Below are 72,089 nucleotides of genomic sequence, written 5' to 3' on the forward strand. Positions count from 1 at the left end.
GAAAACATCAAAAGCTGACAAGGATGTGGAGCAGCAGGAACTCTAATTCACAAGCAAAATGATAAAACCACTCTGGAAGATAGTCTGGAAGTTCCTTACAGAACTACACACAATCTTACCATACAATCTAGCAGTTGTGTTCCTTGGTATTTACCCAGATGAGTTGAAAACTTATCTCACACAAAAACTTACACATAAATGTTTGCAGCAGCTTTATTTATAATTGCCAAAACTTGGCAGCAACCTAGATGTCCTTCAGTAGGTGAACATATAAACAAACTCTTATATCCACATGATGGAATATTACTCACTGTTAAAAAGTAAATGTTATCAAGCCATGAAAAGGCATGGAGGTATCTTAAACACATATTGCTAAATGAAAGATGCCAATGTGAAAAGGCTACATATAATATGACCCCAAATGACGTTCTAGAAAAGGCAGATTATGGAGACAACAAAAAGATCAATAGTTGACAGAAGTTTGGAAGGAGGAAAGGCAGGATGAATAGATAGAGCACAGAGGGTTTTCAGGGCAGTGAAACTATTCTTCATGATACTGTAAGGGTAGATACATGTCAATACACACTTGTAAAAAACCCATAAATTGTTTGATACAAAGAGTGAACCCTAATATTAATTATGGACCTTAGTTAATAATAATGTATGAATATTGGTTCATCAATTGTAATAAATAAACCAGACTAATACATGATATTAGAATCTAGTGTGTGAGTGAGTTAAGATATAGGAACTCTAATTTCTGATCAATTTTTCTGTAAACCTTAAAATGTGTTAAAAAAATAAAGACTATTAGTTCAAAAAATTAATGTGTGTGAAGTGTCTAGAACACAGGGTACACTCAATAAAAATAGCTATTATTATTCAGTCTTTCCCTGGTGAGTATGTCCATAACATAGTACCTTTGTAGATGGCTATGGATAGCCATTATTTTAGAGTTTCTCAAACTCCATACTACTGGCACTTTGGACTAGATAATTTATTGTGGAGGGCTATCCTAAGCACTGTAGGATTTTACCAGCGTCTGCTCTCTCCCCACTAAAAAGAACCTGCTCACCACACACACTAACACCCACATCCCATCCCCATCCACCCCATTCTGTGATAAACCAAAAATGTCCCCAGACATTGTTAAATGCCCCTGGAGGGAGCAAAATCACTCCAGGTTGAGAACTACTACATTAAATGTTTTTGAAGAAAAATAAAAGGGCTCCAAAGATCTTAATCTGTACCTCTGTCACATTAGACAAGAGTTTCCAAACTCTAAATACAAAATGTATGGCACAAAAGATAAATTATATCTGCTGGGGATTTTTCATTTCATGATTTTGGCCTTGGGACCAAAATAGATCCGGGTTTGGCATGATTTGAAAGCTGGGAAGCCGATCAGTCTCTGCCTTTGGAAGTTTCTGTCCAAACCGATTCAAATAAAATTAAGACCATATGGCCAGTGTAGGGGTATGATACCCAACTTTTTTTCCCTCCTGCCTTTTGCAATAAGCACAGAAACCAAAATTGGCAAATCCCTTTGCCAAAAGATCACTTTCAGCCTAGTTTTTTGTTTTGTTTTGCTCAGGATATTTTGATACAACATGGCATTTTCCTCCCAAGAAAAGAGTTTTTGGATTAGTAATGTTTTTCTTTACTAATCTCACTGTTAGCCACTAAACCTCAATCAAAGGGTCTGGAGAAAAGCAAAAGACCCTGTTGTTTGCTATTTGTTAGGTTAAAAGGGGATTTTATGTATGTATGTTAATTGGGTCGGATACCCTATGACTGCCTTACTGACGTTTGAAAGCTGGGAGTTTCCAGGATATGTGCTAAACTTGATTTTCCTGTATGAGTTTTTATTAGATACCAGCCAAAAGATTCTATTTATTTGTTTATTTACATAAAGAATCAGGGATTTCAGCACTAGGCCTCAGTCCAGGGGAATTCATGGTCCAATAAAGACTAACAGCCCAAACAGGCCTAATGCTTCCCCTACCTGGTTTCTCCAGACTCCTTATTAAAGGAAAACAGGACTTCTAAGAATAAACTTCAAATGAATCACTCTTTCTCACCAAAACTTATTGACATAGTCACAAGATGCTCTAACTAGGTCAGGGAGGAAAAGGGGAGAAGGTGGGCAGAGGGTATACAGGAACACGTGTGAGATGGGGCCCACTGGATCTATCCTCAGAGAAGACTCCTAGGTTACTGTGCCACCTGGAAGGCCCACCTCTAATGCCGCAGAGCTTCTGTGGGTCTTGAGCAGAGGTAGTTAAGAGTGTTTCAGGTTATAGGTTATATACTAGGTCAGATCTCTGGACAGGGACACCAGGGTATTCTTCAAAAAATTTTTGTACATCTGTGAAATGCTGGGCTCTTTAAAGCATCAGGCCTAGATGATTCTTACACTAAATAAATACATAACATCAGTTATCTAAATCACCAAAAACTCCTACTCAGAGATTTTAGTAGATGGCAAGAGCCAACTCTGGTCAGGTATCAGAATCACTGATGGAGTTTCTTAATATTATGGACACCCAACTTCTGCTCCAGCTCTTCTTAATCAGATCTCTAGGGGTAGAGTTCAAGCATCAGCATTAGTTTAAGGCTGGAAGCCGAGGCTGCGGAGGCTGTTCGTAAATAGTAGTTACAGAAAGTCACCCAACTGTTTGCCCCCCTGCATGGCTGATGAGCAATGGAAGCACATGTCATGCTCCATACTTGGGAGGATACCAAGCAGAGAACAAAGGGTGCCTTTCTTCTCTAGTTCACTTTGGATGGCCATTGCCTCAAACTTTTTAAATCATGTGTCCTACTTTCTATAAAACTATCCTCATAGTCAGCTTCTTGTTTGTGCCTAACAAATTAACCAGTTAAGACAGCAGATGTCTCTTTCCACTTTCCAGATCCTTAGTTCCAACTTCTCAGGTAAAACCTAAAAAAGTATAAAGAAACAACCAAAGTTGAACTACTGAGGGATCTAAAATAATCTCCAATGGGAAAAAAATAGTTCTCATAAGAGGTCGTATGGATGAAACCTGGAGAAGCCCTGACAGAAAGTGACCTTTTAGGGGCAAGGTAAGCCTGTTCAGAATTTAAAAGTCTTTCTATGCAAACAAGCATTTTATGTGGAGAAAGTCTTGCATTTGTGTTTTAAAAGATCATTTAAAATTGAATTAGAGAAATTGCATATTAAGCAAAATCTCTTTGGCCTAGTCTAAGAAAGAACTGGAGGTGATATCTCTTAGGGATGACAGTGGAACAGTTCTTAAAACATGTCACACTTAGCCCTCTGCCACAATGGGCTACAGCCTCTGCTATTCATAACCTTGTGATGCATGGACAACTTCTTGATTCTGTCTTGTAGAAGGTATGATCTTCAGCGATGCAACTTTAGGATTCACTACTGGGCAAACTGGGCCTCCGGGGGAGTCCCTGCAACAGAGCCATGCAAATGGGCACCTTCAGAGTTCAACTGCAAATTTTAATTGTGGTTGAAAAACATCTCAAAGGTCAAACCATAATCAGACGAGTAAATTCTGGTTTTGTCACTAAATAATCCTACTGGACTTTGAGAATATAATTAATTCATTCATTTATTCATTCATATACTTATAAAGTACTTATTATATATCAGAAGGTGTATCAGTTGAGGTGATACAACAGTAATCAAAACAGAGAGCCCCATGCCTTTGCCTGGTAAAGAAACATACAAGAAGCAAACGATCACACAGATACATGTAGAAATGCACTTATGATAAGGATGGGGAAGGAATGATGTAACAAGAGGATCCCTCCATTAGCCTGAGGGTCAGGGAGGACCTCTCAAGGTAATTAAACTGAGACATAAAAGATGATTAGGATTCCAACAAAATGGCATGGGAAGAGGGTACCAGTCATTGGTAATTGGTGTTTAAGGGAGAGTTTGGGTGGCAGTAGTGATGGGAGTTACAAAGATTTGCTTCAAAATGATGAAAATGATAGGCCAAGGGTTTTGAGGTAACTTTTGCTACTACAGACAGAAGCCGATGAGATCAGAGAGCTGTTGGATGAGGGGACTACACTGAAAGGACAAGATTTCTCCTTGGGGAAGTTCTTGTTTGAGCTAATACTGGCGTGAGTGCCCAGAGGGTGGCCATGGGAGTGGGCTGGCTGAGGTAGAGTGCAGGAGAAATGTGTTTGCACTGCGAAGGTAAAAGAAAAGAGCTTATAAAATGGCCTTTATGTTGAATGGGCCTTTGGGTATTCATTTCATAGAGTGAAGACCAGTCCAGGTGCTCAAGTCTTCTGTGAGTGAGAAGCGACCAGGCTTGCAGGCAATCTCCTCACTGCCCTGTGATGCCCCTAGCATCTTTGCTGTAAGCAGCAACCACTTTCAACTTAGTGGAAAACATCCTAGACTTAACGTCAGAAGACTTGGCTCAACTTCTGTCCCTGTGACTCTCTGCATGTGCCCTTTACCTTGGGCATGTCACTCTGAGCCTTTGAGTCAGGGTTTCCTCATCTGTGAATTATATAAATGACCTTCAGAAGGATGGTGGGAGGTGGGTAAGAGGTGTACCGCTTCCCTAGGGAAGTACATCAGAATTTCTAGGGTAGTGGTTTTCAACCCTCCTTGCACTTGAGAATCACCTGAATTTGGTCTAGGTTGGGCCAAGCTTTGGAATGTTTTAGAAGATCCCCCTGTGATTCTAAGAAGCAGAGGTTGAGAACCACTGCTCAAGGGAAACAAATGTCATTTGAGAAGCATATTTAATATAGACACCAGAATATAAGTCTCATTTTTCTGTCTCATTCACTGAAATTACCCTAGTGCCCAGAGTATCTGGCATACAGTAGGTACACAAAAAAATTCTGTTTGGATAGTATCATGATTATAAAGCAGATCAGAGCACTGTCCAGGGACATATATAAAGTCAAAAATGTCACTGAATTTCATATGTGATTACTTAATTCTCTCATCAATCCTGGCCATAGAATTAGGAGTGACCCTAGTGAGTCCCAAGCATAATTCTGAAATATTAAATAGGATTCACTGACATACAATGAAACTCCTCTGGACTGCCCCCAACCTCCACACACAAATGTGGCCTCAATCACATGAGGGGTCTGTATTCAGGGAATTTGTCATCTCACCCCCAGGGAGACTAAGGCATCTTTTCCTCTCTGAGCCTTGAACCTGTTTCATCCCTCAGTGATCACAAAATGCAGAGACTGTCTGTTTCTAAGTCTATCTCCCCCACCCCTTATCTGAAGTTCTGCAGAGGCAGAATCTTTCTCCAGCACCTATTGGTGATGATAATGATATGATGGTGTGTCTCTAGCATAGAACAATATTTTATCACTTCATGAATAAATCTGTATCCTATCTGGGACACATAAGGGGTTTCCCCTCTGAGAGAGAAAGAACCGGGATCAGAGCACAGAGGCCAACCGGAAATTGATTCGGCAGCTAGTGGTATCTTGGTGGCCAGTGGATAACTTAGATGCTTGTACTTCCCTGGGACAAAACTAAGAAGAAAGGAGTGACAGAAAGCTTTGGTGGGTTCTGATACCTGAAAACAGGCCAGGAGGCTCAGGTTACTGGCCTTTTCCCTGCCTACTTTGGGGAGCTCAGCCAACCTGGGCAACAAAAACACCATAATGAAGCTTCCAGGGTCAGAGGTGTCTCTAGTTGCAAATTCTTCTGCTGTGTGTTCTCCCAGAAATAACTAAAGAATGAGAATTTGGAAAATCAGTCTCCTGTCTTCTTGTTAACCAACTGAGTGGTACGGACGGGCAAGTCACTTCACCATTCTGTGGGTTAGCCTTTTCATCCATAAAAAGAGTGACTCATGGTTGTTGCTTTACCCACATGTTTTCACAGCGTAGTTGTGAAAATAAAAACTAGTAATAGGGGCAAATCCTCTTTACAGTGGAGCTCTTCACATGCTATATGAAGTCATACAGTTAGCAAAGATTGCTCATACTGCATTGATCGCTTAGGCGCCCAGCAGTTTGAAACATCAGTTCCATGGAAAAGGCCCTGGCAAGCAGCCCCCCAGGTCTAGCACAGGACCTGGGAGTGAGGTTGCTCACATATTGCCTGCCGCTTGAGCAGTGAATGGTGCTGATGTTCCTCCAGAGAACAGGTGAGAGCCCAAGGGAGGCTCAAGCTTCCCAAGGTACTCTAAGCTCTCCATTCCCTCCCTGACCTGAGCCCACCAGCTATGAGGGACTCCAAAGAGCCGGGCATCATCCATGCAGGCCTTCCCTTGTCCTTGCCCTTTGCGACTAAACCTCCACATCCGCTTTTGCACATGACAGGAGCCCTGAACTATTCCTTTCTATCCCTCTTGATAGAATCCAAATTGCCCAATAGTTGCTAATCCATGAGAACAACTCCTCCTTCACAGAGCCATCCTGACCAACCAGCCACGAAGCTAACTGAATCTATCTAGTGCCTCCTGCTCATGGGCCATAAGACAGTCTGCTTGCCTTCTCCAAGACAGAAGGAGAAGCTTCTCAGGCCCAATATTCTACAAAAAGGTTTATATTCATGGTGCTCTCGTTTTCCTTCCCCTGCCCTAAGAGGCCTAGATTCTGTCTTTTTGGCAAGTGGGGGCGAGGATAGGGGAGACATGGTGTTCCTTATTTCCTGACTTCCTTCCATAGTCAGGAAAAGAGTATATTTTCTTTTCTTCTTGCTGCTGTAATCATTTTGATAGGTATGAGACTTGTTGGGGAGGGAAAAAAAATCTTCCTTCTAACTAGCATAGGTACATCAGCTGGGGCCCTAGAAAGTGGACAGATGGAAAGACAGACTCACAAGAGAAAAACACATAGAAGTTTATTAACACATGCATCACACTTATCCCTGGGAGCACTTGGCCATGAATGATTTAAAGGGGTGTTTAGAACTTGGGGTCTATATCTGACTTAGTAAGGGAAAGAGAGGGGCAAAGGGGCACTCAGAGAAAAGCAAATGACTTTTTGCAAAGACAAATGGACCCTTCGGAGAACAGATGGGAGATACGCTAGTTTGTGAGCTGTTGTCTGGGTGTAGTGCTGACTTCTCAGCTCCCAGAAGAGATCAGAGTTGCTCCCAGGGAGGAGATTTCTGACAGGCAATTGAGATATCTTGGGAGAGGCTCTGCTTTTAGGCAAATACAGGACTTCAGGAATTCAAATGCCTTCAGCTCAAAACAATTTCATGTCAAAGTGGCATATTCTGAGGTGGCATATTCTAAGGTGGCATATCCCACTCCCCTTCAATTTCCTATCCAAGGAACTATACTTTGTGTCATAGGAGGTGACTTTTTGAACTAAATAATTTTCAGCCTTGCTTTGGGTGTGGTAGGCACTTGCCTCATCTGCAAACTTTAAGGGCATGGCCCAAAACTCACTCACCAAGACAATTATTTTACTGCAATCTTCCTAAAAATAAAAATGAATGTAATAAATAATCCATGATGAGCAAAATATGAACATTTTAAAATTAAGCTAGGTTCAGTGTTAGTGAATACAGACAGACCAGTGGCCTTAGATATTTATTTCTGATACTGACTTATCCCGACGGCTTCGTTGTCTGGGCACCTACCTCCAGAGGGAATTTTCCTAAGCCACAGCACCCTCCAAAGACTCCTGGGGGCCCCCACCTCCCTTCACCTGTGAGTCTATCCTCACACACTCCACAGCAGCAGCCAGCCTTCCTCAGCCGGGTGCCAGGCACCCAGCCAAGAACTTTGCATTCCTTATGTGAGATGATCCTCACAACCTCCACAGGTACCGATAAAGCAGGTCCTGGGACTATCCAGATTTTGTGTTTTATAGTCGAGAAAGCTTCAGAGAGGTGCTGAAGCCGCAGGGGGCAAAGCTAGCAAGCAGCAGAGCAGAAAGTGGAACTGGAGCCCACAGTCTGCCACCCCTGTGTGCTGCCCCTCAGAGACCGGGTCCTCACCCGGGGCTTGCATTTCTACTTGCCATTCACCAACTGCAGTCCCAGGATTCCCTTTCCACAATCTCCTGACTTTTCTCTTTAGGAGCTTTCTGTTGAATTAGAAGCCTGCCTGAAATCCATTTTGCTGAAATGGAAAGCTGGAAGGGGCCTTAGAGAGAGTGAGCAGTTAATTCAAAGCATTTAATTTCCTCATTTTGAAAACTAGGAAACTCAGTCCTGGCAGGGCCACATGATTTGCTAAGTTTACATGTAGAACACCAGGTGATGCAGCTCTGCTGCTGTGCCCTTACTCTTTCACCAAACACTGACTCCTATTGTACTGTCCTGTGCTGACTATTCCCCAAGCCACCTTCCACCAGGAGTGTCCATCAGTTTCCAGGCTGTGTGCTTCATTCACAAGACTGCTCCACCTTTATCCCCTTCAAGTCCACTTGCTCTCTAGTCCCCAGAGACAGTCACTGATCACTTCTTATGTGCGAGGAGACTTGCTGATATTTTACAGGATACTCATATATATATGCCTAACTCAGAATAAAGTTGTTGGTGGGCTGGAGAAAAATGGGGGTGGGGTCCCAGCTTTAGAAAGAAAATCACCTCAGAACATTATAGCTCTGGTTTGCTGAACCTAAACCACTTTTTATTCTGCCCTGCCAGCTCCCCTCTGCTGGGTGAGCTGGTGACAGCCATTGGAGCCTAGCAAAGAGGTGGGACTCACAAGTCTTCATTAATTAAAATGTAGCACCTAAATTCTCTTCCTCTCACTCCCAGATGCTCAGTAATAGGTTAACTGGTCAACCTCTGTGATTGTGCCTTGGAAAGGGAAAAGCAGATGAAAGGAAAGTTTCCGCAAGGTAAGAGAAATCTGGGCCTAACAGAAGTTTGAAATGGCCCAACTCTGGTTAGAGATTAGCAGGCTCCATTGTTACATTGCTGCCAATGGTTCCCAAATTCTATCCACAGAGGAAGGTAGTCTGAGGTTTACCCACAAAGGTTGCCCCCTGGGAATATTCCTGCTCATTCTGCAAGTGATTAGTAAATTGGGAATAAAGAACCAGAAGACTTGTTATAAAACATTCTGTAAAACTTGGAGAGGAAATCACACCAAAACAGTGGGAACTGGTCATTTCAAATGACTTGGGTAAGGAGACATTTAAAAATATTTGATGGATAACTCTAACCACCAACCATGGAATTTGGCATCACTGCTCCAAGGGAGGGGAGAGGAGGCGACAGGGTCTTCTTTATCTTCCTCTCACTTTTTAAATGGAGGTGAAGAATCCCCTTCTAAGAATTCTTTAGGGTACAGTGAAAAAGGACTTTCCCCCCTCATCGTGGTCTTGTCCCATCAGCTCACCACAGGGGCTGCTGTGAGGCATAGCACATCACAGCTGCACAAAAAGTTGTTTGCCAGAAAGTAAGAAAAAAATGGAAATTGCACTGAGCAGATCATGTGCTTCCCCAAATCCCAAATTAAATCCATAGCGAAACATGATCTGTCCACCCCTCACCTTGTGGAACCAGATTGCGCCAAGGAATTCCTGCCCAGCTACGTGTGAACTAGCATCTGAGCCTCTCCACACAAAGCCCATCTCTTAGAAGCAACCTTTCCTTTCGGGACTAATGCATTTTAAAGGAATCATTATTATCAATTTTTTGTTTTTACTTTTTAAGCAAAGATGCTCCTTACAGAATTTATTTTCTCTTGATTCTATTTTTGCATTATGTGTAGCTGATACTCTAGGTTGCACAGAGATTCCTGTGACTTGCTGGCTCCAGAAGTGTTCACCCCTCCCAGAACAGTGCAAACAGCACAGCTCTGCAAGTGAGAGGCAGAAACCACTGCCCAGATCTGGGACATCTCCTTGGTGAAGACCACACTACAGAAAATTTGAAAAGTACAAAGAAACTTAAAGAAGAAAAAAGTCCCTTATCATTTCACCACCTTTTACATTTTGATTTTTAAAATGTTTTATCACAGCAATGGTTGTTTCATACATTTTAAGAAAACATCTTGATTCCAAATGGAATCCCCAGGGTGAATTAGGCCATAAGAATTGTGAGGGCTCGTACCATGCTGCAAAGGGACTTTAAAAGCCATGAGTGGAAAAAAAAAAAAGAAAGAAAGAAAAAAGCTTCTAAATATAACAAACTTCCCAAAAAGGCAATCGCAAACCTAACTGTAGTCATACTATTTTTGAAAGTGGAAATCCCCTCCTTCACCACACAACTCAGGGGTCGAGCCATCTAAGAATTCAGCTTCTGCGCCGGCGATAGGACAGCTCGTCCTTCGGTGAATGCCACGGTCTCTCCTCTTCCTTCCTGCCACCCACAGGGTCAGTAACAAGCCCCACCAGTTAAACGTGACACCTCGTACGTTCTGGTTGCCTCCCGTGGGAGCTGAATCCTGTGGGCTGGTGTGCTCTCCACTTAAACAGATTCTCCCTTTGAAGAATTTCTTTTCAACCCTCATTTCAGTTTTGTGCTAGTTTCTGGCCTTTTGCCAACACCGCTCCATGAAACAGTGTACGTTTGCTTTAAATTAAAAAAAAAAAAGAGAGGCTTATATTTTGGAAAATCTATTTCATGCGGGTCTCTTTAACATGGCTTGAAGGAGAGATGCAGTTGTTTCTTTTTATAAACTTTTGAAACTTCTAGGCAATATATTTTTTAAAGACTTCATATTTTGTAGAGCAGTTTTAGGTTTACAACAAAACTAAGATGAATTTCCAAAGATTTCCCATATGCCTTCCATACAATTAGAGACCCCTTTTTTTTCATGTGTTTTCACTGCTAAGCCCTGACACAACACAGTATCTCAAAGCCTCCCACGTGTTAAGAGAAAACAATTAAAATCATATTATACATAACTTAAGACAGAGGCCTCCATCTGCTCATGAATTAATGTTCACCATTTTAATTCCTTACTTTTTAATATGCTGTGTCTTCTACTATTGTTAAATTGAGTTTCTGGTTTATTCAGGCAAAGGTCTAGAAACATGGCAGGAGTGAGCTGACACCATGAAGGAGAGCAGATGCAGCCTCTCAGTCCACAGTGTGTACTTTTAAAAATTAACCTTTTTTTTTTCTGACTATTTAGGTAATCCATGCTTCACTGGAAATTTTGGAAAATATTGAAAACCATCAAGAAGAAAATAAAATTAACAATATAAATCAACTCCCCAAAACTGTTACTTTAAACATTTTGTTGAATAATCTTCTGGCACTTTTTTCTTTGCCTATAAACACACATTACCACCCTACTCCTCTAGTTGAGATCATGCTAGAAAATATTGTTTAATAGGATACATTTCTTTTTACTTACTATATTGCGATCATTTTCCTACTATTCATTTTGTTCATTTATTATTTGTCATTATAAAAACCCAGAGAAATAGCTGAGTTAGAGATTAGGAAAATGAGGTACAAAAGTATACTATATTAAAATCAGAGCAACTCAGCCCAGGTCTCCCAACTGCCAATATAGTGTCTTCTCCTATATCAAGTTACAAGGGCAAAAAAACATAAATAGAGGTATCATTACAATTCTTTCGCAAAGACTAGAGGCATTAATGATAGTTGCTATAGTGACTTTTTACAGAAGAAAAAGCTAGGTTAATAGTAAACTAATATAGCTAAAAGGATGTTAATGTCCAAATGAGAGCAAATACAATATTTTCAGAAATTTACAGATATTTAGGGATTGTTGGTGAAGATGTTGAACTCTCACCCATTGCTGATGCGAATATAAAATGGTATGACCATTTTGGGAAAATAGTAAAACACAGTTATCATCCAACCATCCCAACACCCAGCATGTCTAATTCTAGGTATATCCAAGAAGAAGGTAAGGTTCAACAAACTATGGTCTGCAGGCCAAATCTGGTCTTTACAAATAAAGTTTTATAGTAACTCAGCCACATCCATTTGTTTATGTACTACATAGGGCTGCTTTTGTACTACAATGGCATAATTGAGTCCTTGTGACAAAGACCATATGGTGTGCAAATCCTAAAGTATGCACTACCCGACCCCTTACAGGAAAAGTGTGCTGGCCTCTGCCTAGGAAGAAAAATGCATATATTAACAAAAGAACATGTGCAAGAATATTTATAGCAGTTTACCACCTAACTGCCAAAAACTGAAACCAGCACCCAAATGTCTACCAATAATAGAATAAGTGTCTGTATATTTATGCAATGGAATACTATACAATAACAAAAAAGAAAGACCTATTGTTACCTACAATGCAACATGGCTGTATCTCACACACATAATGTTGTGTAAAAGAAACCAGACACAAGAGAGTATCTACAAAATGATTCAACTTATATGAAATCCAAGAACAGTCCCAAATTAATCTATGGTGATAGGTAGACTAGAAGGAGGTATAGAGAGCTTCTGGGTTGTTGGCAATGTTCTACATCTTAATACAGTGTGATAGTTAAGTGGATGTTTCAATAGTTTAAAATCCATTAAATTCTACACTTAAAAGTATGTTGAACACCAAAATAATTTTTTAGGAAACTTGTAAGTATGAGAAATTGTCAGAAGAGCTAGTGAAAGAACAGAAAGAAAATCCAATGATACCATTAGATATGAAGTTTACCACTGTATTTTCAAAGAAGTCTCTGATTAGATGGTATAAAGTGATAACGTTTTGTTAGGAAAATTAATGCAACAAGAATGCAATGAGAGGAGGTCATGGTAGTAAGAGGTCCGTTTGTTGGCCTTGCCTTGGAAATGTTCCTCACTGAACAATGTGGAGGACCTACAGCCTCCTCTGCGAGGGGGCACAATTTCTGGGCTCACAGGCTGCTTAAGAAGGATTCTGAGGGCAGGCAGAAGAAGGGGAAAAAGTGCTAAGGATCCAAGGGAAGCAGACCAGAGAAGGAGATTTGCTGATGCCTCCTAACAGCTGTCATTCGAGAGGTGTCTATATGGACTAATGGGAGATTTTATGGAAAAAAAATTTTTTAATCATTTGCCAGAATCTCTAGACTTGGTGAGCATGCATGACAGAGCAAAAGTAAGATGATTGTTCTGACAACTGATAGATAGGTCAACATACTCTCCCAGGTGTTATGGATGTTGGTCCCATTAGCTGAATATATGAAGGGAGAAAATCAGCAGAAGGAAACTATAAACCTTGGAAGAGACAGGCCCATTCTTTGTCCATCCATTCTTCTTTTATCAACCTCTCTTTTATTGAAATATATTCGGCATATAACATTGTGCAAGTTTAAGGTGTACAATTTGTTGATTTGATACATTTATATATTGCAGTATGACTGCCACTGTAGCTTTGGCTAACACCTCTATAATGCCACTTAATTGTCATTTCTTTTTTGTGATGGGAATAATTAAGATCTATTCTCTTAGCAAGTTTGATGTTTATAATGTAATATTATCTATAATCACTGTACTATGCATTTGATCTTCAGGACTTAGTTGTTTACTAATTGCACACCACCCCACACCCCTGCCACAGCCACTAGTAATACCATTTTACTCTGTTTTTATGAGTTTGGCTTTTTATATTTATATAATCACTTCTTTATTTTAATATTCATATGTATTTATATTTATACTGGCTCTTTCTTCTGCTTGGAATTTTCTTCTCCTGTGAACATCCATAGTCATTTTCCTCACTTTCTGGCTCAAATTTCAGTTTCTCAGTCTAGACCTATAGAGACCCCCAGTTAAAACTACGCCCACACTCGCATTGCAATATTGCAGATTTTCCTTATTTCGCTGGGCTTTCTCCTATTGTACATATCACTTCCTTATGTACTACACAATTGACTTACTCATTTTGCTTATCATCTCTCTCTTCCAATAAATGGTCATCTCCATGAGAGCAGAGATTTATTTCTATCTTGTTCACTTCTGCATTCTGGCATAGAGTAGTTACACAATAAATATTTGTCGCATGAATTAGTGGACAAAGATGGGCAGCCATCCTTTCTGACACTAGTATTTAGTGTGGTTTGCTGTGGTCCATAGAATCTTTCCAAAAAGATAGCAGCAATTTGTACTCTCAAGTAGTAATACATGAGCATGCTCATTTCCCCATATTTTTATTAGCATTGCATGTTACCAGTCTTTTTAATTGTTGGCTATTTGTTGGAGGCAAATATACTTCATTGGTCTTTTTTATTTCATATGTTTATTAATTGTTAACATGTTATACTTCTAAGAATTTCCCATTTATTTGACCATTTTTATTCTGGATTGTCCTTTTTTTTAACTGAAGAAGGTCTTTAATAAATTAACTTAGTCTTTTATCTATCATATATAGTCTAAATATTTTATTCCATTCTCTCTTTATCTTTTAAACATTTGACTTGAAGCATTTAGATACTTTTCTGTTCAAAGAAATGCAAGAATATGAATGTTCCCTTTTGTTATCTAGATGAAACCAAAGATGTTTATTTTACAACCAAACTTTATGATGCCTTTTGGCAAGAAAGGATTATTTTCAGGGATCAAGGCTCTTAATCAATTACAGTTGTAGTTAGTAGCAAGGACAGGAAACTGTCACAGATGACTGTGTAAAAAGGAAAAGGGAAAAAGAAAGTTAATTGCTAAGCTAGGTTTAAATCACTTGACCTACAGCAGAGCTCTTTATAAATCCATGAGAAGAGACAAAGTTTGTTGTTGTTTTTTTCTTTTCTTTTTTAGTAAAATAAGAAACCCAATTAGTTCTCAGGGTAACCAAGTTATGATTCCGTGAGCAAAGGATAAAAATTTTACAAAATAATGCATTTCATTTATATAATGATTTGCAGCTTCAGTGTACTTTCATGAATATTGTCTGATTTACTCCTCAGGAACAAAACCGTTCTTACAGGGAAGTAAACCAGAAGTTCATAAAAGCTAACTCTGGCAACCAAGATCCCATGTTTATTCCCTAACAGTGTCAGACTCTGTGGCTCTTATAGACAATTTCTTATTCAGCTGAATTGTATAGAATTTTAATAAATAAAAACATTAAAGAAAATGATATTAGAATATTAAGTTGAACAGGTTGAGCCTAAAAATTGATTATTTCTCCTTTTTGTCTTAATAAAAACTTTAAATTCTTGTGTGCCTCCTCCTGTGTTCCAAAAACCACTGACATCTGGTGCCTCTTCTTGCTGTGGGTCAGTGTTTATAATTCATAGAATACAAGTCAATAGCATCAAGAGAAAAAGGCTTCTGGCAAATATTATTCTATTATTTACAGTCTCTTAAATTTTGAAGGCCTTCTTTCTGTAAAATACATTTTTCTTGGGTTCATAGGTTGAAGAGATTTTTTTAAAGATACCAAGGAAAAGCAACAACTTTTTTAGGTAATGATTAATGCATTTTTATTTTAAAATTAAGAGAACAAAGGTTATGAGAACACCAAGTGAAGCCTGAAAGTGTATTTGAAAGCTCTTGAATCATATTCAAATACACATGGCAATCCTATTTTAGATACTTCTGCTTGTCTCCTAGAGAAATCATGGCAGAGACTATAGAGAAGCTGAACGTAAGGGATGTGCCATTAAATTTACCTTTGCAAACATTCCCAATTAGGTGTTAATACCCATGGAGAACTGCATGTCCACTACAATACCTATTTGGAAGGTAGGGCTCATTTATATACTCTGAAACACTTAGCTTTATACACTAAGCTTAACTCCATATCCACCCACATGCTCTCAGCTGGTGCCTGCCATTCTTAATTAATCCTGTTTGTGCCGGATATTTTTAATCTTTCATGCCATCTGTTTCCAAATACTGTTTTTGCCACACCATTCAGCCCTTCCTATTTTTGCTTCTCAGTGTTTGATTGCTGTGTTACAGAGTTTGGTTTCATTATGTTTTAGTCATAAACTCAGCCAAGACACCAATTTTCCCCTTATTTCAAATAATTATGGCCTTGGTCACTTCCTTAGTATTTAGCCTGAAATATGAGAAGACCTTGGGCTGCAGTATAAGCAAGCTGGCCAGCTAGGCTGCGTATCAACCTCAGTCCCGAGAACACCTTGTATCAACATTGCCTTGAGCCAATACACAAGAGACCTGAGGCAGTCTGTGGGAAAAGTTCAGACAATGACAGTGTTTTTCTTATGCCGTAAGAGAAGAGGGGACTTTTGGCTTGAAACCATATTTGGGACTTGCTCACATGGATTTGTTCCAGAATGTCCATTTTTCTACCAGTTAGCACCCTACCCCAAATACAAAAGTAAACATATGTAGAGGTTTTCTTAGGATGTCTACAGTCACTTTCTATTAAAATCTTTTCTCTTGCATAACTTGTTTTTCCTCTAGAGAAAATGTGTTAACCCATATACTTCGGAATTGTACCTTACCTCAATTCTAGTTCCAAGCAGCGAAATTTCTTTGGGTGATAGCATGACAAGAATGTTGAAAATAATATTGTAATGAAAGAAAAACATCTTTATAGCTTATAGTGTTACAGCTTTCCTCAATGTCATTCACTGTTATCTGCCTACAGTTTTATTGTCTACAGCAGGGAACATATCTGTTTGATTTTCTTCAATGAAGATCTGCCCAGGACTTGGAGATATTATGGACTTGATGACATTATTTGAATATTGACCATAGTGTCTCGTGATTTATCAATTTGATGAACAGACTTGTATTAGGCAAAAAGAATAATGGAATTTATACTTTCATCTCTCCTTGCAATATAATTCCCTCCCAATATTCTTGACTGATCTTTTATTTTTTCTTTAATGAGCCCCATGGTTTTCCCCATTCTTCTCACTTTTTTTCCTTCCCTTATACAAAACAAAACAAAACAAAAAGCCCATAATTCTAATATTCCCATTTCCAGGGGGGGACTTTACCAAGATTAGACCCATCTTTTTGGCACAGTTAAAATGACTGGGTGCCCACCTCCCCCACACCCCCCACTCCCAACTCTAGCATCTGTCCTGTCAAGCTGTCCCCTGTGTCCTGCTATGGCATAGATGAAATGAAAAGAAATCCAGAGGCTTATATACAATTCCTGATCCTACCTGAAAATAGCTCTGCTTTAGACTCTGTACTAACTTTCCTAGCAGTTTTGCTGAGTGTAATAGCCTGGGAGAATAGCTATAGAAATTAGCTAAAAGGCCTTTCACTTTTCCTCTTCACTGAAATGGGTTACAGAACTTGAAGCTGATGACCCCATGTGCTCATCAGTAAGTCATCAGTCTTGCAAGTGAGACTTCTTAGTGGTTTAGGGGGACTCCTCCCACATCTTCTCTAAACCTTATTTTAGAAAAGGGGACTACAGGGGAATTCTGGTTATAACACCCCCTTCCCCACCTCTTCCAAAAGCTGTCAGCGCACTATCTCTAAACCTCAGGCAAACCCCTGATCCAACACCCTCCCCAGGTTTCAAAGGGCTCTCATAGGTCAGATCATGGCAGAAATTTCCAGTCACTTTTTGGATTGTTTGAGCTAAAACAAATTACTTTTAAATATCAGATCATCCTCAGGCCGTCTTCACTTTCACAATTGCTCCTGTCTGCATTGAAAAGAAAAGAGCCCCAGTTTCCAAAGTCCAGTTCAGATGTTATTTAAGAAAACATGAGAAGCCAGAAACCCCTTGGTAGACTTTTCCTGAAGAGAGTACGGGAACCAAGGAAATGAAGTGCCCCTAATATTTAAAGACTTCTCGTTGTTGGAAGAAGCTGAGACAAAAAGTATACTAAAATAAAGTAGGTCATCTAGGGAGAGAATTTTCACATACACTCATATTCAGAAGATTTGGGGAATGCAGTGTTCTCTTTAATTGTTAGTTAGAATATACCTTATTAGAATATTGGTTTGGCTATAGTCACTATGAGACCCAAATAAAGCAGCTTTTAAAATATGGAGTTTTCATGTCTCTCCTATCTGAAAGTGCAGGTTGACAATCAAGGCTAGTGAGACTGCAAAATAAAACTTTACCTGGGTAACCATGTACCCTTTTAAAAAGGAAAGAATGGTTATTAGAGAGCAACTATTAATTTCTGCTACAGCCTGCCCTCCAAAGATTAGAATATGATATCTATAATCAATATAGAGAGTGGTTCTGATACTAACTTCCAATTTCTTCCCACTAAGAAATTGATGGAAAACACAGTCTGGAGTTACTCTATTTTCACTGCTAGGACTCTAAATATTTTTCCTAATTCTGTTCTATGGTCCATATGTTTTACATACCATATTGGTCTAAAAAGGTATAGTCACTTCTTTACATATTCTATTTTTCATATACATCCAAATTAATAACTGTCCACTTTAAAGTAAGACTCCTCATCAGCTACATTTCTATAGGTATCGATCCTGATATGTATGTAAGAGAGTCAAACAGCATGTGAACTTGAAGGGCACGAATATGGTGGAGTTAAGAGCCTAATTTCTCTGTATCACATCTCGGCTCAATTTTTTACAAATTTCCTGCTCTTAGACCTGTTACTTTACCTTTTTGAGCTACATATTCTTTGTTTTCAAGTAGGGAGCTGGAAATAACCCCTTGCAAAGTGATTATAAGGATTCAGTGCTCTGTCCCATAAGCAGTGTCTAGTACAATAGCTGCTACATAGCGGGTGCTCAGTAAATGGTCATTCTTTTGAGTTCCTCACACACTTTATAAAATGCCTGCCATAGCCCTTCATCTAGAAATGAGCTCCCTCTCTCTTTGCTCTGTGTCATGAAGAGATACAGACAACCCTGACCTTTTAGTGACTCCAACACCACTTTAAAGCAGCACATTGCAGGAATAATTTCTCCCAGAGCACAGAAGTCATTTGCTCTGTGACACTAAACCTTACCATCTCTCACAGTTCCTTCCCAAAACATTACAGGAGAGCTGGGTTTTGCCATTTAATTGTTTCATGCCAATGTGTATGAGTTAGGTGTGCTCAGGCAAGATAATATTTAGTTACCAATTTACATCATTTCTAAACCTAAAAAGTATTTCAGGCAGCTTATAAAGATATGTCCAGTACAGTAAGTTTAAAAAAAAGTCAAAATTAGAAAAATGAAGCAAATAGAAAACAAAGAACAGGACATAAATGAAGTCAGGAGGGAAATGAGTGCTCAGATGCTCAATCAGAGTTAATAAATGGCTCTCTCTGCCATTGGACCAAACATTGTATATTATTTAGCTGTCCTGGGCTGCTTCTTGTCACACACAGGGAGAAAAGCGTGTGAGCATACAAAGTGCCCTTTCTTATAAGGACACTGGTCCTATTAGATTAGAGGTCATCCAATAATGGGCCACTCCCTAATGACCTCACTTTAACCTGACTGCCTCTGTGAAGATCCTACCTCCAAATAAGGTCACATCCTGAGATACTGAGGGACCAGCCCTCAACATGCATGTTTAGGAGGACACAATCAACCCATCACTCATAATAACCCATAACTGATAACATAACCCATCACACATTGCTTCCAGTGGAACAAACCAGAGCTTGTTGTTGTTTTATTCTCAGTTTTATGGGTTTTTTTGATTTTTCAAAATCTTGCTTCAGAATTTCACAGTGTCTTAGGACAATCATTTAAACATCAGTTATTGCCCAGAGGGCTAGAGAGAGACAGACCACACTCACTTGGCTTAGGGATCACTAGGGTGCTGTTAAGAGGCAGCTTGCTTGAGTTAAGCTCCAAGTGCAGGTGGTAATTGAGGCTTTTTCAGATGTCTTATACTGTATATCTTTATTATTCCTCTGTATCTAAAAGAAAGAATACTTTCCTCCACAAAGTTCCATAGCACTTTCTGGAGTTCATGATAATTTCTGTATTCTAGTCTTTTCCTAGTCATTTTGCTGAGTGCAATAATGCTTCACAATACCTGTCAAATTTGGGTAAATGCCCTTTCACACCACTGAGAGAAATGTCAGCTGGGAGTCTGTCTGGAAACCCAGATGACAGAGAAATATTTTTGCCCTTTTAGATTTTCTTTGTGAAAATAAGACACCACAATCGAATCTTTGTGCAGTAATGCCTCAACACTTAAGAGAACAAGACAGTGTGAAAATCCCATTTTTAGAAACCAAAGACCTTAAATGTAATCTCCTCCTTCTTTTTCAGGAAAGAGAACAGAGGCCCAGAAAGACAAACTTTCCCAGCTCTCAATCCATTTAGCTTTCCTTTAGGTTTTCTTATCATCATCAAACTCAAATACAGCTGTTTCAAACACTGCCTCCAGATGGGACCTGAGAACAAGTATAGGTAGGTGCCATCTATTTGAAACCCTAGAGACCATAGGTGTTTCTGAATTCAAAAATTGTTTGGACTTCAGAAAGGCAATTCAGTGCACATACCATACATCCTATAATGTCCCCTGTGGGGTTGGAACACCACCTTTTAATCAAGCACATTACTTTTTCAGTTAAATGAGTGAATATTCATATTACGTGCAATGAAGAAGGATCATACATAGCTTCATGGCACTTCATGGGTCAGGTTTGCTTCCAAAATGAGTTATGAACAATTCCCAGTTTTCAAAGTTCTCAGTCCTCTCTATATTTCAGGACTGAGGATAAGGGATTGTCAGTTCTCCTCTCTCTAGAAGAGAGATTACCAAGCTTGGTATGCAAAGCAACCATTTGGGGTGCCCCAGTCTAGAAGCACTGAACCAGAGTTCTGGGAATTGGAATTCTTGACAAACAACCCAGATGATACTGATGCAGAATGGCTGAAAGAACACACTTTGAGAAACACTGCCTAAAGTGCCGTTAGAGCATAGAAAACAGATGAGAACCTCAGCTGGGCTATTTTTATCACATGCCTCTCCTGACACCCCCCCCATGACATCAATTTGACCCTGAAATCAAGTTTCATAGAATTTTTCCCTGACATTTTGATGGAAAGTGGGTGTCTAAAGAGTGTGCATATGCAAATGATCAAAGAAACATAAGAGAAAAGCCAAATGAGAAGGAGAAAAATCACTATTCTAGGAATGCTAGCTACAATCTGGTCACAAGATTATGTCACATGTATTCATTCATTATTTACTGGGTTCTACTATGGAACAGACACTGGTGCAGACATTTGTTCAACCATAGACTGGTTCTATACCAAGTAGAGTTATTATTTATTTTCTCTTGTAATTTTCCTTCTTTCCCCACACCTCTTCTTATAACTAAATTTTTTGAAGAATGGGCTTAAACCTTTGAAGAATAATGAGCCCTTCCACACTATAGCTCTATTTGCTGTACAATAAGAAAATTAACCAGTGCCTCACTGTTCTTTACTATATATCCTTTGTGTGTGTTAAATCATGATTCACTATTTGACCATGTGCTAATGGAAGTTATTTATTTGTTAGCTGTAGTGAAGCATATGAGAGAATTATCTATGTATCCCTGTCAGAGAGCATTAGACTAATCTACCAGGTTGAGAGGCATTAGCATTAAATAGGCTAACACCCAGGGAGACCGCCCTAATATAGCCTGTACTTGCAGGAGATGAAGAACTAACTTTCCTTGAAAGAGCCTTCCTCTCTGAGCCTGGCTCGAGAGAGCAGTTCCAAATGGTTGTACTGCCTCTCAATCTTGGCCATGGGTAGTGAGCTTGGTGTGGGCGGGTAGAATACCACCAGAAGCACACTGATGGGCCTTCTGGGTTTGGCATTCCAGCTGGATAGCCTGAAGTTATTTTGCAGACCATCCATTCACCCTCTTGGCCATCTTGTCTACCACCATTTATTTTTCTTTACAGCATCCCTTTTATCCGTAAATGTTCTCTTTTGTTTTGCTCACCAAAGCTCCTTCTCACATCCCTCTTCATCAGAGAGTCTGTTTCTCTAGCTCTGTCTCTTTGTATCAGCTTACATATGGAGGTCTGATTATCTCTGCCGAGGTTTCTAGACTGACATCTTTGGAGCAGGATCTCTGCAGGTGGATGTGTGTCTCTGTGTGAAAGAGTGGAGGTGAGAAGGTATTTATATTTAGATATATCAGGGCTCGCTTATGGGAATATAACAGGTGCTATTTTTATACTGTCTGGCTTCTATGGAAATGGAGCACTTGAATAAGTGGAGGGGAAGAAAGAGGGTAGGAAGAATGAACATTGGTGGAGGAGGGAATGGATATGCCCCATGGGAGGGCATTGAGAAAACTGGCATAGAGAGACCACCACCTCCCCACTGTCAGCTCCACAAGACCAGGGACTTTATCTGTTTTGTTCTCTGGAGTCTCTTGGGGGCTTGACCAGGACCTGACACACAGCAAGCGCCGAATGTTTGCTGAATGAATGAATGTTATTGTCGTGTTGGTTATTGTTACCTAAAATAGTACCCTACCTAGAACTTTGTTAAGTTATAGAGGGTTTCTTAATCAACAGATATTTAGGAACATCTGTGGTGTCAGCAATAGGTTGGAGAAGTAGAAATGAGTCAATAAAACTTGGCCTTGAATGCCCAATGAGACGTTGTGAGGTGGAAGAGGCTGTGGCAGTGATTCAGCTTGTGGGGAGGGGGCCTTCGATGCACCAGACTTTGCAGGACCCTTCTCAAACCCTGCTTCACCTCTTTCCTGACTGGGTGACTTGGGACAAGTTTCTCGTCTCAGTTGCCTGGACTGTTTTTCTCTGCCTGACCTATAAATTATAAATATTAGGATTCCTCAGTGCTCAAACTGGAGCTACCTGTCCTTTGTGTATTTTTTCCCCTCCAGGCCAAAGGCTCTAAATGCCACATATGTGCAGATAATCCCATATTTTTACCTCTCGCTAGAATCCTCATGAATCACCAGATTCATGTATCCAAACTTCCAATCACCCTCTCATTTGGATGCCTGCTCATCTTTTTTTTTTTAAGACAGCCAAATGTAAGTCTTGATTTCATGTCCCATTTCTTTTTCTCAGAAGCTGCTTCTACCCAAGTCCTCTTAACTCAGTTATAGGCCCTACCCTCCACTCTGTTGCTTAAGATAGAAACCTCTTTTGGGGTCCCCCTTTGCTCATTTTCCTCCACATCTACCAGCAAATCACAAAAGACTCCACCTCAAAAACAGGCCCTTCATCCATTCCGATGTCTCCACCTCCACTCGCCAGGTTAGCCCAAGCCCCTATCATTTCCTTCCCTGGCTGTTGCAGTAACTGCCTGTAGGGTCTCCACCATTTGATCTTTTATCCTTATGAGCCTCTCACCACACTGAAGTTTGTCCAGTCTTCCCATTGCATTAGAAGCTCCAAACCCCTGGCCATGGTGCACAGGGGTCTCCATCTTCTGGGCCTCTCCCACGTCATTTCCCCCACCAACCCAATCCCCACTTTGTTGCAGCCCCCCTGTCTGTAAGTCTCTTGAACCTGCCAGTTCCTGCTTCCTGTGAGGCCCCTGCGCTCTCGCCTCAGGCCCTTTACAGTTGAATTCTTTCTCATCCCTTACATCTCAGCTTAAATGTCACCTAGTGAGAGAGGCCTTCTTTAATCATTCTATCCAGAATAGTCCAACCCACCTATTTCTCTCTCATACAAGACTCTGTTGTTCACCTCACAGGACTCTTCACAGGCTGTAATTCTTTTATTTGTTGACTTGGTTATCCCCAACCAGGATGTGAGTTTTCTAAGATCAAGGACCATGTTTTATGTACTTAGGTAATCTCAAGCTTTTACAAAAAACGCCTGGTACAAACTAGATGTTTAATAAACATTTGCTGAATGAATGGATAAGTCTCTTACACCTCATTTTCTTATTCTCTGACCTAAAGATAAAAACACAGTTTGTTTCATAGAGTTGTTATGAGGATTAAGTGAGACAATACTAAGAGATCAATAAATGTTAGCCACTATTATTACTACTAATAGTATTCCTCCATATTACTACTACCTCTACCACAGTCACAGTAGTAGTACCCTTATTCTTTTCAACAAAGCTTATATGGTAATTAAAATTAACTACAATTTACAGATAAGGAAATGAAGATCAGAAACATAAATAGCCACTTAAGATCACTTAGCAGATATGCTTGCATTTTAAGAGAGGAGGGTTGGAAATAGCTACAAATCTCAATCCTGAGTGTTTGGAGGAAAGGTGTTCCTGGTGGCAAACATAAGTTTTGGACAGAAGTAGCTCTAAAGGGAAGATGGGCTATGCTCTGTCGATAGCTGGATATCCAAGGTTTGATGCCTAACAAACTATTAGAGAGACAGAACTTTCACTCAGATGAGAGTTGGGAGTTTGAGATTCAAACATCAAAAAACATAACCTCACTATAGTGATCATAATACCATATCTGGAAGGTTGCATAGATAAGAGTCCTTAGCAGAAATACACACACACACACACACACACACACACACACTCACTCACTCACTCACTCACTCACTCACTCACTCCTTGAGGCTGAAAGATGCTGCACACTACTCAAACAGGCCTCTCCTCCTCTCTGACTTACCCACTCTCTTATCTGTCTTGCCCGCCCAACCCTACCAGGAATTCTCTTCAGTATTTTCTATTCCAATATCCTTCCTCAAAGCAGCCTGTATCCCTTTTGGAGGCTCACTATGAGTTCCTCAAGATAACCTCAGGGCTCTAAAGTAGGTCTTTACCATTTGATGTATGTCCATGCCCAGGCATAAATTTCTGTGAATTTTTCAAAATGGACCAACAACGACAGCAGAAACTTTTTCTCTTCTTATATTGATGTCTCTAAAAATAGCTGAAATTGATATAGCTCTTATATGCCGGGCACTATTCTAAGCACTTCCCACATATTTGTTCCTTATAACCACCCCATGAGGTAAGTGCTGTCATTTTCTTCTTACAGTGGAAATTGAGATGAAGAGTGGCTTTGTAATTTGTCTAATGTCACAAAGTTATTTAAGAGAGCTGGGGTTTTAACCCCATGAGGTTGGGTTTTAGCAAAGCTGTTCCACACCTTCAGGCTACAGTCTCATAGGGTGGGCTCTGTCTCTCCACTCCACCTTTCCAAAGATGCATTTTCCATCAGAGGTGAGGGAGAGAAAGACAGGTTGTCAGGAAAGCTATCCTGACACAAAAATATAAATGTTATGCCTAAATCCGTGAAAATAGAGGGTGTAAGTGGGGAAAGAAAGACCTGGCAGCAGAGGAAAGGACCTGAAAATGTTTATATTAGGGAATAAGGAAAGGAAGGTTGGTGAATAAAGGAGACAGAACAAAGAATAAAAGACTGGAGAACATGCTAATGTAGTGTCCTGGAAATCAAGCACTTCAAGGAGGAGATAGTCAACAGTATCACAAGTCTTGGTAAATTTGGGTAAGAAAATTAGGTTCATATATAATTTCAGAGTGTTTTAACAGAGTAGAGAATTTAGAAACCAGATCACTAGCAAAATGAGTGATGAAATGTAAGCTGAAGGTACAATTCTTCCACACATTTGATTACAAACTGAAGTAGGCAAGTAACATGGTTGCTAGAGAAAGCAGCAAGGCAAAGGGAGATATTTGCCCAATTCAGGACACCTATAAATATTGAAAGGTAGATGCACGAAGCAAAAGCGTTGAGGGGAGCACGAAGATGTGGAAAAGAAAGAGAATAACAATAGGTGCAAATGCTCTTCAAAACTGAGTGGAGACAAGAGAGATGTGGGGTGGTGGTTTTTAAACTTGGTTGCATAGTGGAATCTCCAGGGAGCTTTACAAACAAACGATGCCTGGCCACCTTCAGAGTTTCAGATTTAATTGGTCTGGAAGAGGCTTACCATCAAGAAACATAACGTTCCCTAATTGATTCTAACATGCAGCCACATTTGAGAATTGCTGATCTAGGACCACAGAGAGACTAGCTCTTCTTCCATGTGAAAATAAGAACAAAGAACAAGATGTAAAGATAGATCATTTGAATTGAAGATGAGTTTAATTGATGAAGCACATATATGTTGGCTTGGATTATCTCAGTAAAAAATTTTTAAATAGTTGGTTTCATTATCTGTGGAAGGGAAGAAGGGAGTTTAAAGTCAGACATCTCTCAATTAGCCACTATTAGGACAACACTGAAGAGGATCCCTCAGCAGAGAAGTGATAGGTAATATGCAGGGGTCATGATCATGTTGTATCTGAATCTCCATTGAACCTGGACTTCACACTGATTGGTTCTTTTATAGCTATGCTTCAGAAACTAATAGAGATGTAGAGAAAGCTGATGGAGAGTGACCCAGAGGGGCTGGGCTTAGAAGGGTCAAAGAAAGAGGAAGTTGATTGACCATGGAGTCCAGTGCTGAGCTGTGGTTTGTTAGAAAACAAGCTCAGTAGATTTGGAGCATGGGAGAGAAAACCAGGTGAAGGGGGAGAAAGGAACATTCACCACTGGGTTCCCAAATAAATAATCTTATGGCACCTATAACTCCTAGGGCACATAAAACATATTAAAAATGCAAATACCATGTCACCTCTAAAAGCTAATGAAGCTTAGAGAAATGAACAGTAGACACACATTTTTAATCAATCACTAGGCAGAGTGCTATCAACAACCAGCTATGCAGTCTTAGGCAAGTCCCTCTGCAGACCTCCAGGACTCGGTGCTCTCTTTCTAGTAGGAAGGGGCTTGCCTAGACAACTTCTCACAACTTGTAAACCTAAATTACTACATTATCTTGTTGGGTCACTTAGCTGCATACATCATCAAAACCTATGAAATCATTCTTCCTTTAACCTGAGTTTCTTCTTGTCACTTCCCCACCCCAAAATATCTTTTTGATGCCTTCTCTCGCTTCCATACTCCCATCCCCCAAGGGGCTGCAGCAATCTTGATATTAGAAATAGGCATCTTGAGGGGAAAAACCTCAAGGTTCCCATTTGTTTTCTAGCACTCAACTAGTGAAAGAATTTACTGGTAATCTGCTTAAAGAGATGGAGCCTTATTAAAACCAAAAACAAGTGGCTCATGGGAAAGCTTTTGTGCACTTAAGCATAACTCCTCATTTGTGTCATCCAAAAGCTGTACTGACTTATATTGCCATGCATTTTAACCAAATTAAAGTATCGTATTATTATTACAAGTTTCACAATTTGTATCCTACAGTTTTCTTCTTCTTTTTTACTTTTACCGAAAAGTTAAATTGAAGCAGGCTCATCTCTCACACAGTCAGCTGACTTGCTTGTTTCATTTTAATGAAACTAACTTTTGCTCTTAACTCTCCTTCCTTCTCTTCTCTCTCCTACTTCCTGGAAACGTCATGAAGGACAGACTTCTCAGATGCAACATGAGATGTTTTTATCTTCCAAACCAGATCCTGCAGCATTTGGGACTACATGCTACTGTGGCCGTTATGTATAGACACAGGTTTACCAGTGAGTAGAGTCTACTGACAGAATCTTCTATGTAATGCAGATTCCAGAGAGATTTTTAATTGCATCGATACCAATGAGCTTGCTTATAAAAGTAGAAATTATATATAGTTCCTGTTGCCCTATGCTCGGGAGGCAACTACTTGCTGCTTGCCCAGCAACTATGGACCAACTCTGGTCTGGCAAACAGCCATCTTCTCTGACATCCAGTGGGCTATAAACACCAAGGGAGGGAACTCCTCCTTTCCAAGTCACCCTCCCATATCTACTCTTCCTCAGCCCTAGGCTACCCTTTAAAGTTCTCTTTACATCTTTATAGTTAATCTTCTATCATAGTTCAATAATTCTTCATATTGAGCTTTGTGTGTTTTACATTACCATGTGTTTTCTGTCTCTTGATTGAACTGCATTTGACACAAGTTCATTTGGAAATGTAACAACACAAATGTGGATGAGATAGTCAATCTGCAGATAAGATTTGGAGTATCAAAGGATTCTCAAATCCCTTGCAACAGCTTCCTGAAATTTTCCAGGTGTCCACAGTCACCAGGTTGGGAACCTTGGACAAGAACTGTCAGGTGGGCAGGAACAAAAGCAGAATGAATCCCTGACATGGAAATGGAGCTCTTCGGAGTGAGATGAATCACATGGAGTGGAGGTGGGGGAGCTTAGTGTGTTAGGAAACTGTGTTAGTGTTCAGTAGTCAGCACTGCCTTCTCTTGGTCAGAATCTATGAACATTACAAAGACTAAATCTGTCTTGAATTGCACAGGTGGGGAGAAGGGGATTAAGCCTATTCTCAGTCAAGATGGGTTCAAAAACTGGACTGGGACAGAACCTGCATGTGGGAGAGGAGAGGCAACAGCAAACGCAATACTGAAGGCCTGAGAAAGGCCAGAGAAATGAAGGGCTGAGCTGACACCAATGTTTATAAAGCACCTGTTTGATGGGCGAGGTTCTAAGACAGGGGAATAGCAGGTGAACTGCTCAAGAGTGCTCAGTCTTCACGTGGAACACTCATGATTGGAAAGCAGGTCACCTGATTCCTAAATAGGATTCCTCTTTATCATACTGCTAATCTTATCAGGGCTTTCTGTTAGGGGTAGGAAAGGTTTCCCTCATTTTCTATGTTCTGAAACAGATTAAACAACATAGAAATCATCTATTTGGGGAAGGTATTGATGCAATTAGTCTTTCACAGTACCTAGGTCTGGCTTTAGGAGGATTAGATTTTAAGGAACATTTTAAATTCCTCTGGTTTTTCCACCCAACTTGTTTTTATTTTAAAGCCACCCCTTGAGTCCATTTTAGTAATTTACAATACCCACAAAAAAGTATTGATTTCATCAAAATATTCAATTTCTGTTTTTAATATTTTAAATAGTACTTAATCTAAGTATCCCCTGTATCTGTGGTCAAACCCTATTTCTTACACCAAATGATGTTACTGTGTTTTTCTCCCTTTCTTCAGAGTCACAGACACCAGGAATTTTCTTGTTTAACAGTCTTTTCACAGGACCAATCACCAGCTCTGTATTTTCCATGCCCATTCTATTCCACTGCTTGCTTGCTTTCTTTCTTTTAATTTGATAGGAGGAATGTTACTGGGAATTTCAGGTGCAGAGCTGTTAATTAATCATACTTTTTCTTTTTTATGACTCTCTATTACAATTATTCTGTATGAGACTCTCTATTTTAATTTATTTTTTTTCTCTTTACTGTAATCCCCACTCCCATTCCCTTCCTCTAAATAGACTTCTTCCAGTTCTTAGCAGAGAGTGCTTTCTAGAAAAATATCTTTTACTTATTGTATTCAATGTAGTGATTTAAAAATCTGTCTATGTTGTATGCTTGTTTTAGTTTCTTATTGCTGGTGTACAAATGTAGTGGCTTAAAATGACAAAAGAAAAATGTTATCTTATGGTTCTGGAGATCAGGAAGTCCAAAATCAGCATCAAATCACCACGTAAGGTCATTGCGCTGAAGTTGCGTTGCCAGTGCTGGTTCTTTTGGGACCGATGAGAGCAGTCTCCTTCTTTGACTTTTTCAGCCTGCTAAACTTGGAGTAGGGAAGGTTTCAGCCCCTGACAAGCTCACTGTGGATTCAGTGAGACTGAAAAATGACAATGGAACGTTCTTGGAGTGAAAGGGTTTATACTGAAATTTATTGCTACGGTGGCAGGTCAATCAGTAGAATCCTGTCCACTCAGAGCGAGTCTGCATGCAGCAAGTCGGTCTCTGCCTCTGGGCCTCTCTGCCTACACAGCCATCTCAGTCTCTGTCCTCAGTGATGCCACGACTCCAGCCTCTGCTCTCCTGCATCCTTGCAGCCCTGCAGCTGTGCCACCATGTAGCCCAGAGCACTGGGCAGAGCTCTTTATATAAAGTCAATAGCAACATATTGCCCACACATATGTAGTGAGCTTGCTGACCAGGGCAAGGTAAGAACTCTGGCCATAGGAACCTTCACTTTATCCACAGAAGGCTATTCAAAAATTGAGAGGTCATAACATTAAAGAAGATATCTTAAACTATATAATTTTTAAGAAGTCTGTTAGCATGGCAAATACACCATGAACAAAGTAAATGCCAAAATGAAAACTTGAAGAAAATTACAAATCATATCAATGACAAATACTGTCCTCTCAAATCGATAATTAGCTATGAAGAGCTCCCAGGAATTAAAAGCTTTAGAAATAATCCAATTGAAAAATGGACAAAGCACATGAATAGACATTTCACTGAAAAAGAAATATTCATGGCCAAATGGAACACAAATTAATGTAAGAAATACAATTAAAACCACTTTATTTTACCATGAGGGGAAAAATGGTCCAGCCCTTGTGGAGGGGAAACCTGGCAATCCTGCCCAAATTACAGGTTAGTGATCCTTGGATCCAGCAATCTCACCTCTGAGCATCTTTCCTACAGTTACGTCAGCACACATAGTAAATGAGAATGTACAAGCCTTCTTATTGTGTGGAGCTTGGACAGGACCCAAATAAGCCATGGAACATTTACATAGTTAATATTATGTATGTAAAAAATAATGAGGACCTTTTCTGTACTGTTATACACAGATGTTCAGGCTATACTGTTAAGTAAACAACATGCCCAACAGTGTATATTGTGTGCTATGTTTTGTGTAATAAAATGAAGAGGTTGGATAAGAACACATTCTGTTCTTATCTATGTGTATATGCCAAAGAAATTGTGGGAAGATACACCATCCAACAAAGCAAAACTAATATAAAGAATAGGAGTAAGAGAGGACAGATGGGGACAGAGGGTGTGGGGAAGTTGGGGTTCCTGTGGCCAGGATCCTCACTGAACTTCAACCACCTGATGATGTAACTGGCCTGTTGCTAGGCTACTGTTTCCGCACCCGTAGGCAATAAGCTATTATTGCGCTATATGGAGAGCTCGGCCCAGTGCTCTGGGCGGAGGCAGAGATGCTAGTGCTCAACCTACCATCGGGAGAACAAGCCGGGCAATAAAACCTTTCGCCCCAATGACGTTCTACTGTCATTTCTTTGGTCACACAGAATCCATAGTGAACTTGCCTGGGGCTGAAACCCATTGCAAATGTGGATAAAAAGAAGGCTCCTGTGGCTAGGATTCTCACCTGGCTCTGGTTGGCTTGCTCCCTACACACGTGTGGGCAATATGTCGTTATTGATTCTATATAAAGAGCTCTGCCCAGTGCTCTGGGTGACATGGTGGCAGGGCTGCAAGGCTGCAGGAGAGCAGAGCAGAGGCTGGAGTGGTGGCAGCGCCGAGAACAGAGGCCCAGAGGACAGCTGTGTGAACAGAGAGGACCAGAGGCAGAGACCAGCTTGCTGCATACAGACTCGCTCTGAGTGGACAAGATTTTAGTGATTGACCTGCCACCATGGAAATAAAGTTGGGTATAATCCTTTCACCCCAAGAACGTTCTACTGTCATTTCTTTGGTCACACTGAATCCATAGTGAACTTGCCCGGGGCTGAAACCTATTGGCAACACAGCAAGACAGAGGGTGACTTCTTTGTGTGTACTTTTTATAACATTCCGATTGTTAAACCTGTATTACCTACTTGGAAAAAAAGATACTGTGTTCTTTGAAGCAAGAGATTGTTTTCCATTCTAAGACAACACGGCTTGAACCCAGACAGGAAACTCCTTGGCTTCGATACTCTGAAATGTAAATTTTTCAGCTGTGTTCTTTTTTGGAATGTGACTTTCTAAACTTTTTTTCTTCATGGCATGAGTCATGGTGGATTCTTACACTGAAACTCAGAAGAATCCCCTCCCCACACAGTCACACATTCGCACTGTCCCGTCTCCGGTCACCTCCCTGCACCCTCACCGTGGCCCCGCTGAATCAATGAGAACATTCACCTGCCAGCTCTTCCGGAGCTCTGACCCCAGCTGCGTCCACCTCTTCATCAGAGTTGTGCTCAGTCAGTCACAGGCTGGATCCAAAGCATTAAAAGGCATCATTCTGATGTATGTTCAGAATATAATAAAAAGGAAAATAAAATAAGGTTTCAGTGTAACCAAAATGCTTTGACGGTGACTTAGGATAGAATTGTGAAGTGAGGGTTGTCACTGATGTTCTATCTTCCTTTCTAAGGACCACATGCCACATTGTGACATCTTCCCTGGGATTCTCAGCTTCCGCTTGGTACCCATCAATAACAAGAAGAGCTCCAATGGGCCAAGCCCCACATAAGGTACCGTTATTTATTATGTACTCATTTACTCTCTCCTTCCCCTATTCCAGATACTGCTTTAGAAAAATGGTAAGGATTGCTTTCCTCTTCTTTATATAAATAGAAACCGAAGCCCAGAGAATCAAGTAAATTCATTAATAAAACACCCCAGGTCCTTACAGTAGCAAAACCAGGATTGGAAGCCAGCTTCTCCTACCTAACCCATATGCCCTACATATATATTTATATGTGCATATATATCCTCCTCATGGAGCAAGGAGGGTTTCTCACTCTTACCTGTCTGATGTTCTTAGGGGAATATTGCTGTGGAAATCAACTGGATAAACTGAATATGCTCTAGTGATAATGGTATGACAATAGCTAAGGTCACTGAGCCCTCATTATATGCTAGGCACTGAGGAAAATGCTTTGTTTATGCACTATTTTAACCTTTACCACATTTTTAGGAAGTAGGCATTATTACTATCTTTGAGGTAAAGCTAGAGACATTTAGGCTTACAGGGCTGAATCCTAGGTTACTGTTAGAAAGTGACAGGTCCTGGAAAGAACCAGGCAGCACATATTGATCTTGGGTGGTTGGCCATCATACAACCCTGCATCCTTTATTGTCACTGAAGAAAACAGTCTTGGAAAGCACAGCTTTAAGCACAAGATATAGATCTGAATTAGTGACCTTCTAATCCCCAGTTGGTAGAGATGTTGGTACATGAAAGAGCCTTCTTTTACTTTTCTAGGTTTTCCAATTACACATATTTTCTCTGTTCATAAGTTAGTCGTGGTTCTCCTGAAATCAGATCTAAGTCAAGTTCCCATAGTGAATCAAAATCAGACCTTCTTTCTCCTTAGGTCTCAAGGGATTCATGGTATATGCCTCGAAAGAAATCATGTCCACATCCAGACAAGTTGCATCCCCATGATATCTGTTTAGTCAGCAGCTTCCAGGACCAGCTAGTCATCTTTTTTAGCCCCAAACCATTTATTTCAGCTCTTATTTTCTAAATGTAGCTCTCCCTATTGGTCAGAAGGGATGCAGAAATAACACCAGGTAAGCATTTTTTCAAGAATGCTCCAGAGAACTTTAAGTCCATGAGATGCTTTGCCCCACACCCAAAGTGTGAGTTAAACTGTTTGGAAAGAGCCTTTAACGGATGGTATCACTCACACATCTTTATTCTACTAGGATTTAACTATACTTACTCCCAAGAAAAAAAAGAAAAAAGAAGGGGGAATTCATTTATGTGCTCTATTTCCTCCCATTTCAAACTAGACTTGGGCTCCACCAACAAAGGAATGGAGAGACCACCACTGAAATGCAAAGAGAAACAAAGACATTAATTCTTTGCTGTTATCATTCCATAAGCCCAGCTATACTGTTCAGAGTGGTTTCCCTCCTTGAAAGTAACCACTGTTATCTGAAAGGTCATTTTGACTATAAGCTCTTTTTGCCTTTTTTTAGTTTCTTTGGAAAAGGCCATTCTCCTGTTTCTGTAAATACAGTTTATTGGAACACAGTCGCACCCATTTGCTTATATATCGTCTATGATATGTTTTCATGATACAATAGAGTTGAATAGTTAGGACAGATACCATATGGCCCATAAAGTCAAAAATATTTACTATCCGGCCTGTTACCAAAAAGTTACCCAACCCCTGCTTTAGAACATCACCCGCCACAGGCATGACCCCACTCTGGTGGTTAAGGGTTTTACACTAGAATCAAAGCAAGAATTCCAGTTAGAATCCGGTGCCACAGCTCCCTGCCTGTGTTCTCAGCCAGGTTTCTTAACCTCCTCTAAACCGCAGTTTCCTTATCTAGAGAACAATATAAGAATAACACTGGCAACTCTAGGGTTGTGAGCATTCAGTGAACTACTGCATGTAAAGCACAACCTATAGAACTTGAAGCAAGTCCTCAATAAGCATCTATTATTATCAATATTACTATTGATATTATTATCAATATTTTTATTAAGTTTACAGGCATGTTAGCTTAATTAAGAATCTAGGGAGAATTTTAGGAATAGAAAATTTTACTTTGTTCAGTCTATCATTTCCCAAATTTCAATAACCAGAAAATGCTTCTCAGTCCTCCCTGGATATTCCCTAGAGCCACTGCTTTCCCTTCAGTCATTGGCAGGAAGAGTCTGTCTTCCTCTAGGCCCTGCCTCTCCTTTCTCTTCACCTCCCCTTCATCTCTTGCCCTTCACTCTTTTTCCTTCTTTGGTCTAGCTTTTCCTGCGAAGTGCTTAATGTTTCAAGCCTCAATGTTTCCTCCTGCCTTGTTTCCAACAAACTGTAGTTGTCCTGCCACTCTTCCCCAGGGATCTAACTCCCAGCTAATTGAAAGCCAGCCGATGTGCTAGATGAGCTAGCCCTTGCTAACATAGAAGTGTCTGAGGTTGTACCTTGTTGTACTCTAACTGGGCCTTCTGAACACAGAATGCTCTACCAAAGCAATCATTCTAATCAATCTGGAATCATCAGGCATTGAACATTCAGCTAAGAAAGAGCTGTTAGTGCAAGGGGTCATTGGGTGTTCTTCCAACTCACAGCATATCTCTGTCTGTAAATAAGACTAGTCTAGGATAATCGCTAAAGGAGTTACTTGGGCATTTGCTCTTGTTAGAGCAGTGAGGAAGAGATCTGGAAATAAGTACCCATCCCCACATGGATGCTAATGACTCTCTGCCAGGCCTTCCTGACCTGGGCCACCAGCTTCATCACTATCTCACCCATGCTTCTCTCCCCAGCATCACATCCCATCCTGCCTGCTTCAACTGGCTTCATAATATTGTAACAAATTACTTTCCCATGTCTGTGCACCTCTGCCAGTTACCTCCTTTACAGCAAGCATCATGTCATCTAGGTATCTTAGTATCTAAAATACATCTAAGATATATGCCAGTATCTCCACGGTGATTGACACCAAAGAGGTATTTGTGATGGGAAGGAAAGTTGGTGGGGCAGGGGGAGCCTTTCACTAGCTCCAGGACTCTCCTCACTGAGTTTCTCTTCACTTGAGGCTTTCCTTGACATGTTTTTTTCAATGGCTGCGTGTGAGGGGATTAGATGTGAGAAGACATCTGACACAGATGGTATAAATAAGTGGCAATTTAAAATTCTCAGGCTTCACTAGAAGCTGGTGAGGATGCACACCCTGGAAAGGTCCCAAGATCTGGGGTGTGAATCAGTGTTGGCTTCCTCTGCAATCAACCCTCTCCAGCCATAAGTAGACAGGATCCGAGTTGGGCTGGCTTCTGCAAATTTGAACTTTTGGTTTTGATCCTAGGTATGAACACACTGTAGACAAGGAAACCAATACTCAGAAAGGTTAAATACCTGTTCAAGTTCCCACAGTTAGTAAGGTGGTAGGTCTTAAATTTAAATTTAAGAATCTGTTAGACTCCAAAGCCCTTTCTCTGTCTGCCACACAGAAAATGGTTTTAGCCACCATGGAGAGATAAGCAGGCTCCTTCTTCTTCTCAAAACCTGAATTTAATAATACAGGAACTTCTTGACGTGTCTATGACAGGGGGACCAAAGCATGGGGCATGATCATCTAATGACTCCCACACTTTATTACGACGTCGCCCAATTCTTATAAATGCGCTGCTCTAGAATACATCAAGAGAATGGATATTCCTGCTCTTCCTGCATCAGAACAATTGATGGGTGCATTTTGCCTCATCTGTGTACCTGTACTAAATGCTTACATAGCTCCTTTGAGGCACAAATCATGTTCTGTGTGCCTGGAGCTTCCGGATCCAAAAGCATAGCCTGGGCAGTATTTTCTTTCCTGCTCTTCTACAGGTGAGGGAGTAAATTATTTCTATTCACCTGCTAAAAAGTACTCTTGTGTTTCCCAATTGGATGGGCCTGACCTAGAGTGTTTAGAAGAACAATATGAAAGAGGAAATATGATATAAGAAAAAGAACAGAATGCAATACTAATTAGCTCATTAAAGGATCATGCTAATTTGCTCATCAGAGGTTCAGCAAAACTTTGTTGAGCAACAGCTTTGAATGGAGACACAGAGAGGGATAAGACTTTGTGCCCACACCTGAGTGCTTGAGGGATGTGATGGATGAAATCATAATTATTGAGTCATGATAAAATACTATTGGAAACATAAAGGACACCATGGTATGGAGCAGCAGACTTTAAACTGGAGTGTGTGTGCCCAGGGGTATAGGAAGACTTGCTGAGGTCTGGAGAGCCAGGAACAGATTCCCAGATCAACATCCATATTTCCTCTTTCCTAAAGTTGATCTGCTTGAGAACCTGCTATTGCTAAAAGTATTGTGTTGTATGTCTTTTTAAACATAAAAATATTCTCACATTGTGATATAACTCTATGGAGATACTGAAATGGGAATACAGGGTAAAGGAGAAAATGGAATTATATAAAATTCCCAATTGTTGAAGAAAAGCTTGCCCACTTTTTTCCCCAGAAGATGATGATGGATGTTAAATTATATGGTACTTATTTTCCAATGGATACATTTTAGAAAGTGATGTAATATTTTATTTTAAAAATCTGTTGTTTATAATACATAAGAAATTATATCCTTTGCCACTCTCTAAGCTATGATAAAAATTTCAGAGTATGAGGCTGAAAATACACAAGGCAGTATATAATATTTTTTAGTGATTTTAGGGACTCAAGATGTCTGAAGATCATTGTTGGAAGGGGAGGGATATCTACTCCTCTTGGGTCAGGAATGAGCAGAGGGTGGCCTGGTAGAGACAGTAACTGTGGAGTCTTGAAAGACTTGGGTGGCCACCATGCTGGAGGTGGAAGAACTTTCTGGGCAGGGACCAGCATGTGCCAAGGCTCAGAGGCAAGAGAGAGCCTGGAGTATTAGGACTTGACTGTCATACAGTTTTAACACAGGCAAAAGGTGAGAAATGGGACTAGGAAGGGTAGTAGGGATTCAATGAAGAAAAAATCAACTTACCCAAGTGATACCATCTAATTAATTTCCTTTGCCATGATTCTGAGCTCACAGTGATGATTAAAATAAACTTGAGACCAGCAAACTTGGGATTGTCTTTCAGCTCCACTCCTATTATTTGTGAGAACTGGACTAATGATTCTCTAGATATTTGCTTCAGTATCTATAAAAAGAAGGAAATTAAGAGTACTTGCTTTATAGAGCTACTTTTAAAATTAAGTAAGATAACCCATGTAAAGCACTGGACATGGTGCCTGGAATGCAATAAGTGCTAATAAATATTGGCTATTGACATTCTTATTTCTAACACTGAAATCTGACTCTACCATCCCCATGCTTAAAATCCTCAAATTGTTTCCTTCTGCCTTAAGTAGGAAAATGCAAACTCCCAAAAGTGATCTGAAACATCCCCTTCCCTGTGTTTTAGTGTCAACACCTCCCCAGCCCACTCCCCAGAATTGGAATGTGAGAAATAATAAAGTAATAGCAGCATGAGCAAGTTAAATTGTCACACAAAATACCTCACTAAAGGGCCCAGCGAACTCTTCTAAGTCCAGGCAACCAGGGAATCTACCCCTGGCCCCGGCTTGCTCTGTCCCCCAACTACCTCTCTGCTATCTCCGTCTCATGCTTCTGCACTATAGTTAGAAGTGCAGGACTGATGGATTCATTTTAAGATGATGCAGAAGAGAGGCAACATACTCCAGTTCTGAAATGGCAAGTCTTTATTGAGGGATACTCAGTACAGTGAAATAGAGAGGAGGAAGTTAACCAGTGATTTTGAAATATGTGGTTGGAATTGCCCCAATCAAAATATCTTTTAGTTCCCTTTTTTTTTTCTATTTTATTTTATACTATTTGAGGGAAAGGTTTTTCAGATGGGAGTGGGCGGGTCGGGAGGGATAGCCTTCATCATCAGTCTCATCCTGTTTTGCAGTGCTCCCTCCCTGTCCCTTCTCTCTGCTGGCAGGGAGGAAGCCAATAGCTGTGGCTCACAGATGACTAGAAGGCCTGGAACCCGGTGTTTGTAATGTCCTAACTGTGATCACAGCTCTCTCTCTCTCTCTTTCTGTGTGTGTGTGTGTGTGTGTGTGTGTGTGTGTGTGTGTGTGTGTGTGTGTGTAGGGAGGGGTTGCAGGAGGAGGGTGGCAGAACTCAGTATTCCTGCCCCCAACAAACTTCATATCTGACCATGATATCCAGAATATGACAAGAAAAGTGGAGAGGGAGAGGACACAGATTAGGACCCTGATCTAAAGGAATTCATATCTGATTAAATGAGACAGAGGAGCAAAAAAGAACTTTCTAGGAAAATTCTCAAATCTGTCACTTTGATGTCTAAATGGATGGCTAAGCCACTCAATAAGACAGGAGTTATGAGTTCAGTGTTTTATCTTACATACTTAGGGTCCCTGTGAGATAGTTCAATGAAGATGGTTTGTAGGCAGCTACATACATGGGTGTGAAGAACAGGAGTGAGGTTAATGCTGGTGGTGTAGATAAGTTTGAGATTAAAGCTGCTGGCTATTGATGAGCTTGTCCAGGCAAAGCAGGTAATGTTGAGAAAAGAACAAAGATAGACCCCTAGGAAATTGCATTATTTAAAGATAAGGAGCCACAAAAGAGTTGACAGAGAGTTGGAATGAAAACCAGAGAATATTATCTGAGTATTTTAAAAAGGAGGACATACATGACTGAGTCAAAAGTAAGAGGTCTCAAACAGGACTCACTCATGCATTCACTCAACAAACACTGAATGTCTAATACGTGCCAGAGATTGCTCTAGATGCTGGGGATACAGAGACAAATATGAACCTGTCTTCCTGTCAAGGACACCTTAGTTTATTGTGTAGGACACAAAAGAAAATAGGCAATTACAATATAAAATATAATGAATAAATGAAGGTGTTATGCAGTGAGTATGGCTGGGCCTTAGGGGTAGCACTTCAGTGGAATAACAAGGACAGATACAAGCTTTCATTGATGTTGCAAGCAAGGCCTTTGTTCTCAGCAAATAAGAGACCTAGAATGATGTCTACAGGTGTGGGTGGAGAGAGGTGTTATTTTTGAGAATAGAAAGAAATAACTTGGATTTATTCAGCAAAGGGAGAAGTTGGAGATCAGAACTAAAAAGGGATTCCATGACCTTTAAGTTCTCTGGGGGGAACAGAGGAGGAGGAAAGGGACTGGGTGGGGAGGGCACTGGAGCCCACCCACACAGATGGACAAACTAGCCTCATGGGAAGGAAGGCCTGTCTTTCATAGAAATAGCTATCAGGAAGAGGATGGATGGATGGATGGATGGATGGATGGATGGATGGATGGATGGATGGATGAATGGATGGATGAATAGATGGATATACACATAAACTCTGGAGCCAGAATGACAGATTTTTAGGTACTAAAAATGATCAGTTAATATATAGAATTATTAATCTCACCTTTCCCTCCACTCATAGGGAAAAAAGAAAATAGTAAGCAGGAGGACTCACTTGAATGAGCAACCTCAGAAGCCCTTCAAAGAATCTGGTTGACTTTGCTAGAAATACTTTCATCAGCACGCTGACACATGGGAACTGGGTCTGTGGGGTGGTGCTGGGAAGTGCCTGATTGCCAGGACCACAGTCCTCCGGAGAAAGGGGGGCTTTCTCATATTAGCAACCGTGAGGTACAAAGGTCACCAGGCCTGAGGAAGTAATGCATCCATTTCCTCCCCACACGTTTCCTCTGTAACACCAGCACTCAGACTTCTGCCCTGGCTTCTTCATCAAAACCCATCCCTTGAAGGTCACCAGTGACATCTTCATTGCTAACTCAAATGGCCTTTTCTTCCACGCTGTTCTCATCATCCCCCATAGTCTACTATTTATCAAAGTCATTTCAGTGATGGCTGATACAGTTGACCTCTTTTTGAAACTCTTGCTGACTTTCATGACACTGCACTACTGTGATTTTCCTCCTACTTGTGAGTAAAGGGTAATTCCTAGAGGATGGAAAAGTAAAGTTGACAGTTTAACTCGGCAAAGGATGGATTTGTATCAGCATTACCAACAAAACTCTTACGGCGGCCATAGGCACACTCACTCTGACTCATGTGCTCTTCCCTCTGACATCCTCTTCGCTAACTCCTTCACTGCTGTGACATGTGTTTACTACATTATTTGAGAATATACAATTCTGCTCTGAAAGACAAGAAAAACAGTGGATGGATAAAAACCATAAGATATGTTAAATACAGTAAGTGTCTTAATGAGACATGTTAAAGATAGACATGAATGACATATACGATCTAAAAGCATGAAACTATTAAGGGTATTATTTCTACAAAGAAAGGGATAGAAGGACTAGTAGTGAGGTATTGATCACATCACCTCCAGGTTAACAGCTATACCATCTTCAATTGGCCACCCCACCCCCTGGTGATATGTGTTATGGTCCCCACTCTGACTCCCTGTGTTTTCTGCCTAAGAGAACTAGAAAAGGCTCATAGCTCCTCAAGAGGCTAACGTAGGAACCACAGCTATTGGCCAAGACCACTTTTTCCTGAGTGTCTCTGATAGAGCAAGTGTGTGTTGACCCCAGGCACCTTCTGTCTGCTGAGCCTCTGAGTTAAGTTCAAGTCTAGTCCTTACAACCTCACCATCAGTTAGGCGGCTAGTGGGGACTGGAGGATAGAAAACATATTAACATTGCATAATCAGGATTCATGGAGTATGAACCTTCTACCTACTTATACTTTATCTGAGGTATGTTAATCTATACCATTTCTTTCTGTTTGCTCTTCTGTGTGTGTTTTAAGTTGATTCAATAACCTGTATGGTTTGAACATCTTAATTTGGCCTGTGAGCCTTTCTGGTCCATGATAGACTCTCTGATATGGTCTATAGTTTCCCACTGAGCTTGCTTGGTACTTGGAGGTCCCCATTGCATGAAAGTCATTTCCCACAACAACTTCTTTAAAGTCTTCTAATGTCACCTCAGTGAGGCCTACCCTGACCAGTCTATTTAAAATCACAATCCCCATTGCCAACCCCTTATCCCACTCTACTGTTTTCTCCCCTCCATGTCATTTTCCAACATACATCATTTATTTATTACATTGATAGCTCATTGTGTGTCCCTCCCACTAGAATATGAATCCTCTTGTTTTTTGTCTATTATTCAGTGAGGACCTACACTCAAGAAACCATGGCTGGAACATAGTATGGTAGGCACCTGAAAATACTTGTTGTTGTCCTTAATTGTCACAAACCAGGCACAAGTAACAGAAACAGCATAAGTGCTGAGGTTTACAGGTTGGTGCTCACAGTCCACAAAGATGTGAAAACCAACAACTCCAGCACCGAGCAACAATGATGAAAAGTCCATAGGGCGCAGCTACTGGAAGAGGCTAAGCAACCAGGGGTGATTTCAGTAGGGAAGACAGGAAGAAAAGGAAACACTAATAAGAATCTTCAGATCTATGGGAAAATGTTGAATGAAGGACTAGCTCTTGACTTCCATTTCTAGTGAATTATTAGAAGAAACAGTAGATCTGTAATTGGTTTTATCAGGTTAATTTTTTTTTTTTTTTTGGAAACACCCCTTTCTAAATTCAGGCAAATTCTACTGTTTAGAGAAGATAAACAGATAATTAAGTCAAGCAAGAGGAAGGGTGTGGATTTTGGTGAACTGGAGAGCCAGTGCCCCGTTATAGTCAGCAACCCCTTCTTGGCTTCACCACAAGTTGAGATACAGGAATGTAGGCCCAATGTTGCTACATTCAAGACTATTAGAAATCCAAAGTCTTTTTTTGTTTGTTTCTCTGAATTTCTCAATTTTGATGACTCTGAGCCGAACAAAATCCATTATTTTGGCTTGCTAGTTTTTAAAATCTGGATTATTTTCAAGGCCTTCTGTCATTTGTGCCAGCCTCCCTTTCCAATCTATATTACCTATCTTTCTTAGCATGAATGTTTCATTTCTTGTAGCCATCTCTACCTTATTCTCTCAACACCCTTATACAGTTCTATGGCTCCTCAGAAGTTTTCACTTTCTACAGTGGAGCCATTCCTGCCCATCTTTTTATTCCATTTCTCCAACCCTGCATTCTGTAAAGACACACAGATCAAGACCTATCATGTCCTAATTTCTGAGATCACTCTGGTCTACAGCAAACTACAGCAATTTGTTTTGTAATTCTTATGGCTTTTGAGATAGATCATCTACGACCTTATGAAATTAGAAACTTTTCCTTTGTATGTGCATTGTTCCCTTAACTAAATTGTAAGGTGTTCAAGGGTTAGTGTCTCATAATAGAGCATATGCAGTCATTTGTGACAGAAAAATCAGGTTTTAATCTAACCTTGGCCACCTACTATTAATGTGACATTGAGCTAGTGACTGAATTTCTCTCAGCCTCAGTTTCTTCATCTATAAAATGCAAATAGTATTTCTTCTTACAGATCTTACAAAGTTCATATGAGATAAATAAAAAGTTGACATTCTCAATGGATAGAAGAAATGTCTGTCACATAATAAAGATTCAACCAACATTGTTTTCTTTTCCATAAAAACCCTTTATTGCATGTATGCCATACAGTGCCTGGTATGGATTTTTGCTCAACAGAACATTTGCAATAAATATTTACGGATTCTCTTTGTATGTAAAACATTATCCGCCTCTAATAAGGGCTTTTTATGACCATATTTTATATTTGGAAATCTCCAACAGAGATCTGAAGAACACACATATCTCTGATGATTCAATATGACTTTTGCCCATGAGCAGCAGGATGAACAAAACTTCCAGGATTTCCTTTATTCCTGCAGTTAGAGTTCATCTAAACCAGAGGTTCTTAAATGGGAGGTAAGGACAAGTTTGTTCCCCAGGAGACACTTGGCAATGTCTGAAGACATTTCTGGATGTCACAACTGGAGCAGGGCGTATGTTACAGGCATCTAGTGGGTACTTCCAGGGCTGCTGCTGAATATCCTGCAACGGATGGGACAGATTTGCCCCCCAAAAAAGAATTATCTGGCCTAAAATGTCATTAGTGCCAAGGCTAAGAAACTTCAATCTTAAAATCTCCAGGCCTAAGTCAATCACGATTCCTAAGATCCCTTCCTTTCCAGAACTCTCCACTCTGACAAATCCACTACACAGGAGAGAGGGCTAGTAGCTGAAAGGGATCAGCAGTAGGCCAAGTAGCAGGTGGTCAGTAGATAACTGAAGAGCCAACTCTGGAAGAATTCGTGGCTCACAGGACTTCTGGAAGCACTGAGCTGGCGCCAACCTTTTCATTTCTATCACATCAAGGCACACCTGCCAACGTGTGCCTGATTATTCTCCCCTTGAGTAATCTCTCTCATTTCTCCATACGAGTAAAGCATGGAAAGTAAAGTGAATGACCTCTTCGAATGATACTAGATAAAGTAGGTCTTAAATACCAGTTGATAATTATGCTAATGTAATGCTTCCTTTAAAGGGACTAGAACCCTTTGTCAATGTAAATTCATTCTCATAGTTTCCCAAAGACACAATTGCCTTTATAAGAAGGTCAAATGCCTATCTTACACATCAAGGTTGTGAATAAAGGTGGTTACAGCACTGGTTTCCTCTCTCGGAAATTTCCTACATCAGTTGATGGGTAATTTTCTTTTCTTTAGTTAAATATAATCTAGTCGAATGTTTGTGAAATCTTTGTTCTCTGACTTCTCCTTTCTCATGACCATCCCCCCTCCTTTCCTCCATCCCACTTCCTTTCCTTCTTTCCTTCCTTGGGTACTTCCTTCCACATTTATTCCTTCCTTTCTTTCCAATTATAGGAACAAGAAGAAAAACTCTCAGTTATGGCTCCTTTCTAGCCTTTATCTTTCTAAGCTCCAGAGAAAGAAATTTGTCACCTGCTTTTTTACAGTAACATCCTGCTGCCATCTTGCGGTAAGTTGAAGTAGTCAGCTAGTCAGATGAATGCAGAGCTCAGAATTATTGAAATACCTGAAAATGCACAGCTGTGCAGTTGGGGCCCTCATTAACTAAGAATAGACGTTATCTTACTTCATGGTTTAATAGCTGGAGCCCAAAGCTCAGGCCTCTCGGACTCAACATGTCTCCCCATTACCAAAGCCTGTGATTTCTCCCAGGGAGGAGGCAAACTTTTTGTTCCCAAACTGAGTCTTGAAAACTCTAAATCTAGGGGGGGAAAAAAAAACCTTTTACATGGGCCTATGGCATGTTTTAGATCTTTAGAAGGAAAGTCTCAGGTTTTGAATATTCAGAATTATTTTCTCTCAAATTATCCTTGTAGATGCAAGATCTACTGTAGGAGCACAGGAACAAATGCCTTGTGAAGTCATCATGTGATGTGAGCCTAAATGAGTACCCAAAAATCAAACATTTTTGGAAAGACAGAAAACAATACAAGAAGTGAGCAAGATATCTTTAAAGGTCAAAACTGTTCAGTGAAACGATAGCATTTGTTCACAGGTCAATTGCCTTATTGTAGCAGGAGAATTACACAAAATAAAAAGTTGACATTTAATATAAGTTCTAAACAATCTAGATCCCCTCAAGGAATGCTAGGACCTCAAACTCTGCAGATCTAAAATGGAATTCATCTATTTCCCCAGCCTCAGCTCCCCACACCCACTGCCCACCAGCCAGCAGCCCCAACCCCACCTACACACACATACTGTGGTCTCCACACTGCAGCCAGATTATCTCTTTAAAATACAGATCTGATCATATCACCAAACTTAATGTCCTTTGGTGGACTCCATTGCAATCACATCAAAGTCTGAAGTCCCTAACCTGAATCAGATTCTCACTTCTCTAGCCCCTATGTCCCATTTTTATCAGCCTTCTCGTGATTCTTTTGAGCACTGGGCTGGTGTCCCTTTTTCTGTGCACCTCTAGTTCTCCTCTTATAACAATCCTCAGGCTGATCATTCATTTTTTTCATCTCTATTTTTCCTGTTACAAGAAGGTAGGGGCTACAGACATTTTGCTTACCACATATTAAAGGCTCAGAAATATTTATTTAACTTACCTCTGAACAGGTTTTCAGCAACTGTGAAATAAGACAGAATCTTAGCATGAGGAAGACGCTGAGCCCCCTGCCAGGGAATCCAAATCCAGTTATCCCAGCAACCAACACCAAGGCCTTCCTAGGAAGAGATGGAGGGACAGGATGCTTCCTTGGGCACAAATATTGAAGGTAATGGGAGTTGGGGAATGACTGCAAGTCTGGTTCACGTCGCTTTCATCAGCATGAAGCATCCACTTTCTCCCCATGCTTGGGGAACTGACCCCGAGTTCTGTGGTTCTCTGTGTTTGGAGTTCAATGTTGTGATTTTGCATGTTGGGAAGGCCATTTCAGAGTAACTTTGATGGCTTCTGGAGAAAGGAAAGGGAAAGAAAACTAATGTTAAGTTTCAGCACATACAGACACTGAATCTGTTACTCTCTCCAGTTCAAAAGATGAGGAAATTTAGGTCCAGAGAATTTAAACAACTTGGTTGAGGGTCCCATGGGAAAAGACGCTGTGATGACTGAGGGCCTCCGAGGTGCCACTCTTGATGTCCGGTGGGCAATCACCCTTAAAGCTTGAATGAGGGGCCCTTAAGAGACACTGGGGGAGGCGGGGACCTTCCTGTTGCTGATGGTGAGTTCAGCCCTGGGCATTAGCTAAGGCAGAAGTTTTCATTCCTCATCTGTGGTATTGTGATTATTTAACCTACCTCTGAACATGGTTTATAATAAGAAACCTGACAGAGGTTTCTGAAATCCTTGTAAATTCTGAAGTGATAAGAGCAATAGGAGCCCATTCTGCCCTAAGGGGATAACTCGGGGGTCTGGGGCCTGCTGGGTGGGGGCTGGCTGCCAGAAAGACCAAACTATGATTAGAAGCTTGGAATTTTCAGCCCCATCCCCGATTCTCCAGAGAGGGAAGAGGGGCTGGGAATGGAGTTAATGATCCATCCCTGTTTGTGTGAAGGAGCCTCCATGAAAGTCCCACAAGTACAGGTTTGGAGGGCCCCCAGGTTGGCGAGCATGTCAATCTCCCAGGGGGTAGTGCACCCCAGCTCCACAGGGCAGAGGCTCCTGCACTCAGAACCCACCCGGACCTCGCTCTATTTATCTCTTCATCTACTGTTCATCTGTATCTTTTATCAAATCCTTTATTAAACTGGTAAACATAAGTGTTTCCCTGAGTACTGTGAGCCACTCTAGCAAATTATAGAAGCCAAGGGGGAGGAGGTCATGGGAACCTCCAATTTGCAGCCAAATCAGACAGAATCTGTGGGTAACCTGGGAACCTGCTACTTGTGATTGGCATCTGCGGTGGGGAAGGGCAATCTCACGGGACTGTGCCCCTCGCCTGTGGGGTCTGAGCTAACTCCAGGTAGTGTCAGAACTGAGTTAAATTGTAGGACACCTAGCTGATGTCACAGAGAACTGCTCAGTGTGGGAAAACCCCACACACATTTGGTGACCAGAAGTGTCAGAAGGACTGTGAGTGTGATAGTCGCGTGAGAGAGAAGGAGAGGAGCACAGAGCGGAAGACGGGGTGGTTTTCTAAGTCACTATCACAGGCAGGAGCGGGAGCCCAGACAGGAAATTGGATCGTAGTTATTCAGACTTTGTTGGGATTCCAGAAGTTCTGTGTTATGCCAGCTTTAGTTATCTGTGACATATTTGTCATTTGTCTTATGTATTTGTGATATGCAATCAATCTTTTAAAATCAAAAGGGCCTGAGGACTTATCTTCAGAGATGACAAGGAAAGGAGGGAGAGGGGGCTGGGGAGGAGAAGAGGGGCCTGGCCCTCAGGGGACAGGAAGGGCAGGGAAAGCAGGCTGAGTCACCAGAGCCTGCAGTAAAGGAAGAACGAAAGAGCCTAGAGGTGTGTGTTTCAAAAGAGGCTCTGGGCTGAGTAAGAAGCAGAGAAGCTCTACGAAGTTCTCTGCCAGGTGCAGGACTAGAGAGAGTGGAACTGGGGTTCACACCTGGATGAGAACAGCTAATAAACCTTTCAAAACCTGTTTCCCGTAAAGGTAGGGCCAGTGGATGCCAGGTTTGTAGAGAGAATGGTGTACTGATTGTAAAGGGTCAGGGTCATTTGAGAGCATGACTGTTTCAATCAAAGGGCACGTGGACAGTGACAGCTGAATAGTTTGCTGCAGCCTTTCACTAGTTCCATGTCTCCAAAACTAAGGATTGCTGGCCACCAGACCGGGAAACAAGTACAAAAGTGAGTTACGGTCAACATAAGCTATAGACTGTATTTTGTGGATTAAACTTGTACCTTTGTGTATTTATTGCTCAATACACCACACATAGAAGGGAAATAGCTTTTGAGGCACTCCAGTTCCAACCTTTCTGCTACACCAGTTTCCAAGAATGAATTGGAACTCTGTCCCCCAACACTCTGACTCCCTTCTGTGGATGAAGTCCCTTGCATATACTCTCGGAGCCGATGCCATTTTCTCTCTTCCTTACACTTGCCTGGAAAAACCCAGTCGTGGTTAAATGCATCCTTCTGTCTCCCTAGCTGCATGTGGCTAGACAAACCACCCACCCATGGCAGCTGGTCTGATTTAAATTCCTGGCCTCAAAGGTCTGAGGTTCCCTTAGGTCCATCGCAGTCCAAGCAGTTCTAGTATATTTTCATAGTCAGATCACTCTTATGACCCTTTGAATAACTGTCATCAGCTTGTGCTCTCTCTCCAATCCTCCATCACATTCTTTCCCTTCCTGGCTCTCAGCTAAAGGCTTTGCTTCCCATTTCAAGATGAAAGTTAAAGCAACCAAAAGAGAAATTCCACACATAATGCCACCTCCACATCCACCCACCCTCCGGTACCTGTGCCGAAAGAATTTGCCTCCCCTTCTATAACTCTGCATGAACAGTCCACGATCTAATCTAAGGCAATCCTGTACACTATGTCCTACCCCTTTCACCTGCTTTAGACACCATTATCCCCTTTATCTCATGCATCATTCATTTCCCTCCTCTACTGGATTGGTCTCATCAGCATGCAAATACACTGTAATACTTCCCGTGTTACACACCTTCTGAAATTCACTGTCCCCTCTAGCTATTACCCCATCTTTTCTTCTGTGTTTCACAGCAAAACATTTTAAAAGAGTTTTTAATACTTTGTGATCTCCACTTGCTCACCTCCAATGCTCTCTTGGATCTGCTCCAACCAGGCTTTGCCTGACCATTCCACTGAAGGAGTTCTTGTCAAAGTCAGAGACCTCCATGTGGTGAAGTTCGATCATTACTTCACAGTCCGCTTGTAGGATCTGCCTGCAGCATCTGTTCTTCCTTTCTGCCTTCTTGCAACAGAAAAACCTTGAAACTTGGCTTGTAAGGCATGACTTCCTCTTAGTTTTGCTCTGAATGCAATGGCCTCTCAGTGTCCACTGAGCTTCTGGTCACATACCTGACCTCTGGATATTGGAGTGCTCCAGGGCACAGTCCTCTGGCCTTTAATTCTTAGTCAGTCTACATTCACATCATATGTGAACTTAACTTTCAACATCACTAGAACTCAGCAATTCCCACGTTGACATCTCTAATCAGATCTCTCCTCTGAATTCCAGGTTCCTAAACCTCTCTGCTGGACATCTCTGAGGGTCCATAGGTCACATTAGTTCTGGGTTTTGCCTCTAGAATCTATCCATGAAGGAAACTCACCTCTTCCACTTAGTAGACAGACATGCAGAAAAGTGTTGACAGAACAAGGCTGCTGTTCTTAGAAAGACTTCTTTGCAAAGCTGGCCCTTGGTTGGCATCTGGGAACTTGGATTTCAAGAGTGTTCCTTCCACGTCCCAAATTGAGAAGAGTGGCTCCCTGTGACTAAACTAGGCAAACAGTACAATTTATGCTGAACACCTGCTTTCCTTTTGGGAGTCTGGAATTCTGATGCATGCTGGGCAGAGGCTGCCTATGAGATCTGCCTCTAGTAAAAACACTGGGTGCTGAGTCTGTAACTACCTTTCCTGGTAGCCACTTTTCTCGTGTGTTGTCACAACTCATCACTGAGGAAGTTAAGGACATCCTGGGTGACTACACTGGGAGAGGACTCTTAGAAGCTTGTTCCTAGTTCCCCCTTGACTTAACCCCATGTGCCTTTTCCCTTTGCTTTATGTCTTTTCATAGTAATAAATTATAACCATGAGTGTGATTACATGTTGAGTCTCATGAGTCATCCTAGAGAATCTGTGAGCCTGGGCAAGGTCTTACGGATGCCAGACACACATATGTCTCTGAGGAAGTCACTTCATCTTTTCATACCTTGGCTTCCCCATCTGTAAAGTTGCAACAATAATGGCATCCAACAGACAGGGCTTTCCTGAGAATTAAATGAGTGAATCCATGTAGAGAACTTAGAACAATGCCTGGCTCATGGCAAACACCCAATACTATGTTATCTCAAACATAAGGGTCCAAGAATGTACAGTCACATAACACAGGAGCCAAGGTAAGAGGCTGAATAGTTCTGTTTTTTTCAGTCTTACTGTGAAAGTTACACTCTCCTCATCTCAAACATTTCAGTTACTTAGGACTCTACATTTAAGTGCATTCAGCAGTCTGAAATAATACAAATCTGTAAGCTATGTATTGGTTTACCAATAGAAAAAAGTGATTAGAAGTTCATCAATCAGTTTGTTTTCTTGAGTAGCCACAATATAAATGGCAAGTTCAATCTATTAGAATATAACTACAAAATATTTTCTGGACTGTGATCTATTGAATGTTCTACAGGGCATAGTACTATTGACAAGGCTCAGAGATCATCATTTAAAAGGTTACATAGTTACAACAGAGCCTCCAGTTTCTCTCACTACGCGTTTGTGAAGGCGACTCCATGCAAAGCTCTACAGAAGCTCAATGTTGCTGAGAATAGTCATTCAGTATTTTAGACAGTGATGACCATTGACCTTGCCACTTAGCAACAGAAGCTACTCACCACACATCATACAGCTTTCTCCAGACTTCAGAAAATTCTAGACAGGACTTCTAGCTCATTTCTTAGACACACACACACACACAAAGTAGGGAGTGAGGCTCATTATCCCTAATTAAGCTTGTACTGGGACACCTCACTTTCTCTCTCTCAGATCTTTCTCTAGGACCCTCTCAACTTCTTCACCAAAACTAGGCTTGTCACAGTCTCCACAGCCCACCTTCTTCCTTCTCTTTGTAAAACATTTGAGAGTATTTATTCTGTGGCTCCACTCTCTGGGACACCCTCTGTGACTGGAGGAGCAGGCTAGAACAGGCCAACCAGATACAAAAATGTGTTCTCCAGGGAAGCACTGTGACTATGAGCATTTGTTCATGCCTCTCAAATGAGGAATCTGATCTCTGGGGTTTCCCTTCCTCTAGGTCCCCACTTTCTCCTTCTCCTGCGTTAGGCTAGTGGCTCAGAGCATAGAATCTGGTCTCTGAAGTCAGCCTGTACAGGGGCCCTTCGGTTCTGATTGTGTCAGTAGGGGGCACCTGGGAGGCCAGGAAAAGAGGACAGGTATCCACCTGTGGACCACGCTGGTGACCGAAACATCAGTTACCTCCTCTTGAGAAGTTAGATGCTACTGAGGTTTATTTAGAATATAGTGTTTTGAGTAATGAATCCAGAACAACTTTGTACTGTTTCTAGAAGGTCCCGATTCCTTCTCTGCCTCTCCTCCATCTATTCTCAACAGGGTAACCAGTGATTCTTCAAAAACGTAACTCAGAATGTGTCTCATCTCTGCCAGGAGCCTGGCACTGGCTCCCTGTTTTATTCTGAGTAAAAGCCAAAGGCTCTGGGCAGCCTACGAGCCCCACACAAAGGGGCCCCTGCTTACTCCCGACCTCACCACATTAGTGACTCTGCTGTAGTCTGTGCTGTTCCCGCCTGGTTCAATTTAGCCGTTTACCCTTCCCAGATCTCCTTCCCCCGCACACACGCAGAGACTCCCTCACCTCTTCAAGTCTGTGTTCAACCACTGGCACTTCTGATTCGCTTCGCCCTGCCTTACTTTTTGCCACAGCATTCCTCCCCATCTGGCATACTATGTGTTTACTTGATGATTCTCGCTCTTTCTCACTAGAATGCCACCCCAAAAGGGCAAGGCCTTTGCCTGCTTTGTTCACTGCTTAATCTCCAGTCCCTAGAACAGTGCAGGGTCCCAGAGAGGTGCTCAAGGAGTTCTTATTACAGGAATAATGAATAAATAAACGAAGATTCAAACACTTGAAAATATGCAATTTAAATCGTGTTTCAAAATGACCTCTTGGTCACAGATGGATTCCTGAGCATTTAATTTCCAAAACAGGACAAGAAAAAAGTTAGTGAAAAGCCAAGGGGAGTTAGATGTGCCTTGAGAACAGCTTTGTCCACAGAACCTTAAATATCTTCTAAAGCTAGTTGGTAACAGAGTGTTAAGGGATTCTGAAACTACAACAGATAAACTGCAAATCTAGAGACATCCAGCTTTACATAGGTACCAGGTGCTGGTGCCAGAAATTCTGAGTGCTAATTTTTTTTCAGTTCAGGTGATCTCCCCTGGAAAATCCAGCTTACATTTTGTTAAGGTCAAAGATTCATATGAGTAGCACAGATTTTAAATATTCTCTCCCATTGTTCCCATATTTGTCAGATAAAGTTCCTCAATTTTTGTTTCAGAAACATAATAGTCATAACCATAATGTGAACATGACTTTGAGGACAGGTTTTGGTAGGAAGGCGGGGTGCATGGATGGAAAAAACTAAAGGAACTATATATCACAAATAGAAAGAAATATATATCTAGGTCAACAGTTGTTTCTAGTTCAGTGAGCACCTATTGAGCATCTTTAGTGTATCAGGTACCATGCCAGGCACAGGGTAATGAGGGATGAATTAGAAATGACATGTTAGTAGAGATATACATATAAACAGACTGTGTCTAGTGATAAGGTCAGTGCTGTCAGGTCATACTGCTTGGAATGACAGGGAGGAAATGTCCCCAGATGCTGTCCCTGGCACTCTGGACTGAAATGTCATGTCCCAAGTTTTAGGGTTTTATTGGCCAAATCTTTTGCTCAGAAGAGTACAGCCTTTAGAATCAGATGACTTGGTCTCATTATAGGTTTCATCTATTACTAACTGGGCAACCATGGGCAGGTTATTGAACTATCCTCAGCACAGTTTCCTCGTCTTTAAAAGGTGAATAAATGACACTCAGCCTTACCAGCAAAGAGGAGTGCAGCATAAAGGGTTAAGACTCTAGAGCTTGAGTACCTGTGTTTAAATCCCAGTCCTGTGGCGCTTACTGCATAAATTGTTACTGTATTTATAGCAGTGAGTCGGTTTCCACACTCTGAAAAGTGGGATAGTGAGAGTATCTACCTCATGATGGTTTTTAAAAATTAAATCAAATTCCATTTCATTCTGTTTGTATTAAGACTTTATATGTTTACAGCAACTTTTGCTGCAAGTACAAAGAGTTCCCATATACTCTCTGCCCCTCACAAATGCACAGTCTCCCCATTATCAACACCCCCACCAGAGGGGTACATTTGTTACAAATGATGGACCTACACTGACATATCATGATCACCCCAAGTCTACAGTTTACATTAAGGCTCACGCTTGGTGATCTTCATTCTATCGATTTGAACAAATGTATAATGACATGCATCAATGTTGTATTATCATACAAAGTATTTGCAGTGCCCTAGAAAGGCACCCCCTGGACTCTGCCCGTTCATCCCTCCTGCGACAAGCCCTGATAACCACGGATCATTTTACTGTCTCCATAGTTCTGCATTTTTTAGAATGTCACATAGTCAGAATAGTACAGTGCATACTTAGCCTTTTCAGATTAGCTTCTTACACTTAGTAGTATGCATTCTCCATGTCTTTTCATAGCTTGATAGCTCATTTAATTTTAGCACTGAAAAACAGTCCATCTCTGGATGTACCACAATTTATTTATCCATTCACCTACTGAAGGACGTCTTGGTTACTTCCAAGTGTTGGCAATTTTGAACAAAGCTGCTATAAACATCCATGTGCAGGCTTTTCTGTGGGCATAAGTTTTCAATTCCCATGGGTAAATACTAAGGAGTAAAATTGTTGAGTTGGATGGCATGTCCCTCTTTCTAAAGAAAAATGTTGGCCTCCCTCTTCCCAGGGCTGAGCATTTATCATCAAATTTAGATCTGTCTTCAAACTAATACATACATAATTACAGTAGGGAAGAGTGAAAAATATCTTTCTCTCTTCAAATATTTCTCAATTTAGCCTTGCAGTAGTAATTATAGTTAACATAAAAATAACTCTAATAAATATGTTTATTTACATCCTTCCTTTTCCACAATAACTGATCTCAGTTGCTAAATCTCAGATCATGCTGAGCATCCAGCAATCTTCTAGACTTGTATTTTAATGTTCACAATGTTTAGCAAGGCAATGAATAACACTGAAGTGTCTTCTAGCCATCAAGAAAAGATTCCATTACACTCAATAGACTATTAGTTATATTTTCTGTGTCCTGATTAGAAAAGTGGTATACTGTATATATTTGACATGATAGATTTCTGTTATCCAGAATCCTGATTTTACCATCATATTGGAAAACCAAGTTTAATGTCTAGGATGCATAATAAAATTGAAGCTGATGACATTATTGTATTACAAGAATCACTTGAGTTCCACTTTCTCTAAAGAAAGGGAGGCTCAGGAACTTTCTTGATTTAAAGTAGAGTGAATCTACAGTGGCCTGAGGTCCAGAAACGTCAAACCAGCTAATGAATTTGAAGCCAATATTTATTCCAGAAATAAAATCATTTTTTTAAATTGAATATGAACATTATCACGTCATGAAAGGAAATTTCCTCTGAAGGCAAGAATAGCTTTCAAGCAGATACAAAGATGCATAGTCATTTACAAAGAACTGTATACTTTTTCTTAGGGGAAAATTATACCACCATCCTGTTTCCTTACCATCTACTGATGAACATTAACCAAACTTAATAACTGCATGCAAAGGAGAGTGCCAGTCCCTTGTGAAAGGAAGGGTTGAGTTCGCTCTCCACCACAACAAAGAATTGAAAGGCAGAGACACAGCAGTGAAGCAGCATGCAAATCTTACTCGAATACACTCCAAGGGAGGAAAGGACCAGAATCAAGGGAGACAGGCAGGCTGCTTACTGTGAGGCTTCTTTTTTTTTTTTTTTTTTTAAATATCTAAGTGATATTTTAATTTTTAGAACAGTACTTCTCTACATACGGGTTTCAAGCTAGTAGCTGGGCAGAGGGGGAGAGGGTAGACTGGAGGGCCTGAAGCCCTAAGCCCTGCCTGTGGTATCTGAGGCTGCCTCGCAAAGTCCTCCAAATCCAGCCATCCTCCCGTTTTTGTTTTTTTTTTGAGAGGGCATCTCTCATATTTTTTGATCAAATGGTTGTTAACAACAATAAAATTCAGTATAGGGGGGTCAATGCTCAATGTACAATCATTAATCCATCTCAAGTCTAATTCTTGTCAGTCTCCAATCTTCTGAAGCATAACGAACAAGTTCTTACATGGTGAACGAATTCTTACATAGTGAATAAATTCTTACATGGTGAACAGTACAAGGGCATTCATCACAGAAACTTTCGGTTTTGATCACGCATTATGACCCATAAACAATCAGGTCAAATATGAATATTCGTTTGATTTTTGTACTTGATTTATATGTTGATCCCATATTTCTCCATTATTATTATTACTTTTATTTTTAATAAAATGCTGAAGTGGTAGGTAGATGCAAGATAAAGGTAGAAAACATAGTTTAGTGCTGTAAGAGGGCAAATGTAGATGATCAGATGATCAGGTGTGTGCCTATGGACTAAGCATTAATCCAGGCTAGACAAGGGCAGCAAGACATCCACAGATGCAGAAGATTTCTCTCAAAGCAGGGGGGGTGAGGTTCTGAGCCTCACCTCTGTTGATCCCCAAATTCTCACCTGATGGCCCCCATGCGACTGTGCCTGTCTTAGGTTGTTCCTCCCTTGAGGAATCTTACCCGTCTCTGGCTAACCAGTCATCTTCCGGGGCCATACAGGGAAATGTAAAGTTGGTAAGTGAGAGAGAAGCCATATTGTTTGAAAAGGTTAGCTTTTTACTTCTTTGCAGATTTATGCCCCGTGGCTTCTATGCCCAGCACTTGTCTCGAGGTATCTTTACCACTTGGAGGAATTATGATACTTGGTAAATTCGATATGAGGCACGAATTCTATTTAAGGGTTGTAATTAGGAAGGAAGAAGAAAAGCTATAGAGGTAGCATATGGAAGGAAACATGGGAGGATTGATTATTTCTTTGACATATCTTCTTGTAGAGTACCTTAAGTATGTATAAGTTTTAAACTACTAACTAATTTGCACACACATATTAACATAATAGGACTACGGTGACATAAACAAAGCAAATCTATAATTACCATCCATCTCCAGTGAAGCCAAGAAAACCATTTAGGCACCCTAGGCATTTGTGAAAATTTATCTATGATATGATGGATATTGTCCAACTGTACTTGAACAATCAGACAAATTAAAGCAGCCCATTTCTGGGATCTGTTCACATCCCATATGTTCTTTTAACCGTAGATAGTCTATAGTCATGAGATTTTGGAGTGCTACAACTTGCACCCCTCCCAACTCCTGGTTGAGTTCCAACAGTACAGATCCGGTCAAATTCGTTGTCTCACTGTATGCACATGCCAGCCTAGACATCTCCCTCCTCATTTCCTATGGCAAGTCCAGGAGACGGTGGGCTGGATGCAGCCACAACCGCAGCATCGTCCGGATCCCTGTGGAGGCTTTTTGATGATCATCCCCCTGGCACAAGTCCTCCAGAGAGTGCTGATGCCGGAAGCTCCTCCTCGTATCGTATCTTAGTTTATTTTCTGGGTATCCAAGCTAGGCCTTGATCTTCTGCATAGAAACAAACAGACCCTTTGCCCACACCTTGACATGCCCTCTATACCACTGTGCAGAACTCATTGGAGGTCAGCACACAGTAACTGCCTTTTTTTTTTTTTTATTAAGAGAAAGGAATATTATCAGAAAAGAGTACCTCCATAGCTGATCATCTGACACCCTTTAAGTGATCAACATTAAGGATATTTAAAGCATGTGTTGATCTTTGATTTACCAATAGTTTTATCGTATCAAGGAGTAATCCCCCTTTTCTTTCTTTCTTTCTTTCTTTCTTTCTTTCTTTTTTTTTTTTTAATTTTTAATCTACACTTACATGAAGAATACTATGTTTACTATGCTCTCCCCTATATCAGGTCCCCCCTAACAACCACATTACGGTTACTGTCCATCAGCTTAGCAAAATGTTGTAGAGTCACTACTTGTCCTCTCTGTGTTGTGCAGCCCACCCTTCCCTTTCTCCCTCCCCCCCATGCATGCTAATCTTAATACCCCCCTTCTTCTTCCCCGCCCTTATCCCTTCCTGCCCACCCATCCTCCCCAGTTCCTTTCCCTTTGGTACCTGTCAGTCCATTTTTGGGTTCTGTAATTCCGCTGCTGTTTTGTTCCTTCAGTTTTTCCTTTGTTCCTATACTCCTCAGATGAGTGAAATCATTTGGTATTTCTCTTTCTCCACTTGGCTTATTTCACTGAGCATAATACTCTCCAGCTCCATCCATGTTGCTGCAAATGGTTGGATTTTTCCACTTCTTATGGCTGAGTAGTATTCCATTGTGTATATGTACCACATCTTCTTTATCCATTCATCTACCGATGGACATTTAGGTTGCTTCCAATTCTTGGCTATTGTAAATAGTGCTGCGATAAACAGAGGGGTGCATCTGTCTTTATCAAACTTGATTGCTGCGTTCTTAGGGTAAATTCCTAGGAGTGGAATTCCTGGGTCAGATGGTAGGTCTGTTTTGAGCATTTTGATGAACCTCCATACTGCTTTCCACAATGGTTGAACTAATTTACATTCCCACCAGCAGTGTAGGAGGGTTCCCCTTTCTCCACAGCCTCGCCAACATTTGTTGTTGTTTGTCTTTTGGATGGCAGCTATCCTTACTGGTGTGAGGTGATACCTCATTGTAGTTTTAAATTGCATTTCTCTGATAATTAGCGATGTGGAGCATCTTTTCATGTGTCTCTTGGCCATCTGTATTCCTTTTTTAGAGAACTGTCTGTTCAGTTCCTCTGCCCATTTTTTAATTGGGTTATTTGTTTTTTGTTTGTTGAGGCGTGTGAGCTCTTTATATATTCTGGACGTCAAGCCTTTATCAGATCTGTCATTTTCAAATATATTCTCCCATACTGTAGGGTTCCTTTTTGTTCTATTGATGGTGTCTTTCGCTGTTTTCAGAGTATAAGTCTTTCACTTCTTTGGTTAGGTTTATTCCTAGGTATTTTATTCTTTTTGATGCAATGGTGAATGGAATTGTTTTCCTGATTTCTCTTTCTATTGATTCATTGTTAGTGTATAGGAAAGCTACAGATTTCTGTGTGTTAATTTTGTATCCTGCAACTCTGCTGTATTCCGATATCAGTTCTAGTAGTTTTGGAGTGGAGTCTTTAGGGTTTTTTATGTACAGTATCATATCATCTGCAAATAGTGACAGTTTAACTTCTTCTTTACCAATCTGAATTCCTTGTATTTCTTTGTTTTGTCTGATTGCCGTGGCTAGGACCTCCAGTACTATGTTAAATAACAGTGGGGAGAGTGGGCATCCCTGTCTGGTTCCCGATCTCAGAGGAAATGCTTTCAGCTTCTCGCTGTTCAGTATAATGCTGGCTGTGTGTTTATCATATATGGCCTTTATTATGTTGAGGTACTTGCCCTCTATTCCCATTTTGCTGAGAGTTTTTATCATGAATGGATGTTGAATTTTGTCAAATGCTTTTTCACCATCTATGGAGATGATCATGTGGTTTTTGTCTTTCTTTTTGTTGATGTGGTGGATGATGTTGATGGATTTTCGAATGTTGTACCATCCTTGCATCCCTGGGATGAACCCCACTTGGTCATGGTGTATGATCCTTTTGATACACTGTTGAATTCTGTTTGCTAATATTTTATTGAGTATTTTTGCATCTACATTCATCAGGGATATTGGTCTGTAATTTTCTTTTTTGGTGGGGTCTTTGCCTGGTTTTGGTATTAGGGTGATGTTGGCTTCATAGAATGAGTTTGGGAGTATTCCCTCTTCTTCTATTTTGTGAAACACTTTAAGGAGAATGGGTATTATGTCTTCTCTGTGTGTCTGATAAAATTCCGAGGTAAAACCGTCCAGCCCCGGGGTTTTGTTCTTGGGTAGTTTTTTGATTACCGTTTCAATTTCTTTGCTCGTAATTGGTTTGTTTAACTTTTGTGTTTCTTCCTTGGTCAGTCTTGGGAGGTTGTATTTTTCTAGGAAGTTGTCCATTTCTTCTAGGTTTTCCAGCTTGTTGGCATATTGGTTTTCATAGTAGGCTTTAATAATTCTTTGTATTTCTGTGGAGTCTGTCGTGATTTTTCCATTCTCATTTCTGATTATGTTGATTTGTGTTGATTCTCTTTTTCTCTTAATAAGTTGGGCTAGAGGCTTATCTGTTTTGTTTATTTTCTCAAAGAACCAGCTCTTGGTTTCGTTGATTTTTTCTATTGTTTTATTCTTCTCAATATTGTTTATTTCTTCTCTGATCTTTATTATATCCCTCCTTCTGCTGACTTTAGGCCTCATTTGTTCTTCTTTTTCCAGTTTTGATAATTGTGATGTTAGACTATTCATTTGGGATTGTTCTTCCTTCTTCAAGTGTGCCTGGATCGCTATATACTTTCCTCTTAGGACTGCTTTCGCTGCGTCCCACAGAAGTTGGGGCTTAGTGTTGTTGTTGTCATTTGTTTCTATATATTCCTTGATCTCTATTTTGATTTGTTCATTGATCCATTGATTATTTAGTAGCATGTTGTTAAGCCTCCATGTGTTTGTGAGCCTTTTTGTTTTCTTTGTAGAATTTATTTTTACTTTTATACCTTTGTGGTCTGAAAAATTGGTTGGAAGAATTTCAATATTTTGGAATTTACTGAGGCTCTTTTTATGAGCTAGTATGTGGTCTATTCTGGAGAATGTTCCATGTGCACTTGAGAAGAATGTATATCCTGTTGCTTTTGGATGTAGAGTTCTATAGATGTCTATTAGGTCCATCTGTTCTAGTGTGTTGTTCAGTGCCTGTGTGTCCTTACTTATTTTCTGCTCGGTGGATCTATCCTTTGGGGTGAGTGGTGTGTTGAAGTCTCCTACAATGAATGCATTGCAGTCTATTCCCCTCTTTAGTTCTGTTAGTATTTGCCTCACATATGCTGGTGCTCCTGTATTGGGTGCATATATATTTAGAATGGTTATATCCTCTTGTTGGACTGAGCCCTTTATCATTATGTAGTATCCTTCTTTATCTCTTATTACTTTCCTTGTTTTGAAGTCTATTTTGTCTGATATTAGTACTGCAACCTCTGCTTTCTTCTCACTGTTGTTTGCCTGAAATATGTTTTTCCATCCCTTGACTTTTAGTCTATGCTTATCTTTGGGTTTAAGGTGAGTTTCTTGTAAGCAGCATATAGATGGGTCTTGCTTTTTTATCCATTCTATTACTCTATGTCTTTTGATTGGTGCATTAAGTCCATTTACATTTAGGGTGACTATTGAGAGATATGTACTTATTGCCATTGCAGGCTTTAGATTCGTGGGTACATCGTGGGTACCAAAGGTTCAAGGTTAGCTTCTTTAGTATCTTACTGCCTAAACTTAGCTCGCTTATTGAGCTGTTATATACACTGTCTGGAGAATCTTTTCTTCTCTCCCTTCTTATTCCTCCTCCTCCATTCTTCATATGTTGGGTGTTTTGTTCTGTGCTCTTTTTAGGGGTGCTCCCATCTAGAGCAGTCCCTGTAGGATGCCCTGTAGAGGTGGTTTGTGGGAAGCAAATTCCCTCAGCTTTTGCTTGTCTGGGAATTGTTTAATCCTGCCATCATATTTAAATGATAGTCATGCTGGATACAGTATCCTTGGTTCAAGGCCCTTCTGTTTCATTGCATTAAGTATATCATGCCATTCTCTTCTGTCCTGTAGGGTTTCTGTCGAGAAGTCTGATGTTAGCCTGATGGGTTTTCCTTTATAGGTGACCTTTTTCTCTCTAGCTGCCTTTAAAACTCTTTCCTTGTCCTTGATCCTTGCCATTTTAATTATTATGTGTCTTGGTGTTGTCCTCCTTGGATCCTTTCTGTTGGGGGTTCTGTGTAATTCCATGGTCTGTTCGATTATTTCCTCCCCCAGTTTGGGGAAGTTTTCAGCAATTATTTCTTCAAAGAGACTTTCTATCCCTTTTCCTCTTTCTTCTTCTTCTGGTATCCCTATAATACGAATTTTATTCCTTTTGGCTTGGTCACATAGTTCTCTTAGTGTTGTTTCATTCCTGGAGATCCTTTTATCTCTCTCTATGTCAGCTTCTATACATTCCTGTTCTCTGGCTTCTATTTCTTCAATGGCCTCTTGCATCTTATCCATTCTGCTTATAAATCCTTTCAGGGATTGTTTCACTTCTGTGATCTCCTTCCTGACATCTGTGATCTCCTTCTGGACTTCATCCCATTGCTCTTGCATTTTTCTCTGCATCTCATCCCATTACTCTTGCATTTTTCTCTGCATCTCTGTCAGCATGTTCATGATTTTTATTTTGAATTCTTTTTCAGGAGGACTGGTTAGGTCTGTCTCCTTCTCAGGTGTTGTCTCTGTGATCTTTGTCTGCCTGTAGTTTTGCCTTTTCATGGTGATAGAGATAGTTTGCAGAGCTGGTACAAGTGACAGCTGGGAGAGCTTTCCTTCTTGTTGGTTTGTGGCTTTCCTCTCCTGGGAGAATAGCGACCTCTAGTGGCTTGTGCTGGGCAGCTGTGTGCAGACAGGGCTTCTGCTTCCTGCCCAGTTGCTATGGGGTTTATCTCCACTGTTGCTGTGGGCGTGGCCTGGCTGGGGCTGCTCCTCCAAAATGGTGGAGTCCTGTTGGAGGGGGAGTGGCCGGGAGGCTATTTATCTCAGTAAGGGGCCTCTGTGCTTCCTGCTGCCCAGGGGGTTAGAGTGCCCAGAGATCCCCAGATTCCCTGCCTCTGGTCTAAGTGACCTGTCCTGCCCCTTAAAGACTTCCAAAAAGCACTCTCCAAACTAAAACAACAACAGCAACACTGAGAGAAGGAACCGAAAAAAAAAAAAAAAAGGAAAAAACGCGATTTTTTTTTGTCCTCAGGCGCCGGTCCCAGGCACCCGCTCACTGGTCCTGCTGCCCTGTCTCCCTAGCAACAGGGTCCCTGTCCCTTCAAGGCTTCCATAAAGCACCCACCCACCGGTCCCGCAGGGAAAAACGCGCGATATTCTTTGTCCTCAGGCGCCGGGCCCAGGCACCTGCTCTGTGAGGCTTCTTTTATAGGGTCTTGGCAGGGCGGAGACATCCTTGATTGACCATCTCTGGCCTTGGAGGCCTGGTCTACTCGATAAAAATAAGACAGGGCTGCTCTGAAAAAGTCTGTGCCTGTCTTTGGATCTTTTATTTTCTCTTTTCTGGGGAGAGTCTGTGCTTGGAGACTTTTTCATCTGGGTATGTTGTTTTTTTCTTGACTGGGGAGTATTTGGACATTCCAAGGAACTCCTAGTCCTTGAAACTCCAACTAATTAACTGTGAGTCTTTTCTGGCTCTCTGGTTTTATCTGGTTAGCTCTTTGAGTCCCTTTTAGTGGACTTTACTGGCTTCATTCTCCCTCCAGCCATGTATGTCTATCTTTCTGCCTAACACTGCCAAGAAACTAGTAAAAACAATTGCATGTTTAATGAACTATATCAGCCACATGGAACACCAAACCAAGGGGATTCATTCATTCATTTATACATCACTTTTTAACAAATAAGTTTTGCTATATTTTATTTTATTTTTCAATGTAGTTGTAGCTGACATATAATACTATATTTTAGAGTAAATCACAAGGATTTCAGAGTTATGCAAATACATAAATAACGAGGTATGTGAAACTGTATTTAAGCGTTATCTGCCCAAGTACATTTAGAAGGATCCTCCTGACTTTCCTTAATTTTCTCTTCTACTCAATTCTACTCTCCCGGGAAAACCTGTATTTAGAACAAGTTCTCGTTTAGCAAATCCAGATCACAATTCCCTACTGCAAAAAAAACAAAGAAAAAAAACAATGATTTGATGCGCAAACATAAGTAAAGCAGCGGCTCCAGCTGTTTTGCCCTGTCTGGTGCCAGAATGCCTCAAGATGGCGCCAGAGTACAGCAGATTTCTACTAACCTGCAAGGCAAGTTTAATCAAAATAGGTTTTCCTGATAAAAACAGGTTGTTTGTAGAGTGCAGTTACTGACGTAAAAATGAAATTGTGATGTATTCATGTCTGCATTAGTTTCAACATCTTTAAAAGTTGCATTATATGTATTCAATAATATGACTTGCCAAACTTTAAGAGGCAGGAATTGAATGGTGATGTTTTCCTGACAATAACTTCCTAAAGTATCAGTTATTCACAGGCATGTCTTATAGTCCAGGCTAAATATAAGCTCCTGGAGGGCAGGGTCCATTCCTTTTTGTACATTTACCCAGCTCTTAGCTAAATATGTTAAGTGCCTAAGAAATCCTTGATTAATTTTTTAAATGATGCAGAAGAAAGAAGTTTAAAATTGGAAAACCCAGAGGCTTTTTGGATTACTGAGAGTATAGCAGAGTGAAATACAGAGGAGAGGTTATATAATGAATTTGAAATGTGTACATGGAATTAAAATGTCCTTGACATATTGTATTTTATTTTAAAATGTTTTATAGGAGCAATGTCTCTCCAGCACTTCTAGGAACTCACTTTCCAATCATCAGGAAAAATCTAGAGACTGTACATCCCACTCATTATGCCAAACAGTGCCTAGTGAAGAGCAGATTATCAAAGTTTAGCAGATAAATGAATGATAGATAAACAGGTAGAGTAAATCTTTAATGTTAGTTTTAATGAGAAAGTCTTAAGTTCCAGGACAAGTTGCCAGGCATCTTCCTTTGTGAATGTTACATGTACTTGTCTATTTACATTTTCAGAATCTTTTCTTGCATTACCTAATAAAACTCTCTCAATAGATCACATTTACCCAAAAGTTACATTCTCTACTCTCAGGTGATTCATATCTTTTCAAAGGGTCATATAATTAACGAGACTTCGAAAGAACTTAAGAATATTTTTTACTGAATATTAGAGTGTATCATAAAAATTTCAGAGTTTCAAAAATTATGCAAATATTAAATTACACTGTATATGAAATTCTATTTAAACATACATCTGACCTGGTACATTTAGAAGAATCCATGACATTCCTTTATGTTGAGCATGTTGTCTTAAAACTCATTAAATCCCTAAAGGATGATTTGTTACTGGTCAGGGCAGGGGAGGGTGTGGGGTTAATCATTTTGAAAAACTATGAATCAGACTCTGGGCTCAAACTGGCTGAGCATTTCTTTCTGTAGCAACTTCAGAGTTGTGCTGTACTCAGCAAATACGAATCCAGCTGTCCTCAAATAATAAATATTTATTCTCTGGGATGGGACCTTAAGCACTGGTGACCAACTGTGCCTCATGGTCACCCAAGTTCAAAAATAAATGAATGTATCAGCCTTGAAATTTGGGTTGGGGTGGGCTTGCAATAATGGAATGCTTTATACATGAAATTCCACTGGATGGGGCCATTGGCAAAGGACTGATTGCTCCAGTAGAGAAATGCACCATAAGTGAAAGAAATGAAGAGGTGGTTGAACCATCTTGCCTTTAAATATAAGAAAAATACTTTTATTGTGGCTAGTTTCAGACAATGAATAATCGAGTCACATTCAAAGAGAGGCATACAAAAGGGTCTGTAATATATATATTCTCTAAGCAGCCTTTGTCCCCATTCACTTTGATATTTTAATATTAGACAGCCTTTTATATGGCCCTATAAAAATACTGGTCACATTGGGTACATGTATCAGATCCTTAATCTTGATTTTGAAGAACAAAAACAAAAAGAAAAATTATGTTACTGCTCGAAATGAAGACAGCGTCACAGGATTTTACAAAAGACACATCTCACACGAATCATCTTGCTCCCCCCCAGGCAAGGATATCATTGACAACATAAAAATAAACAGTGTTGAAATGCTGGGGAAAGACTGACACCCACTGGTGGAGGGAATTTAATTAATCAGTTAGGGTACAGCTTCTTACATAGGAGTGATAGTGAGGTCAGGGTGCGGACTGTGGGTTTTTCCTCCAGCATATGTGGTTTCCATTTAAGGCTCAGGGGCCTTAAAAGAAGGAACAGTCAAAAAATAAAGTGCATTCCTCACCTGAGAGATTTTTTAACTGATCCACTTAAATTCAAGCGTAAATACCCAAGTTTCCAGAGTGCACAACGACCTGCAGCCTTCTTCCTTCTGTAGCCTCCCGGGTGGTTCTCACCTCCATTCTCAGTGCTCCCCCTTTCTCCATCCTCCCCTTTTCTACAGAGTCAATAAGCAAATACACACATACCTCATGTCTCATACATGAAGGCTTCTCAGATACATAGAGGGTACAAGTTAAGAAGTAGATATCTGATTCCACCTTAGACCTATAAACTGAAGCTCTGGGGCTGGGAATCTTCATTATATTTATTTATTTACTTACTTATTGTAATAAAGTTGATATACAATATTATTTTGGTTTCAGATGTACAACATAGGGACTCAAATATTATATACTTTATAGATGCTTGCCACGGTAAGTGTAGTTATCCCAGGACCATCCCAAGGTACTACAATATTATTGGCTATATTTTCTATGTTGTGCTTGCATTCCTTTGATGAACTTGTGTTACGATTTGCTGGGAATCTTCATTTAAATAAGCTACAGGCTCAGAATGATGTGTAAGCAGGAGCCAGTGCAGTGACCTATTTTTCTTCACACTCTCCATTTCTCTGTCAACTCCTTTACAAAGGAAGGAGCAATTTACAAGGGTACTTCTCAAATTTAATGTGAGATGAATGTTGTGAGAGTCTTGTTAAAATGCAAATCTTGATGCACTGAGTTGGGGTGGGGCCCTGAGCGTCTGCACCTCTAACAAGCTTCCCGTTGAGGCTGATGCTGCTGGTCCATGGACTCCATATTGACTAGCAAGGATTTAAGGCAGGAGATCTAAGAGCTTTTATGAAATGCCCCCAGTCACTCCTTCCCATCTGATGTAACAGTGAAAACCATTCCTATTTGGGCCTTTATAAATTGTACGTTTGTTTGTTGAGCAATGTACTCTGAAGGATGAATGTGCACTTAGAATACACTATTCAGATCAAATAAAACCTACAGCAGAATTAGCCATCGTTTCACAATGTATCACCGATCTTGTGCTGCATGGTAATTAGGCATAACTGCTAAGCAGGTCACATAATGGCCATGATTCATATTGCTGTGAACACAAAGCACATCTTTAGATTTCTCTTCTCATTTGATCATGCTCCTCCCAATACATAATCATGTTCTCACCCACCTGACGATGCAAGTTTAAGCCAGAGTACAGAGGGTTTGGGGATGCTATTTTATCTTTGACATAGGGGATAGTTTAGGAAAATAGGTGTTTGAAAGCTAAATCATTAAAGAGAAGAAAACAGTCAGAGAAAGTTAAAATCAAAACTTCCCAGATGCACAGTTCTGTCTCAGCTCTCTCGTCTAAGCGCCATTGAATGAGCCAGATGCGTCCAGGAGAAAAGGCTGACTTCAACATCTTGAAGATGGGGATTAAACAGATCAACACCCACTGCTGACAAAGAGTGGGGAGGAGCATAGGGTCTGATAAAAAGCGTATTAAGGATGAGACACCCATATTAAAAGAAACCTTGCCCAAACGTACTTTATGGCTTCCATGGATGTTTAAGGTTGGGAGGTGAGGAAGGAGGGAAGTGGCCTCAGAAACACTCCTTCTAGGTTCTGCCTAGAGGTCCAGTGGGTCCCAGCATATCACTGCCAGGGAAGGACACTGTCAAGTAAAACCACAGAAAAGCAAGAAAATAGTTAATCATTTTATTTGTAGTAGTTCCTTTTCCAAGACTCCATTTCAGCAATCTACCTTAGCCAGCAGATTAGAACAAGAAATGAATAGTTTATGGAACTGAAGTGTAGCCACTTTGACATACTGATTGCTAAAGTCAGTTGAAAAGAAACAGATGAAAGAGAAGGTCTCTGCCCTCCCCCATTTGTCTAAAAGCAGGACATAAATTTCTAAAGGTGCTCCTCGCCCCACAGCGACCCGGCCTCTACCAGGAAGGATAGAGGTTAATCACCAGAGACAAGGCCAGAGCCTTATCAGCCCAGAGATGGCACCAGAGGAACCCACATAACAAACCTTTTTGAATATCCATTATCTTCCTTTGGTTCCCCTGTATATTTACCTTCCTGCGATTTGCTACTCTAGAAAAAGTCCTTTTCCTTTGTCTTGACACTTCTCTACAAAACTTATCATTCTTTTGTTTAGATGCTCTAGAAGCCCAAGTTCGAATAACCTTTTGAGTTACTTATCTCTGAGGGCCTCCATTTGTTAATCAACTTGTGTTTCTTTTTCTCTTGTTACTCTGTCTTATTTTAGTCTGATGGGTAAGGTTCCAACTGGAGAACCTAATTTGGGTAGAAGAAAAAGGCTTTTTCCTCCCCTACACAGCTAACTGCAGAGAAAATTAGTTAATGAAATTTAACCACTATGAAATACTCTTTTTGAGAAATTCCGTGAGGACTGTAACACTATAAAATGATACACTAACATCCATCAAGAGATTACTGTGTTTACATTCTGTGACAAAACAGGAGGCTGGAAAACAAGAGACAGTAACAAAATCCCAGAAATAATAAAGAAATATAATCATGAATTTATCTTTTGAAGGCAAGTAAAGGGGATAGAAAAGCCACATTCCCAGGGGGTCAATCTTGCACTGCTGAGTTACTCAGATGGTTCCTAGCTGATGAGAAGGGCTGTGATAACATTTATGAAGCACCAGCAACCATTCATTAAGGAGCGAGACCTCATATTAGAAACTTCCCTCATTCCTATAATTTAATCAGTGTCTAGGTCTACTCCATTTACTGTCACAAAAAAACATTCTTTAGAAGTCTCTGCTTAAATTTTTGGTCCTGCACAGTATATTTTAATTCATAAATTTTTGATGCTCCGTTCTCCCTCATCACAAAAAAGTTTTCGGATAAGGAAAACATTTTATGAGGAATTTCCTATTAAGTTATTCAGGTGGTGTTTGAGCAACAAGACTTTGCCAGAAGACGAGTGAGAGTACTGAAATATTCTCCCTTGGCAGCCCATCCCCTCCAGTGAGCCCCCCAGGTAGGTACATTTAGTTGAGAATGTTCAGCTGCCCATCCCTGTCCCAGGCATCAGTCCTGATAGGACTCCCACCTCAGCTGCAGCTGAGAACACCCTCCAGCTTCCTTCTGCCTCCTTAGGCAGGGACCAGCGTTGCCCAACAGCCCTGACTGTTCTCTAAGGCCCCAGCACCACTTCTGGAAGAGAGCACCCCCTGGTTCTTCAGGCGTCCTTTCTACCCCTGGGATTTCCAGGTGCCCATGGGGCATTGCGTGTCTGCTGAATCAAAGCTGCTCCAGTCAGACTTATACATCACATGGTGGTGGTTTCATTTGAGTTAATGCTGCATCTACTACACCAGGCCAACGACTAAGGTGGCCTGCGGGAGGAGAACCGAATGGCCATTTTGCAGTATGTCTTTCTGATATAGGAAAGTCAGTCCAAGTTGTACTTCTAGCGAGATAGTATGGTAGTGTGCTCAGAAATGGTTTCACCAGATAGACCACCTGGGTGTGAAGCCATTTACTCACAGTGTCACATTAGGAAAGCTGCCAAACCTCTCTCTGTCCAGTGTTCCAGTGTTCTATCTGTTAATGAAGGACGATGTATAGATACATAGATATCATAGAAAAAAAAAGTCAGTCCTGTGTGATATCTACAGTGGGATACTGCCCTAGGATGGGTGGGGTCCACTTAACTCAGACTCAGCCAGGGGAATCAGATCTAGCCAATTACACCATAGACAATTATTCTCCAAATGAGGACTCCCAGTCTCAGGGGGGGGTGTAATTAAGGTCCCTAATTGCACAACACTATTCAGAGTTTCCACCTCCTTCAATGAACTAGCAAGCCTCCTTAGATGCAGTTCTACAGGGATACTGAAAGAGACTTGGCTAGATTTAAAAGCAAGCAAGCAGTGTTCAAAGAAACTCAGTAACAACTAAAGATGAACCCACAACTCTCCTCTCTTCTGGACTTCACCTGGGTTCCATAGAGTCAAGCCAAGTCATACTCTGCAGGGAGGCAAACCACAGGCAGGATGGGGGCAGGAGGGGGACCCCAAGATAGTACTTGGTAGGAAAGCACAGGCCAAAGAGGAGCTTACTTGGCTGCCTGCTGGAACCCTGTGGGGAGCTGTTAGAACTACCGGCAGCAGGATGCTGGTGCACCAGCTCTTAGGGGAGAGGGGAGGGCTGGCGTGTGATTTGTAGTATTTGCCAGTTGCCATAGTGGAAACACCACTTGGGGGCTGATTGTCAGCTACCAACATGGGGCCGTTGAACACAGAGTTGAGCAGCACAGCACGATGAGCCAGTTCCACACACCACCGAAGGGACTGGGCCTCATTGGAGATTGTTTTAAATGGTGAGGGGTGAGGGATGAGGGGCGAGGCCTGAGCAGGGGACGTGGAAACCCAGCACCAGGTGGTTCCAATGTGCAACTCTGTTTGGGAACCTCCAACCGTGTAGCCTTCTCCTGTGCTGCCTCTGCTGGCACCTTTCCATCATCTGTACAGCTGTCAGGTCAGTACATTACTTTTAAAATATCGTTGCCATTTCTGGGTAATGTACTTTGGGAAAGACCTTCCTTCTGTCTCCTCACTCTAAGTTTCACTGAATTGTGGAAGGTCTTTAAAAGTGGTTCATTTGTTCAAAATAATGTATTAAATAATGTGTTTGAGGTACATGCTGGGCCCTGAGGAAACAGGGTTGAAAACGCTCTTCCTAGCTTCAAGAGGCTTACAGTCCAGAAGGCGAGGGGCAGCCAGCCGTCTACCTGCAGAGTCAGGCGGGTGTAGGGAGGGGCACGGAGAGGGGCACTGTTTATCCGCTCACCCAGCCATTCCCAAACCCCTTGTTGCATCCAGTACAGTGACTCAAAATATAAATGCTCTTTTCCATGACCTCCCTTGAAGTTAGGAGTGGTAATGAGACAGTTTTACCCAGTGAGAGAGATATAAGCCAAAATCAGTAAGGATCTTCCAAAACGGCTTTTTTTTTTGTTCTTAAAAAAAAAAAAAGTAGGCACAGCCTCTGCCCATAGCCTGTCTTATTTCTATCTGGAGCCCAAGGCAGCTTCCTGGAGCTGCTATAGCTATTTTGTAACCATAAGGTAAAAGCTAAGAAAATCGTGAAATAAGTCAGACAGGGAAAGATGAATACCAGGTGATCTCACTTACAATGTGGGATCTAAAAAAAAATGAAACCAAAATAAACTCATAAACATAGGAAACAAACTTGGTGGCCATAAAGATGGATGGGGGGAATGGGTGTGACAGGTGAAGGGATGGGAAATTAGTAGGAAAGAAAAGCCAAGAGAGTCACATAGACACTAGCTCTAGCATCTTTTTGTCATTAAACAAATACCAAAAGTTTTCTGTCTTGGTTATCAGGCTTGTAAGTCAGGTTTTCTCTGACTAGCAGCTGAATGAATCCCAACTACGAACTGCCGGAGGTTTGCACCTACCCAAACTGGAAGGTGGGATGATTCCTGGAAATAGCAATTGAGCTAAATCTTAGAGGGTGAAACAAGTGAGTCATGTGGAGGAATGAGCTACGGGGGTTCTAAGCAGAAGAGTGTGAGCTGACACCTGCAGGCACACGAGAGCATGGCGCATCTTGACACGCAAAGTCCCAGAGGATGATGGGGCATGGGCGTACCTCTGAGGGCTTGGAGGGGATGAAGCTGGAGAAGCAAGCAAATCCCAGATCATGAGGCATCCTTTGTGAGAACTAAAGGGATTAGAAATTTATCCTTAAGACAAAGGTGAACTTTTGAAGAATTTTAGGCTGAGAAGGCCTATGATCAAATTTGTGTTTTTTATAATACGGCCCTTAAACACAGATTATTATTTCTAGGAACTTGTTATTCAACTCCCTAATTTAAAATGAGGACAAATCAGAAACAATCTAAATGTCACCAGTAAGACACGGTACAATAAACCCTATGATGGAATATTTCTGCAACCATATTTTTAGGGGTGTGTTTTTATACTAGTGACATAATAAAAAAAATGCACAATATAAAACTACCACAAAATCTCAATTTTTCAGAAAAAAACACATAGAGAAGAAGACTAGGAAAAGAAATTGTAAAATTGTTATGATTCATGCTAGGTAGCAAAAATATGATTTTTCTTTTCTTTTTTTATAGTTTTTATTTTTCAACTTTTCTAAATATACGATTTTATAACCAGGGGGAAGATGTTACTTAAAATGTAAGAATAACAGCTGGAGGGGGCCAGGTTAGAAACAGATAAATCAGGGAATTGGTATTTACTGTTTATTTGACTTCTGAATCTTTCTGAATCAAAATCATTTGATTTCTGAATCTTTCCCACACTCAGAAAACAGTGTTCTAGGAAGTTCTCTGGACCTTGCTCTCCTCCCTCAATAACCTACTTGTAGCCCCCCAAGATTTCCTGATTCTCTAGAATCGAATTGTGTTGTTTGTATTCTCAGTGCTTCTGAGTTTTGACTTGGCAGTCTTCTTTAGCTCCAGCTTTTCCCACCACACTGGGAGCTTAGCCCTCCTACCCCTCTCCTGGGGAGTAAGAATTCTTATTTTCATTATATCCCCAGGAGCAAAGTGATTACACGTTTGTGTTCACATTACTCACAGTTTCTACCCTGACCCCTGCTCCTGCCCAGGGCAGCCCTACAGAGCCATGGCTGGTGTCATGTGCTCTTCATCAACTGTGCATCATAACGTCTGGGCTGCGATGGACTAGGCTGGGCACCTCCTCAAGGGCTGCTAATCAGTGGGCTGGCATTTTAAAACTGAGCCAAGCCCTTCAAGTTCTGCCCTCAGGGACCTGAACTGGGAAGTACAGGGAGAATCAGGTAGTGAGCAGCCGGAACTAAAGTTGAAGGGATGCAGACGTGAAGCCAGGAGGTAAGGCTGTGGTGATGATAAATCAGAGCCAAGCAGTCATGAGAAAGCAGAAACAAAAAGTGGGCAGATCCCATGACGTAGGAAAATGGTATGCAGAGCAGAGGGGGAAAGGTGAGTTGTAGAGAGAGGTGAACAGAGCAAATCCCCGGGAAACAGGAGATTGACACAGAGAATCAGAGTGAAGGGTCAGAAACCCTATCTGCTGAGATTCATAGACATTGCTGCCTAGCAGATGCTGGCTCATCTATCTTCTTATTTTGGTTCATCTCCCTATGTTCCATGCATTTCCTTACAATGATAAACTCTACTGCCCTATCTTCCTTTGTATTTTATTTGACTTAGGTTACAAAAGTCCCAGTTTCTTGAAATCAGAAAGGCTAAACTTGAATTGTGATTGATCCATTTACTTTTTATTCAGTTATTATTTGCTTATTAATTCTGTCATATACATAATATATTAAAATTGTGTCAGTATTCTATGCACTAGGGACAAGAAAAGATATTAGATGATACTTGTCCTTAACGACTATTCAATACTAGCCCTGAGGGTGGTAATAGAAAGAACATAACTCTGACATGTATGCAGAAGGATAGAATAGATATGATTAAATACGGGGTGAGATTGAGAAAAAGGCATAAGGAGAAGGCAGGAGGAGAAATGTTCAAGTACATTTTAGACTTCCACTTGGGAGAACTGAGAGGGACAGTGCCATTCTCCAAAATAAGGAATGAAGAGTTTAAAGACTTCCAGGCCTGGGTATCCTATATGCAACCATGGAAAGGGGTCATAACTTAAGCACAGATTTAGGGACACTGCACATTACTAGTAATACTCGGATCTATGGTTTTTACAAGGAGAAGAAGGCTGAGATCAGAATTCTGTGCAACATTTAAGGGAAAGCCAGAGAAGGAGGTTCCCAGGAAGGAGGCCAAGCAGAAGCGATCCCAGGAGGTGGAACACTT

Source organism: Manis javanica, chromosome 13 (genome assembly GCF_040802235.1).
Source record: "Manis javanica isolate MJ-LG chromosome 13, MJ_LKY, whole genome shotgun sequence".
NCBI classification, from domain to species: Eukaryota; Metazoa; Chordata; class Mammalia; order Pholidota; family Manidae; genus Manis; species Manis javanica.